Genomic DNA, 70,344 nt, shown 5'->3' with positions numbered 1-70,344 from the left:
GAAGGAAAAAATGTTAAGGGCAGCCAGAGAGAAAGGTCTGGTTACCCACAAAGGGAAGCCCATCAGACTAACAGTGGATCTCTCTGCAGAAACCCTACAAGCCAGAAGAGAGTGGGGGCCAATTCAACATTCTTAGAGAAAAGAATTTTCAACCCAGAATTTCATATCCAACCAGACTAAGCTTCATAAGTGAAGGAGAAATAAAATCCTTTAAGACAAGCAAATGCTGAGTGATTTTTGTCACCACCAATCCTGCCTTACAAGAAGTCCTGAAGGAAGCGCTAAATATGGAGAGGAAAAACCTGTACCAGTCACTGCAAAAGCATACCAAAATGTAAAGATGATTGACACTATGAAGAAACTGCATCAACTAATTGGCAAAATAACCAGCTAACATAATAATGACAGAATCAAAATCACACATAACAGTATTAACCTTAAATGTAAACAGGCTAACTGCCCCAATTAAAAGACACAGACTGGCAAATTGGACAAAAGAGTCAAGACCCATCAGTGTGCTGTATTCAGCACATCTCACATGCGAAGACACACATAAGCTCAAAATAAAGGGATGGTAGAATACTTACCAAGCAAATAGCAAGAAAAGAAAAGCAGAGGCTGCAATCCTAGTCTCTGATAAAACAGACTTTAAACCAACAAAGATAAAAAATGACAAAGAAAGACATTACATAATGGTAAAGGGATCAATGCAACAAGAAGAGCTAACTACCCTAAATATATATGCACCCAAAACAGGAGCACCCAGATTTATAAAGCAAGTTCTTAGAGACCTACAAAGAGACTTAGACTCCCACACAATAATAATGGGAGACTTTAACACCTCACTGTCAATATTAGACAGATCAACTTGACAGAAAATTAACAAGGATATTCAGGACTTGAACTCAGTTCTGGGCCAAGCGGACCTAATAGACATCTACAGAACTCTCCACCCCAACAGAATATACATTCTTCTCAGCACCACATAGCACTTATTCCAAAATAAAACACATAATTGGAAGTAAAACACTCCTCAGCAAGTGCAAAAGAACAGAAATCATAACAGTCTCTCAGACCACAGTGCAATCAAATTAGAAGTTCGGATTTAAAAACTCACTCAAAACTGCCCAACTACATGGAAACTGAACAACCTGCTCCTGAATGACTAGTAAGTAAATAATGAAATTAAGGCAGAAATAAATAAGTTATTTGAAACCAATGGGAACAAAGACAGAATGTACCAGAATCTCTGGGACACAGCTAAAGTAGTGTTTAGAGGGAAATTTATAGCACTAAATGTCCACGTCAGAAAGTGGGAAAGATCTAAAATCGACACCCTAACATCACAATTAAAAGAACTAGAGAAGCAAGATCAAACAAATTCAAAAACCAAAAGAAGACAAGAAATAACTAAGATCAGAGCAGAACTGAAGGAGATAGAGACATGAAAAACTCTTCGAAAAATCAGTGAATCCAGGTGCTGGTTTTTTGAAAAGATTAACAAAATAGATAGACCACTAGCCAGACTAATGAAGAAGAAAAGAGAGAAGGATCAGATAGACATAATAAAAAATGATAAAGGGGATATCACCACTGATCCCACAGAAATACAAACTGTCATCAGAGAATACAATAAACACCTCTATGCAAATAAACCAGAAAATCTAGTAGAAATGCATAAATTCCTAGACATATACACCCTGCCAAGACTAAACCAGGAAGAAGTTGAATCCCTGAATAGACCAATAACAAGTTCTGAAATGGAGGCAGTAATTAATAGACTACCAACCAAAAAAAGGGCAGGACCAGATGGATTCACAGCTGAATTCTACCAGAGGTACAAAGAGGAGCTGATACCATTCCTTCGGAAACTATTCCAATCAATAGAAAAAGAGGGACTCCTCCCTAACTCATTTTATGAGGTCAGCATCATCCTGATACTAAAATCTGGCAGAGACACAACAAAAAAAAGGAAATTTCAGGCCAATGTCCCTGATGAACATCAATGCGAAAATCCTCAATAAAATACTGGCAAACCGAATCCAGCAGCATGTCAAAAAGCTTATCCACGATGATCAAGTCGGCTTCATCCCTGGGATGCAAGACTGATTCAACATATGCAAGTCAGTAAATGTAATCCATCACATAAACAGAACCAATGACAAAAACTACATGATTATCTCAATAGATGCAGAAAAGGTCTTCGATAAAATTCAACAATACTTCATGCTAAAAATACTCAATAAACTAGTATTGATGGAACGTACTTCAAAATAATAAGAGTTATTTATGACAAACCCACAGCCAAAATCATACTGAATGGGCAAAAGCTGAAAGCATTCCCTGTCAAGAAATGAAAATATGTTGCGTAATCAACATATTGATTGGTGAATCTTGTGAAATCTATTCCTTATTTTCTTTCACTAAACAAATATGCATTTAATACTGTGTCAGACACCTCTGTACACCACTTCCATTCTATCGGCTTCATCTCTGACTCTAGCCACCACTACAGCAGCCAGTTGCATACAGGCTCTGCCCAGCTCAAGATAGTATAATCCGACAGCACCTCACCTTGTCCATCATGCACACCCCTCTTTTCCTGCACCGGGGATTCTCCGATGCTGAGATGTAAGAAGCACATAAGAATCTGCTCAATACTCAGGCACATACAACCTGGAAGTCTGGACAAGTACTTCCTACCACACCTGAGTTTATGTTAATGAAGTGTCTCTTGGAAAGCCTTAAGGATGAGAGCTGGTTGCCATGGGAGCCAACCATGAGAGGATTGGAACTTTCAGCCTCTACCCCCAAACTCCAGGGAGGGGAGAGAGGCTGGAGATTGATCTGATCACTAATGGTTAACGATTTAGTCAAGCATGCTTATGTAATAAAGCCTCCATAAAAACCTAAGAGAGTAGGGTTTAGAGAATTTCCAGGTTGGTGAACTTGGAACAGTGTTCAGTGGAGGCGCTGAGAGAGTGGCACACCTGCATGGGACACAGAAGCTCCAAACCCACTCCCCATGTCTTGCCCTATGCATCTCACTGACCTGACTGTTCCTGAGTTGTATGCTTTATAATATAACCCTGTAAGTAAACTGTTCTTCTGAGTTCTGAAAGCTATTTTAGTAATTACAGAACCTGAGGAGGGTGTCATGGGAAGTTCCGATGTGTAGCCAAGTCAAAGAGAACTTGTGGGTAACCTGGGGACCCACTATTTGAGATTGGCATCTGAAGTGGTGCCAGTCTCATGGGACTGAGCCCTTAACCTCTGTAGTCTATGCTAATACCAGGTAGTCTCAGAAGTGAAGCATTGAGATTAGTAGTAGAGAAATAAATGGGAGTTTTCTTTTGAGGGAATAATAAGAATCTGGCTATGTTTTTGAAATAAGGCAAAAATACTTACTAATGAATTAGATATGGGGTATGAGACAAAGAGAGGAGTTAAGGATATCTCCAGACACTGGACGAAGAATATTCCTTTCCAGAGACTAAGTGCAGAATTGAGAAGGAAGGCGGGCTACCCCCACAAGGGGATACTTTAGCTCCCATGTGCTCATCCTTGCCCTACACTCTACCCATTATCTTCTAGAGTAGTTCAGCTTATACTAGACAATCATGCTGTGTAAGTACACATCATGGGCTGTCCATCACGGGATGTCGTATGAGCTGTGGTTACCAGCAGAGATCATAGTTCTACAAGTTGAAGTGTTCTCTCTGGTGGTCCCCATGTGTACAGGCTATTTGAGCATCTGAAGGTGGTTAGCTCCTGAGGGAAAAAAAACTCCACTGTTTAGAGGATGAATGAATCTCCCAGGGGAAGGATCCATCATAAAGTATTTGCTGTCTCTGCCTGTACTTATTGGGACAATTCGGGAAGTCCACAAGGACAGTCCAAATCATCCTTGTCGTCTACTTCCTGTTGCATTCCCAGCATTGTTCTCATTTTAGAAAGAGCCTGTTAACTATCATAAGTCAAAAAACAGCATTCTGACCTCTGCCCTGGGACTTCCTGATCCTCCTCCTCTTATAAATACAAGGGCAGAGCTGGCATCCTGGGAGCCAGGAAGCAGTGAGCCCAGGAGTCCTCGGCCAGCCCTGTCTGCCCACCAGGAGGATGAAGGTCTCCGTGGCTGTCCTCTCCTGCCTCATGCTTGTTACTGCCCTTGGATCCCAGGCCCAGGTCACAAATGGTGAGTCCAGTGAGCTTTCTCCCAGGCGACCAGGTTCATGGTAACTCAAGCTCTGGGACAGAGACACATTGCCCTCCTGTCACTACTCACCCTCCCGACATGGTCATGGTACTCATTTAAAAGCAGCGCCAGAATATAGACCTGGCTCTGTCTGCATGCTTTGGACCCTGGGAGCGGAATATACACATATGGCTGGTCCAATGTTGGGCCAATTACTTCCTTTTTCACAGCAAAATTATTTGATACCTTCCCTTAGCTGACATAGGACTATTAAGTGCTAAATTAAAAGAAGTGTAGTAAAATTACAAATTTGTAGAAGGAAGCATAGAATTGCATGATGTTAAAACTGTTACATACCATCTAGTATCATCTATAATATCATTTTGGAGAAGAAATGGAACCAGCCACACAAATGACTCAACCAGGGTCACCTAACCATCATATTTTTTTGTTTAACAAATGCACTTCTAGTACTTCCTATGTACAGGGCAGGCACTGTTCTAAGTGTCTTACAGATATTAACACATCAATTCTATCTAACAACCCTGTGGGATATGTATTAGATAAAAAAATAAAAATGCAAATGTGTTACTTTTGTAGGGAGAAAACAAAACATCAATTTTTATATAGTTTTTCATATTATTATTGACATTTTACAAATGAGAAAACTGAGGCACAGAACCTTAGATAACTTGGTAGATCACACAACTAGTAAGTGGTGGAATTAAAATATGAGCTAATAAGGAAGTAGTTATGGAAAGACAAGGCCATTTAAGATCTTTTTTTTACCTTACCCAAACCATATTGAACATATTAAAATACACCCACATGCCTCATTACATATAATTCATTTAATGTAACCATATAAGAAATAAGTTGAAAACACTAGAAAGCAATTGGGGGACTAAGTTGGCAGCTGAATCGTTATTGCTAAGTCTTTATGTTTCAAAATGTTAAGTAAATATCAACTTTAAAGCTGGCTTTAAAATTATTAATAGTATATTTAATATAATTGTTAAATTATATTAAATGCATATTTAATGTGGTTATTAAGTTATATTAAAATTATATTTAATATTGTTATTGAATTATATTAAAAGATATTTAATACAGTTATTAAATTATATTAAAAGTGTATTTATTTTTAATATATTAAAAGCTTGCTTATATATTATATTAAAAGATACATGCACATTTATGTTTATTGCAGCACTATTCATAATAGCAAAGACTTGGAACCAACCCAAATGCCCATCAAGATAGACTGGATAAAGAAAATATGGCACATATACACCATGGAATACTATGCAGCCATAAAAAGAAATGAATTCATGTCCTTTGCAGGGACATGGGTAAAGCTGGAAACCATCATTCTCAGCAAACTAACACAGGAGCAGAAAGCCAAACACCACATGTTCTTACTCATAAGTGGGAGTTGAACACTGAGAACGCATGGACACAGGGAGGGGAACATCACACACTGGGGTCTGTTGGGGAGTGGAGGGAAGAAGGAGGGAGAGGATTAGGACGAATACCTGGTGCATGTGGAAGCCCTAGATAATGGGTTGATAGGTGCAGCAAACCACCATGGCACATGTATACCTATGTAATGAACCTGCACGTTCAGCACAGGTATCCTAGAACTTAAAGTAAAATAAAAGTAAATTTAATTAATTTAAAAAAAAGAAAAAGTATATTTAATAGTTATTACGTTGTAAATATATTTAATATAATTATTAAATTATATTAAAAGTAAATATTTATTTTAATTTATTTTATTTTATTTTGAGATGGAGTCTCATTCTGTGGCCCAGGCTGGAGTACAGCGGCACAATCTTGGTTCACTGCAACCTCCACCTCCCGGGTTCAGACGATTCTCCTGCCTCAGCCTCCCTAGTAGCTGGAATTACAGGCACATGCCACCACACTCGGCTAATTTTTGTATTTTTAGTAGAGACGGGATTTCACCAGGTAGGCCAGGCTGGTCTCAAACTCCTGACCTCAAGTGATCTGCCCGCCTTGGCCTCCCAAAGTGCTAGAATTACAGGCATGAGCCACCGCACCCGGCCAAATTTTAAAGCTAACTTTATTCTGTGATACAGTCAATTGTGGAAATAAACTAACTTTGAGGATTAAAATTAAAAAGAAAGGAAAAAAGTGTAGCGCTTAGTTTCATTTGCCTAACAAGCATAAGGCAGCTCCACAATCCCATTTCCAAAGCACTTGGCGCTAGATAAATTTTGGAATGCAGAATTTCTCAGGTTTTAAAAAGCTAATATGATATGATGCAGCAATTCTATTTCTGGGTATATATCCAAAATAATTCAAAACAGGTACATGAAGAGATTTTTGTACACCCATATTTATAGCAGCGTTATTGATGACGATAGCCAAAACGTAGAAGCAAACTAAGTGCCCATCAAAAGGTTAGTAGATAAAGTGTGATTCATACATACAATGGAATCTATTTGGCCTCAAAAAGTAAGGAGATTCCCTTGAATGTTGAAGTAAGAAAAAATAAAAATTTAAAAAAATTTAAGTAAGGAGATTCTAACACATGCTACAATACGAATGACCATCAAGGACATTATGCTAAGTGAAATAAACCAGTCGCAAAAGGACAAATAGCGTATGATTCCACTCACATGAGGTACTTAGAGCAATCAAATCCACAGAGACACGACCTAGATAGTGGTTGTCAGGGATTAAGGGGAGGAAGAATGAGGAGTTGTTGTTTAATGAATACAGAGTTTCAGTTTCACAAAATGAACAAGTTCTCTGAATGAATGGTCATGAAAATTGCAGAGTTGTTTGAATGTATTTGATGCTATTGAACTGTAATCTTAAAATAGTTCAAAAGGCAAATTTTATATTTTATATATATATATATATATATAACCACAATTTAAAAATGATTTAGTAAAAACTTAAACATATATTGATGGTACTTATTAACCCTGATGAGGCCTGGGAACAATATTTTAATCAAACACAGCAATCTCCTGTAACAAGCACATGAATATTTCTACTAACTGGGATGAATAATGACCATAATAGCTTCATTTCACTTAAGAGGATACTGTGCCACCATATGCGCTGTTGAACATCTCTCTGTTTCCAGAGTACTATGGATTCCAGAAATGTGTAGAGAGACTTGTAGACTGTGTCACATCATGTAGATATTCCACTAACTGAACCATGTTAGATTTTGAGGTTGCTTTTAGTGTTTCAGAGTCAACACAATGTTTTCATGTCTACATTTTCAAAAGGTCCCTGAAAAGTCTCAGGGCCCTAAGGGAATAAATGGGCCAGGAGGCAGGCCTAGAACCCAGACAGGTGGTGGTGGTCCAGCTTCAGAGCCTTTCTGCCTCAGGAGGGGGATGAGCAATGGGGTGGGTGGAGATGCTGAAACAGTGCTCTCACCCAGTGATTTCCTTCCCTGTCCTGTCTTTCTTCCAGATGCAGAGACAGGGTTCATGATGTCAAAGCTTTCACTGGCAAATTCAGAAGTTCTGGACAGTAAGTGATCAGATACGGCATATATTTAAAAGCAGCCAGCAGGTGCAGGTCTGCACTATGGGATCCATTGTCCCTGTTTACAGTATGGGAGGAGAATGAGAGGGTCCTGAGGGTGGTGAACATCTCCAAGAAAGATCAGGATGGGCTAGGGGAACCCCGTCCATAGATGCCTTCCCTGTTACCCTCTGGCTGCCCCAAGAGCCTGCTCCTTTGGGGCAGAAGGTGCTCTCTGATGCCTGCAGGTGTCTGCAGATGCCTTCCTTTTCTGGGGGAAATGCTCTTGGTCCTGCTGTGGCCCACCCTGAGTGCCCTCAGACACACGGCTCAACTCTGGTGAGGATCTGAAGCAGGGAGATGCCAGCAAGTGCCGGCCACAGAGGAGGAAACATCTCCTCCGAGCCATGTGCCTTCTCACCCTCCACAGTGCTCTGGAGGAGAAAGATTGGTCCTCAAACGACCCTTTCTCTTGTTGCAGGCTTTCACGCTATTAATGCTGACTGCTGCACCTCCTACATCCCAGGAAGCATCCCGTGTTCACTCTTGGAGAGTTACCTTGAAACAAGCAGCAAGTGCCCCAAGCCGGGTGTCATGTAAGTGCCAAGCTCACCAAACACGTGTTGAGGGAGAAGCACTCTGTAGCATCTTGCAGGGAGGACCTGATAGATGGGTGTCCATCAGGGCCCACCCTCTGGATCCTGCCAGGTATGGGGCATCTGTGTCCTTATGAGGATCCTGCAGGGCATCAGGGATGAGACATTCCCAGGGGAAAAAGGGTGGGGAAGGAAGAAGAAAGCAGGCACAAGTCTGCCCAAGGATGCTCGCATGAGTCACTACAGAGTCCCACAGGCTGAGGGGGGTCTCAAGAGGACACTGGCCCTGAGTTGCCATCAGCAGAGAATGAAAAAAAAGAAAGAAAAAACTGGCTGTGTTGACTGGGAAATCTGAGGGGCAGGGAGAATGGGGCCCCCTGTCCCCATGTGCTGGACACACCTCAGTTTGTAACCTTTCTCCCCCTTGTTCCCCAGCTTCCTCACCAAGAACGGGCGACGTTTATGTGTCAGTCCCAGTAATAAGCAAGTTCTGGCTTGCAGGATAATGCTGAAGCTGGCCACACGGATCAAGGCCAGGAAGAACTGAACTTGTCAAGGCGAAGGGACGCAAGTTGCCAGCTACCAACTTTCTTGCCTCAACTACCTTCCTGAATTATTTTTTTAAGAAGCATTTATTCTTGTGTTCTGGATTTAAAGCAATTCATCTAATAAAGAGTTTCTCACTTTTTTTGTGTGATAGGGTCTCTGTCACCCAGGCTGGAGTGCACTGACACATCTTGCCTCACTGCAGCCTAACCTCCTGGGCTCAAGTAACCCACCTACCTCAGCCCTACAAGTAGCTGTGAAACAGGATGTTAGGACAGAGAAAAGCGACATACAAGGTGGGGAAGCTCGACAGCAACACAGGTTTATTGGACAGAGAAACCTGTGGAGGGGGAGCACCAACAAATGCTGGAGCCCCTGTCCTGCTTCCAGACTGGGACAATTATAGGTCTGGACAGGGGAGGTGGGGCAGTGTGGCTAGCTGCCTGGCAGGATATAATAAGTGAGCCACTTCCTGCAGTCAGGCAGTGTGGCCTGGGATCTGTTTGGCAAAATGTTTTTCATGGCCTGAGCCCCCATGGAAGTTTCCTCCCTGATCAGGGTGTGCAAAACGGCAGGGGTTTACTTGATGGCGCCAGTTGGGCTAACACAGGAGAGTTCCCTGACCCCCTCACAGGACTTGTGACAGAGGTGTGGCTTGTTTGCAAGGCTGCTGCACACTTAAACCCCTTATGGGAGGGGGAACATGCAGACGGGCAGGTGCAGGAGCCAGGGTGAGTGCTTTTGGGCTCCAACCCCATTGTAGCATCTAGGAGTGCATTACAAGCAATGCCCTTTAGCAATTGCTTTTTGTGGATAGCTATTCCATTCAGTGGAGAGTCAGGGTGACAGCCTTTTATACTCTCTTGGTACCCATGTCCTTGTCTGGCATCCAGGAAGAATCAGGTCACGTCAACTTGAAGGATGGTGAAGGTGGGGATTTTACTGAGTGATGGAGTTGGCTCTCACAGGAATGGATGCAGGGCTGGAAAGGGGATGGAGTGGGAAGATGATCTTCCCCTGGAGTTCAGCCATCCCGCGGCTTGTCTACTATCCCATCGTCCTCAGCCAAACTCCTCCTGACATTCAGATGCTCCTTCTCTTCTCTCCCTCTCTGCCATGCCATTTTGCTGCTCTGCTGCTCCTCTGTTCCTCTGCTTGTAGAGCTTGGGGGTTTATATGGGCACAGGATAGAGGTGTGGCAGGCCACAGTGGTTTTGGAAAAGTCAACATTTGGGCATGAAAATAGGAATGCTTGCTCCCACTTAGGGCCATGGAATTCCAGGCTTCAGGGTGGGCCTTCGTTGGGGAACTGCCTCTTCTACCCCGGGTATTTCCTTGCCTGTATCTGTATCATTTCCCCCCTCTAAGAGGCCCATCTAATTGCCATTAGAATATGGACGATGATCAGTCTTAGCTACTTCCCGCTGATGGGGACATTATTTTGGGGAAAACAGAAGTCAGATTCCTCCCAGAGGTCTATATAAGGGTCCCTGGGGAAGGGGAGTCATCATCCAAGGCTCCAGTTGCCTGACCATTTGGAGTTTGATGACCTCAAACTTGAGAGAATACAACAAGTTTTACAAGGTGTTAAGTATGCATGGGTTAAACATGTGTATTATACAAGGAAATAATCTAGTGCCAAAGATTACAGAAATAGGAAATGTAATATACTAACAACATTGTACCCCAAGCTGTTTCACCTTGGTGAAAGAAATTAAGACTTGTAGGGGTGTGGTTAAATTTTAGAAGAAAGATAACTGTTCTTGCCACATTTGTCGGAGTTAACAGATGAACCTTGGGAATCCTGGGGTTTGTGGGTTTGCATGGTGGCCCTTAAAGCTTCTGCCTCTTTCTCATATTTCCCTATCTTTACTGTAAAAGACCAAGGTAGCCACTTTCAGGAGGTCTCCTAAAGTACTCCCTGATGCCAGGGCTTATTTCTGCAACTTACCCCTGATATCAGGGGCTGCCTGAGTAATAAATTTATCATTTAGGATTAGTGGTCCCTTGACGGAATCAGGACATAGAGACCTATGCTTTACAAAGGACCCTCTTAGCCTCCCCAAGAAGGCAGTGGAATTTGCATTAAATCCCTGGTCTATCATGGATATCTTTATATAGTGAAGAGGCTTAGTTCTAGCCCTACATAAGCCCTCTATTATGCACACTTGAAACTGTCTCCTCTTCCATTCTCCCATCTTGTCATTGGAATCCCATTTAGGGACATTCATTGATACTGCTTCTCTTCCAGTTGGATAATATTCGCCCCCTTTCCTGGGTGCTACATGTGATACAAACCTCATCCCCAGATCTCTCTGTCACTTGCAGAGTGGCCTGTTTCTCAGTGTTAGTCAGGTTTTGGTTCAAAGTAACATCACATCTTCCTAGGAGAGTTCAAATACTTGGGTTAAATTCTGGAAAGCCTCTATATATCTTTCAGGATCATCTGAAAGCTTGCCAACATCCCCCTCAATTTCCTTCAAGTTCTGTAGAGAGAAGGGCACCTGGACCTTACTGGGGCAAATTCACCAGGCATCTGTTGGAGAGGAAAGAATGAGACTGGGGCTTGTCTAGGGTGAGAATTTCTAGAAGGGGGCAAGTGAGAGACTGAAGCTGGATAGGGAGGATGGGGTGGACCTGGAGGAGCAGGGCTGAAGGGAGCTGGTTCCTCTGCTGGGGATACCTCTGGGATCTGTTTGTTTAGTTCCCTGGGATTGCCCCTTGCAGCCTTTCCCGAGATGGCAAATAGGTCTGGATTAATTCTACATTGTCAGCAAAGGTCTGGATTGCCCAGCAAGGTATAGAAAGCCTGCACATATGGGGCCTCAGAGCGTTTGCCCTCACGTTTACAGAAAAGCTGCAACTGCTGGATGGTATCAAAACGAATGGTTTCTTCCTGAGGCCAAGCCAGTCTTTCATAATTTGCCCAAACCTTTGTGCAGAGGGCTCTGAGCCATTTTCCTCCAGAGTCTAAGGGTCAAAGCAGTCCCAGTGGTTCAGGATATACTCCAGAGGAGTATAAGCTGGGAGTAGTGAAGACAGCTGATTGCCCATTCTGAAAGGCAAGAAATAGAGGTGACCCTCATTTCCTTCCCTTCTTTTAGTGATAACTCAGGTTGTGATGGAGAGAAAGCAGGCATCCCCCTTGCCTCTTCTGTCTTTTTGTCCCCAAGTCCTAGGGACCTTGGCAGGTGCCATCCATGGGTGCCAAAGTGGCTTTTATTCATGTTAACAGGGGGGTCTGGGAGGTGAGAACATCCACTCTTACACAATATGCCCTATTTCCCTTGCTGCCAACAACCTTTGAGCTCCCTGGGCCTCATCTGTGTCATGGAGCACGGCCTCCTTTCATGAAGCAAGGGTTTAGTCAGCAGGAATTGGTCCTTCCCATTTACATTGTGCTTGTTGCCCGGCTTTGGATCCCTCAGATCTGGTTTTCCTTTCTAGGGCCTCAACCTGAAGCCCTAGATTGAATATACCCTGCCCTCTTGGTACCCAGATCCTTGTCTGGCATCCAGGAAGAATCTGGTCATCGTTCAAGAAGACCTGAATGATGGTGAATGTGGAGATTTTATTGTGTGATGGATGTGGCTCTTATGGGATGAATGGGGAGCTGGAGAACGGATGAAGTGGGAAGATGATCTTCCCTTGGAGTTTAGCCATCCCGCAGCTGATCTCCTCTTCAACCGTCCCCAGCCGAACTTCTCCTGATATTCAGATGCTCCTTCTCATCTCTCCTTCTCTGCCACTGCCGTTCTTCTGTTCCTCTGCTCATGGAGTTTGGGGTTTAAGATCTGCCTCTTTTTAAGGTCCTGCCACCTCTCTCTTTCCTTTGGGTAAAAGTAATATTGGCTCTCTTTCCCTTCATGGAGGTCTAGCTGTCAGATGGACACAAGATAGGGGTGTGGCAGGCCAGAGTAGTCTTGGAAAAGGCAACATTTGGATGCAAAAACAGAAATGCCTGTTCCAATTTAGGGCTGTGGGTTCCCAGGCTTGAGGGTGGGGCATTTACCAGGGAACTGCCCTCTTCTACCCAGTATTTCTCTGCCTCCTGTCCATATCAGCTGGGACTACAGGTACATGCCACCATACTCTGCTAATTCTTTTTTTTTTTTTTTTTTTGAAGAGACAGGATCTGATTATGTTGCCCAGGCTGGTCTTGATCTCTTAGGCTCAAGCGATCCTCCTGCCTCAGCCTCCCAAAGTGCTAGTATTACAGGTGTGAGCCACCATGCCCAGGCTTTACTTGAATTTTAAGAGGAAAAAGAAACTAAAGGAATTACTGAACTTTGGATAAGCATTATCTTCAAAACAAGAGACATCATAATACAATTTACAAAGCTAAAAATATTACTCATCCAATTTAGATTGAATATGCATCAAAGATGTATTTAACTCATTAGTGAGAGAACTATTAAAATAGTTCAAAAATCATTTGAATAACAGAGATTTGTATAGTTTACTGGGGATGATGTTGTGAAATAAGTTTGTTAAATTAGAGCACACATTATTACCCTGTGGATAGGGCAATAGAAAAACCTGTAACTGTGGGATTATCTTTTTTAACAGACACAAATCATTTGCATCTGGCTACACACACGTTTATAATTTAACATATACTTTCTCAGAATCTGGGGCCTGATCAATGGTAAACAGAAAATCAATCAAAAGTTCATTCCCCTACGGATTTAAGGAATCCCAGGGAGGGCCTTTTAGTCAACATTGTAGTATGACCTTGAAAACCGTGCAGTCATCCTTTTACCTATTTCTTTCTTTTTTTTTTTTTTTTTCCGAAACAGAATCTTGCTCTGTCACCTAGGCTGGAGTGCAGTGGTGTAATCTCGGCTCACTGCAACCTCTGCCTCACGGGTTCAAGCGATTCTCCTGCCTCAGCCTCCCTAGCAGCTGGGATTACAGGCACCAGCCACTATGCCCGGCTAATTTTTGTATTTTTAGTAGAGATGAGGTTTCACCATGTTGGCCAGGCTGGTCTCAAACTCCTGACCTCGTGATCTGCCTGCCTTGGCCTCCCAAAGTGCTAGGATTACTGGTGTGAGCCACCGCGCCTGGCCCCTTTTACCTATTTCTAAGTTTTTTATTAGGTGTAAATTTAGTTTGTGGGGCAAGTTATTCGAGTTACTGGTGGCAAATCTGTACAGGTCTGCAGCAACCTCAATTCTTCCCTTCTCAGGAGAAAGAATTCAAATGAGGAGCCCAAGCGAGAAGAGACTGAGGAAGTGTTAGAGCAGGAGTGAAAGTTTATTAAGAAGCTTTACAGGTCGGGTGTGGTGGCTCATACCTGTAATCCCAGCACTTCGGGAGGCCTAAGTGGGAGGGTCACTTGAAGTCAGGAGTTTGAGACCAGCCTGTTCAATTTAGTGAAACACCATCTCCAATAAAAATTAGCTGGGTGTGGTGGCAGGCACCTGTAACCCAAGCTACACGGGAGGCTGAGACAGGAGAACTGCTTGAGCCCAGGAGGCAGAGGTTGCAGTGAATCGAGACCATGCCACTGCACTCCAGCCTGGGTGACAGAGTAGGACTCTATCTCAAAAAAAAAAAAAAAAAAAAAAAAAAAAAACACAAAAAAGAAGAGAAGAAAGTTTAGAGCAGGAATAAAAAGAAAGTAAAGTACGTTTGGAAGAGGGCCAAGCAGAGACACTTTGGAGGTCAAGTGTGGGGTTTGACCTTTTGAATTGGTGTTACATGTTGGCATACTTCTGGGGTCTTGGGTCCCTTCTCCCCTTATTCTTCCCTTGGGGTGGGAAGCACTAGCGCAACGCCCTGCTTGGGAGGGGAGCATGTGCAGTGTGTTTACTGGAGATGTATGCATGCTCACTTGAGGTGTTCTTCCCTTTACTGATAGAATGCCCCCAGAACAACCTATACGAGTTAAACGCCACCATTTTGTCTTTTGGTGCGCATGCGTGAGCTCACTCGCCCAACTCCTGGGATCTTATCAGGAAGCTGCTGATGACCAGTTTCAGGTTTTTTCTATCTATAGGCACAGCCTTTCCCTGGTGCTAGCTGCAACCAATTATTATTCTAGAGAGACAGTTAACAACCCCCTGATCATCACCTTATGGTCGCCTGACATTTCTGGTTGGGAGGAGCCTCTCCTGCCCTGTTTATGTATGACTAGCTACCTACAGTAACAATTTGTAAGAGATTTCACCTCTAAACTTAAAGAACATTTTTCTTAATTTAGTTTTCCACATTTAAAGATGTAGTTAATATTACTTACATATACATCTCTATTAAAGTATATAAATGTATATGTATAATTAGTACACCTTGGAAAACTGTCTCATAAAATTCAAAAGACAGCACTGAATTCTAAACAATTCTAAACAACAACAAAGTATTTTTTATTTGAAAAACATGTTTAAGCTCTATGCTTACTTTTAGTGTGACTTGTCTAAGAAATCAATAGGAGAAAACTGATTAATAACCAAATAACCTTTATAACACTGAATCACAACTGTGTTAGAAGAACACCCCGAGAGGATGATAAAAGCTTGGAATTATTATAACCCTAAAGAAAGTAAACACAAATTCACATTACATCTTATCTCCTCCCTACTAAAAGAGCTAATCTTGAAGTGTTAACTACAGTTTAGGACACAGTGTTTTGGCTGGGTGTGGTGGCTCACACCTGTAATCCCAGCACTTTGGGAGGCTGAGGTGGGAGGATCACTTGAGCCCAGGAGTTGGAGGTTACAGTGAGCTATGGTTAAGCCACTGCATCCCAGTCTGGGTGATAAAGCAAGACCTAGATCAAGAAAAAAATTTTAAAACAAACATAAAAACTCTCTTTTATCATTCGCCCAGATGACACAACATTGTCATTTACTTAATATTTAACCCATGATAACCTCATGTAGATTCTTATTTTCCAACAATTTTTAATGGACCTTGTTAAATCAACTTTAGCCTAAAGCTACCTTCTCACTTATTTTAAGTTCAGCCTAAAGGTTTCTCTGTACATAGTGAACTGTAACCTGAATAGAGGTGTAAACAGGCTGTAACCTACTCTTGTGCCAATCACTGAGTTTTGGCCAATCAAAGGGGGCCAACTATTCAAACCATGTTTGAATAAGGTAAACGCCCAGCTGTAATACATTCAGCTGTTTCTGTACCTCACTTCTGTTTTCTGTGATCACTTTTCTTTTTCTGTCTATAAATCTACCATGCGGCTGTGCTGGCGTCTCTATGAACCTACTCTGGCTCAAGAGGTTACCTTATTTGCAAATTGTTCTTTGTTCAGTTAAACTCTGTTAAATTTAATTTGGCTAAGGTTTTTAACAACCTTTTCTCTTATTAACCAAGAGAGAAATACTTGTCTTCCTTTCATTATCATCATTCTGCATTTGTACTTGCAGACTCACACTGTTTGTTTTATGGTAATGAAACCAACTTTGCAAAAATTATAACAGTGAGAAAACCGTGACAACGGGAAGATCTGATCTAGCCCACTCCCTTCTTGCCTTTAGCTTTCAAGCTTCCAGACATTTAGTTTATAGTTTAAATGATTAGCCCTTCCCCAAACTCAACCACTTTTGTAAAGCTAATGAAAGACTACCAGGCTAGGAGGATAGAGGAGCCTGAATTTTGCTAAGGAGAAAGTGTAGACGTAAATGATTGCCAGCCATTATTGTGGAGGTCACAAGATATGCAACTTCCCCAATTTCTCTGCAGATAACATCACCATTGTAGAACCTAAGATTGGCCTTCTGAGATATCCTTTCAGGATTTTTTTTTTTTTGCATTGAGACACTGATGATGGCTCCACCTGGACCCACCAACAGCTCCTGCGGCAACACCCAGAAGCCATTCAGCCTACAGGAGATGAATTTCCCACACTTCTATGATTGCACCCCCCAAGCAGTCAGCAGCAAGCGTCCTTTGAACGCGTCCACATTCATCCCCTCCCCCAAACTACCTTTCAAAAACCTTTAATCTGTGAGCCTTCGATGAGATTGATCTGAGTAATAACTCTTTACTGCAATGTGATGGTTTTTGTGCAGCAGGTACAGTAACTATCTCATCCTTGGAGACATTCTTCAAGGACCTTGTAACTGTACACATGGAAGTTTGTTAAGGGAGTAAATGTCATGATATGTGGCTGATTTGTTTTGTTTTGTTTTTTGTTTTGTTTTGACACAGGGTCTCACTCTGTCACCCAGGATGGAGTACAGTGGCGTGATCATAGGTCACTGCAGCCTGAAGCACGCCCAGGCATAAGAAATCCTCCTGCCTCAGACTCTCAAGTAACTGAGACTGTAGACATGTGCCACCAAGCCTGGCTTTTTTTTTTTTTTTTTTTTTTTTTTTTTTTTTTTTAGTAGAAGCGAGGTCTTGCTATGTTGCTCAGGCTGGTCTGGAGCTCCTGAGTTCAAGCTTAAGTGCTGGGATTACAGACATAAGCCACTGCACCTGGACATGTTTTTTAATGTCTGTCTCACACACACACACACACCCCTTGTTGTATGGGGGCAGAGGAATGAGGAGAACCATTAAGTAAATAAGCATTTAAAATAGAATGTGACTGGTGCTATCATAGATTTATGCTGAGAGATGCTGTGGAAACACTGAAAAGGGACCCCTGGCCCAGCCTAGTGGGAGCCAGAGCCAAGAAGTCTTTCTGGCAGAGGTGACTGCTAAGTAGAGTTAATGGGTTGCTAGGAATTCGTATTGCACAGGGCCAATTTATCCATTAGGCATTTAGTATTGGGGTCCTGAAAAAAAATTCACTCCAAAAGAAAAAAGTATAAAATCTAAATTAATAGGTGCATCACTATTTAAACTTAATATGCATTTAAATGCCATTATATTAGAAAATAGAGGAGTTGTGCATATAAGGAGAACCCTATTCTGAAGGACTTTCTACACTCACACACAAACTTTGGAGCTGACTCAAGTCCATGAGAAGCCACTGGCAGATTCTGTTTGAAAAATCACAGCCAAGTTCGCAGATTAGAGAATTCCCTCTGGTGGCCACCCTTTATCATCAGCTTTGAAGGCACTTGAAAGTTCAAGATGGGGTGGTTAGTACCTGACATGGCATCGTCAGTGCTTGGGAAGGTCTTTTGGCCTCTAATCTTGAGACTTTCCAGTTCTCCATTTTGGTGGCCAGCTTGACTGGTTCTTACCTTTGAAGTCCCTTTGTTTGGGAGGCCAAGGCAGGTGGATCACCTGAGGTCAGCCTGACTAACATGGTGAACAAAATACTAAAAATACTACTAAAAATACAAAATTAGCCGAGTGTGGTGGCACATGCCTGTAATCCCAGCTACTCGGGAGGCTGAGGCAGGAGAATTGCTTGAACCCGGAAGGCAGAATTTGCAATGAGCAAGATTGCACCACTGCACTCCAGCCTGGGCAACAAGAGCAAAACTCCACCTCAAAAAAAAAAAAAAAAAATCCCTTTGTTATAGTAGGTAGTTATTCAGACATGAGCAGGGCAGGAGAGCCCCCTGCCCCACCAGGAATGTCAGACAACCATCAGGTGATGGTCAGGCAGATGTTACACTGTCTCTCTAAAATAGTAATTGGTCAAAGCCAGCACCAGCAAAGGCAGTCTCCCTATAGATAGAAATATCTGAAACTGGTGATCAACAGTTTCCCGATAAGATCTCAGGGGTCAGGCAAGTAGGCTCAAGTATGTGCACTAAGAGGCAAAATGTCAGAGTTCAACTGGTATGTGATCTAGGAACACTTGACTGGTCAAGAAGGAATGCTTCAAGTGAGCATGTGTACAGCTCCAGTAAACACACTGTGCATGCAGCCCCTCCCACGTGCTGGGAGACCACTGCGCATGCGGAATGCCAGCAAAAAACAAAAAAAAACAAAAAAACCGCAATCCAAGGGTCAAACCAGGCACTTGAATCTCTCAAATCACCTGCTTGGCACTTTTCCAAGTGTTCTTTACTTTCATTCCTGCCCTAAATCTTGTCTCGGTCTCTCACTCTGCCTTATGCCTCTCAGTTGAATTCTTTCTTCTGAGGGGGCAAGAATTGAGGCTGCTGCAGACTGATATGGATTCGGCACTGCTAACACCTACTGGTTGGGACCACAGGAATAGAACTAGAAATGGAAAAAAGATAGCATTCACCACATCCCAATCCTGAATCCAAGAGTCTGAGATAGTCCCCCACTCCTATCCCAGGCTTAGAGGATTAGATGAATCCCCTGGAAGGAAGACTCTTCCTTGAAACATTTCTTTCTATCTGCCTGTAGCTATTGGGATAGTTCGGGAAATCCACAGGGACAGTTCAAGTCACCTTTGTCCTCTACTTTCTGTTGCATTCTCAGCCTTGTTCTCTTTTCAGAAACTGCTTGGTAACTATTATATAGCTGAGGAAGAGCATTCTGACCTCTGCCCTGGGACTTCCTGGATCCTCCCCTTCTTGTAAATACAAGGGCAGAGCTGGCATCCCGGGGAGCCAGGAAGCAGTGAGCCCAGGAGTCTCGGCCAGTCCTGCCTGCCCACCAGGAGGATGAAGGTCTCCGTGGCTCTCCTCTCCTGCCTCATGCTTGTTGCTGCCCTTGGATCCCAGGCCCAGGTTACAAATGGTGAGTCCAGGGAGCTTTCTCCCAGGCGACCAGGTCCATGGTAACTCAGGCTCTGGGACAGAGACACATTGTGACTACTCTCCAGCCCAGACATGGTTGTGGAATTTATTTAAAAACCACCAGCAGAGTGTAGACCTGGCTCTGTCTGCAGCCTTTGGACCCTTGGAGGGGGAAATGTATACACGTGACTGGTCCCATTTGGGGCCAGTTATTTCCCTTTTCACAGCAAAAATTATCTGATTCTTTCTCTTAGCTGATATTTTAGCTGGAACAAAAGAACTGTAATTAAATTGTAAATTTGCAAAAAGAATCGTAGAAGTTTACAGTGCTAGAACTGCTATCTACCATCTGGTGTAAAATTGTGATTTGGGAGAGGAAAAGGAACCAGCTAGGTAAGTGACTCACCCATGATCACTGTCTCATTTGTTCCTGTGGAATCTTAATTTGTGGCAGTGAATGTCAACACAAAGAGGCCAATGACATTGCAAAAAGAATGTATTATTTACATTTCCCAAGAGAAGGAGGTACACTGTGCCACACAGGGCCCCAAGGGAAGCATCCAGGGCAGGAGTCACAATCAGGAGAGAAGGGACGACCTATGCCAGAACCTTTATTGGGGTTTCCAGGGGGAAAGCAAGGCAGCCCAGAGCATAGGGTTTAGGGCTAGGTAGTCTGAATAAGCCTTTCAGGCTTTGGGATATAGGGATAGTCTCTAGTTGTCTAGTACTCGTCCTTAGGATGACTTAGAACCACGGAAATACTGGCTTGGTGTGTGAGAGTTAGCAAAGGAGGTGGCTGGGCACATGGGCTCAGGATTTGTTGATTTGTATATGAAAGGTCTAAACCCTTTGCTATCTCTATGCATTGGTTAGCCCTGCAACGGGCAGTCTCTCCCCAGCTGTCAAGACTTTTTTTTTTTTTTTTTTTTTTTTTTTTTTTTTTTTTTTTTTGAGACGAAGTTTTGCTCTGTCTCCCAGGCTGGAGTGCAGTGGCAAGATCTCGGATCACTGCAACCTCCACCTCCCAGGTTCAGTTGATTATCCTTCCTCAGCCTATGAAGTAGTTGGGATTAAGGCACGCACCACCAAGCCCAGCTGATTTTTGTATTTTTTTTTAGTAGAGACGGGGTTTCGCCTTGTTGGCCAGACTAGTCTTGAACTCCCGGCCTCAGGTGATCTGCCCAGCTCGGCTTCCCAAAGTGTTGGGATTACAGGTGTGAGCCATCGTGCCTGACCACTGTAAAGATATTTTTTTTCTTTTTTTTTGAGACGGAGTCTCGCTCTGTCGCCCAGGCTGAAGTGCAGTGGCGCGATCTCAGCTCACTGCAAGCTCCGCCTCCCGTTTTCACGCCATTCTCCTTCCTCAGCCTCCTGAGTAGCTGGGACTACAGGCGCCCGCCACCACGCCCGGCTAATTTTTTGTATTTTTAGTAGAGATGCGGTTTCACCATGTTAGCCAGGATGGTCTCAATCTCCTGACCTTGTGATCCAGCCACCTTGGCCTCCCAAAGTTCTGGGATTACAGGCTTGAGCCACCGCACCTGGCCGCATTTTTCTATTTAGCATGATACAGATATGCAATCCCTTATCAAAATCCTATCAGGCTAGATGTATTTTGGAATACAGAATTTCTCTGGTTTTCAAAAGGTAATACAAGCTAGGCATGGTGGCTCACCTATAATCCCAGCACTTTGGGAGGCTGAGCCAGGAAAATTGCTTGACCCCAGGAGTTCAAGACCAGCCTGGGCATCATAGCAAGACCTCATCACTACAAAAAGTTAAACTATTGGCTAGGGATTGTGGCTCGTACCTGTAATCCCACCTTCTCAGGAGGCTGAGGCAAGAGGATCACTTGAGCCCAGGACCTCGAGGCTGCAGTGAGTTATGATCATACCACTGTGCCCCAGCCTGGGTGACAGAACAAGACCCTGTCTCAATTAAAAAAAAAAAAAAAAAAAAGTAATACATACCTAGATGGTACTTATCCTTGGTGGGGCCAAGGAAGACTGTTTCAATCAAACACAGCAATCTTTCTACAGCAAACACATGAATATTTCTGCTAACTGGGATGAATAAAGACTATAATAGACTCACTTCACTTAAGGGGATACTGTGCCACCATATGCGCTGATAAAACCTTTCAGTTTTCAGAGCCCTATAATAAAAAAATATTCCAGAAATGTGTAGAAAGACTTGTAGACTGTGTCACATCATGTAGATATTCCATTAACTGAACTGTGTTAGGTTCAGTTGCTTTTAGTATTTCAGAGTCAATACAAAGTTTTCATGTCTACATTTTCAAAAGGTCCCTGAAAAGTCTCAGGGCCCTCAAGGAATAAATGGGCCAGGAGGCAGGCCTAGAACCCAGACAGGTGGTGGTGGTCCAGCTTCAGAGCCTTTCTGCCTCAGGAGGGGGATGAGCAACGGGGTAGGTGGAGATGCTGAAACATACTGCTGCCGCTCAGTGATTTCCTTCCCTGTCCTGTCTGTTTCTTCCAGATGCAGAGACAGAGTTCATGTCAAAGCTTCTACTGAAAAATCCAGTAGTTCTGAGCAGTAAGTGATCAGATACAGCATATACTTAAAAGCAGCCAGCAGGTGCAGGTCTGCACTATGGAATCCATTGTCCCTGTTTACAGAACAGGAGGAGAATGAGAGGGTCCTGAGGGTGGTGAACATCTCCAAGGAAGATCAAGATGGGCTAGGGGGACCCCCTCCATAAATGCTTTCTCTGTTCCCCTCTGGCTGCCCCAAGAGCCTGCTCCTTTGGAGAAGAAGGTGCTCTCTGGTGTCTGCAGGTGTCTGCAGATGCCTTCCCCTTCTGGGGGAAATGTTCCTCGTCCTGCTGTGGCCCACCATGTGCCTCAGACACACCGCACAACCCTGGGGAGGGTCTGAAGCAGGGAGATGCCAGCAAATGCTGGCCACGGAGGGGAAACATGTCTTCCGAGGCTTATGCCTTCTCATCCTGCACAGTGCTTTCGAGGAGAAAGATTGGCCCTCAAATGACCCTTTCTCTTGCTGCAGGCTTTCACCTTGCTACTGACTGCTGCATCTCCTACATCTCACAAAGCATCCCGTGTTCACTCATGGAAAGTTATTTTGAAACGAGCAGCGAGTGCTCCAAGCCGGGTGTCATGTAAGTGCCAAGCTCACCAACCATGTGTTGGGGAAGAAGCAGCCCACAGCGTCTTGCAGGGAGGACCCGATGGATGGGCGTCCATTGGGTTCCACCCTCTGGATCCTGCCAGGTACGGGGCAGCTGTGTCGTTACTAGGATCCTGCAGGGCATCAGGGATGAGACACTCCCAATGGAGAGGAGATAGGGGAGGAAGAAGAAAGCAGGCACAAGGCTGCCCAAGGACACTTCCATAAGTCATTAAGGAGTCCCACAGGCTGAGAGGGTCTCAAGAGGACACTGTCCCTGAGCTGCCATCAGCAGAGAAAGGAAAAAACAAGCTGTGTTGACTGGGAAATCTGAGGAGCAGGGAGGATGGGGCCCCCTGTCTCCCTCTGCTTGGGAGAAAGTTTGTAATCTTTCTCTCCCTTATTCCCCAGCTTCCTCACCAAGAAGGGGCGACAAGTCTGTGCCAAACCCAATGGTCCGGGAGTTCAGAATTGCATGAAAAAGCTGAAGTCCTAACCAATATAATAATAAAGAGACAAAAGAGGCCAGCCAACCACCTCCAACACCTCCTGTGAGTTTCTTGGCCTGAATTACTTTAAATATATATATATTGTTGTGTCTGGTAATGGAAGTCATGCATCTAATAAAGAGTATTCAATTTTTAACTTTGCTTGAGTTTTAAGAGGAAATAAACTAATATAAAACTGAAGAAACTGCTAAGCCCCAACAGGATTAAATACAAATTCACTTTATATCTCATCTTCTCCTTTCTACTGAAATAACTAATCTTCAAAGGCTTGGTTACAATTTCAAGAAAGCTTCTTTTACTCCATCATTTGCCCAGTTCACACCATTTTCTAGTGTACTTAACATTTGATCCATTATAATCCCATAACAATTCTTATTTTTTCCCACGATTTCCTTTTGATATTTTTCTATTAACCAAAAGAGAAATACTTTTTGTTTCCTTATCATTCCATATTTGCACTTGCATATTTACACCATCTGTTTCATGGTAACTACTTCATTCTTTGAGACAGTCTCCAAGGACCTTCTAACTTCCAGTCCAACTTGCAGAAATGCTTTCTAGACCTGCCAAAATAATAATAATAATAATAATAATAATAATAATAATAATGTCATACTGGGATTTCTTCTTATTACACACCTGAGTTCTTTCCACCATGACAGGCAGCCCACAACTTCCTCTTCCTCTTCCTTCCTTCCTAAAATGGTTTATTTTTCATTTTGCTAGAATATCCTTGAACTGCCTTCTGCTTTAAAAGATGACAAAGGCAAACACTCTCCTTTGCTCCATATGTGCCAGGGCAGGCGTCCCCAACTCAGGCTTGTCCAATCTATGCTCCCTTCCAGAGATCTGAGCCCGGAACAAGTGTTGCAGAGAAGCAGAAAAAGAGAGGACTCCATCCAGGTGACACTGGTGGTGGCAACAGCTTCCAGATTCTGGAAGCAGCAGTGCCAGCACACATACCCCATGACCAGTGCTGGAGGTCAGCAATGCTAACCACAATGCCCAGCAGCAGTGACAGCATTCACACCAGTTGACTCTTGTGGCATGAGTTTGGATGTGGCATTGGAGCTGGTCTCTCTAGGATTCGACCTCCGCCTCCCAAGTTCAAGCAATTCTCCTGCCTCAGCCTCCCTAGTAGCTGGGATTACAGGTGCCCGCCACCACACCCGGCTAATTTCTGTATTTTTAGTAGAGACAGGGTTTCGCCATGTTGGCCAGGCTGGTCTTGAACTCCTAACCTCAGATGATCTACCCACCTTGGCCTCCCAAAGTACTGGGATTACAGGCATGAACCACTGCACTCAGCCTCTACCTAGTTTCCAAGTCTTCCTGACACTACCCAAAATCTTTTCAGTAAAGTCCTTTTTGCTTAATCAACCAGAGTCAGTTTCTATTGCTTTCCAACAAAAAACTCCAACTGATATGAACAATAAACTTTCTGGGACTTTGAAGGTCTAAAAACTTTGTTCTTAAAGTTTGAAAATGGTTCAACTGAATATGAAAGTTCATGTTGAAAATAATTTTCTCTCAGAACAATGTAGACATTCTTCAATTGTCTTCTAGCATCTCAGACAGGGCCAAAATTCCAAAGCCAGTTGATCTCTTATTCCTTAGTAAGAAAAAAAAATTTTAGACCCTCTGGGAATTTTTAGAATATTTTTCTTTTTCTATTTTCTTTATTTTTATAATTTCAACTTTTATTTTGGATTCAGGGGTTACATGTGCAGGTTTGTTACCTGGGTATATTGCATGAAGTCTGGGGTACAGCTGATCCCATCACCCAGGTACTGAGCATAGTACCCAATAGTTTTTCAACCCTTGCCCCCTTCTCTCCCTCCCTCCTCTAGTAGTCCCCAGTGTCTATTGTTGCCATCTTTATGTCCAAGTGTAACCAATGTTTAGCTCCCACTTATAAGTGAAAACATGCAGCATTTGGTTTTCTGTTCCTGCATTAATTCAGTTAAGATAATGGCCTCCAACTTTATCCATGTTGCTCCAAAGGACATGATTTCATTCTTTTTATGGCTACCTAGGAAGTGCCTCATGGTGTATCTGTACCACATTTTTGTATCCAATCCACATTGACGGGTACCTAGGTTGATACCATGTCTTTGCTACTGTGAATAGTGCTCTGATGAACATACGAAGGCATGTGTCTTTTTTTGTACAATGATTTATATTAGTATATACCCAGTAATGGGATTGCTGGGTTGAATGGTAGTTTGGTTTTAAGTTATTTAAGAAATCACCAAACTGCTTTTCACAGTGGCTGAACGAATTTACATTCCCACCAACAGTGTATATCTGTTCCGTTTTTCTCTGCAGCCTCATCGGCATGTTATTTTTTTGACTTTTTACTAATAGCTATTCTGACTGGTGTGAGACGGTAACTCATTTTGGGTTTGATTTGCATTTCTCTGATGATTAGTGATGTTGAGCATTTTTTCATGTGTTTGTTGCCTGCTTATATGTCTTCTTTTGAGGAATGTATGTTCATGTCTTTTGCCCATTTTTTAATGGAGTTATTTGTTTTTGGCTGTTCAATTGTTTAAGGCACTTATAGATTCTGGATATTAGACCTTTGTTGGATGCATAGTTTGCAAATATTTTTTCCCATTCTGTAGGTTTTCCGTTTACTCTGTTGATGAGTTTCTTTTGCTGTACAGAAGCTCTTGAGTTTAACTGAGCACTTGTCAATTTTTGTTTTTACTGCAATTGCTTTTGGGGATTTAGTCATAATTTATTTGCCAAGGCCAATGTCCAGAATGGTGTTTCCTAGGTTTTCTTCTAAGATTCTTATCGTTTGAGGTCTTATATTTGAATTTTGAATCCATCTTGAGTTATTTTGTGTATAAGGTGAAAAATAGGGGTCCAGTTTCATTCTTATGCACATGGCTAGCCAGCTATCCCAGGACCATTTATTGAACAGGGAAATCCTTACCCCTTTGCTTATTTTTGTTGACTCTGTCAAAGATCAGATGACTGTAGGTGTGCAGCTTTATTTCTGGATTTTCTATTCTGTTCTACTGGTCTATGAATCTGTTTTTGTACCAATACCATGCTGTTTTGTTTACTGTAGCCTCACAGTGTACTTTGAAATCTGGTAATATGATGCCTCTAGGTTTGCTCTTTTTGTTTAGGATTGATTTGGCTATTTGGGCTCTTTTTATTGGTTCCATATGAATTTTAGAATAGTTTTTCTAGTTCTACGAAAAATGACATTGGTAGTTTGAGAGAAACAGCATTGAATCTGGAGATTGCCTGGACAATATGGCCATTATAATGATATTGATTCTTCCAGTCCGTGAGCATGGAATATTTTTCCATTTGTTCATGTCATATATGATTTCTTTCAGCAGTGTTTTATAATTTTCATTGTAGAGATCTTTCACCTCCTTGGTTACATGTATTCCTAGGGGTGTGTGTGTGTGTGTGTGTGTGTGTGTGTGTGTGTGTGTATGGCTATTGTAAATGAGATTGCATTCTTGATTTGGCACTCAGCTTGAATGTTATTGGTATATAAAAATGCTACTGGTTTTTGCACATTGATTTTGTATCCTGAAGCTTTACTGAAGTTGTTTATCAGTTCCAGGAGCCTTTCGGCAGAGGCTTTAGGATTTTCATATCATTGGTGATGTTGTCAGCTTAATGTCTGGCAGACAGAGTAAGGGGATAGGGATGGGGGTAGGTTTTCTTGTCCTTGACCAGCAGTTATCCAGGGCACTGTCCAGTTCTCTCTCTGGCCCACTGTCCTCTCCAAGAGGTTCCCACAGCAAATATCTCTTTTTATTTTGAGAACTGTGCTTGTAGCTTTATCCTGGGGCAAATGCCCTACCTGACTATCCTGAATGGGAACTAGCAAGGTCATGGCGTATTCACTCAACCTGAATGTCTTCTCCCAGTACCCACTGACTCTGATCGTCACATTATCCAGGATTCTGCTGGGAAAATCCTCTTCTGTCTATGATCTTCTCCTTCACCTATATGAGGATACGTGTTTTTTTCAGCCTTCTTGTGATCTGCCATCAAGCTGACCCATGTTCTTTTTTTTTCTCTCTCTCTCTCTCTCTTTTTTTTTTTTTTTTTTTTTTGAGATGGAGTCTTGCTCTGTTGCCCAGGCTGAAGTGTAGTGGTGTGATCTCAGTTCACTGTAACCTCCACCTCTCTCGAGTTCAAGCAATTCTCCCGCCTCAGCCTCCTGAGTAGCTGGGATTACAGGTGCCTGCCACCACGCCCAGTTAATTTTTGTAGTTTTTATAGAGGGGTTTCACCATGTTGGCCAGACTGGTCTCAAACTCCCGACCTCAAGTGACCTACATGCCTCGGCCTCCCAAAGTGCTGGGATTACAGGTGTGAGCCACCACGCCGACCCCATGGTCTTTATATAGAGCAGAAATGTCTCACTTTATGGTAGACCAATGTCATCTTTTCTGACTCCTTACTGCTACTATGAATTCTATTTATTTTTATATTTCTTCTGTCATTTCAACAGGATTTACAGAGATGAAAAAGACAAACACAGATGCTCAGAGTTCTGGCTTACTTTGCTTGTTCGTTTTGTTTATTGAGACAGGGTCTCACTCTGTCACCCAGTCTGGAGTGCAGTGGCACAGTCTTGGCTCACTCGCCTTTACTCAACCTCCTGGGTTCAAGTGATTCTCTCAACTCAGTCCCATGAGTAGCTGGGACTACAGGCGTGTGCCACCCCACACCCAGCTAGTTTTGTTTATTTTTTGTAGAGACACAGTCTCACTTGTTGCCCAGGCTGGTCTTGAACTCCTGGGCTCAAGTAATCCTCCTGCCTCGGCTTCCCAAAGTATTGGTATTACAGATGTGAGCCACCACACCTGGCCTCTGGCATACATGTTGATCCAGTTATGATCTTTTATGTTGCTCTCACTGCTCCACTGAATGCTGTTGAATTCAGAAGCTTTGAGTTGAAAGCAGCTCACTGGTACCTAAATATATGACTAGGGGATGGCAATCAAGAAGCTTCTGGATTCTCCATGGAGATTTTGTCTCAGAGTCTTAGAAGAAAATTTAAATGGTCCTAGACCTAAGTAGGATTCATGTGGTTTCACTGGTTTCTCTCTGACAGGTCAAGTTTTTAGCTTAAAAGGATGAAAGGAGGGAGAGCGTCTGGGCAGTGTGGACGCCAAAGGGTCACTTATGAAGGTGTTGGGTCATGACAATGGCAACTCAACAGAAATGAGGGATAAAAATCAAGACTTCCCTTTTTTTTTTTTTTTTTTCCTCCTCTGTCACGTAGGCTGGAGCGCAGGGGCGCAATCTCGGCTCACTGCAACCTCCACCTCCTGGGTTCAAGTGATTCGCCTGCCTCAACCTCCTGAGTAGCTGGGATTACAGGGACCCACCCCCACGGCAAGCAGATTTTTTTATTTTTAGTAGAGACAGGGTTTTTCCATGCTGGCCGGGCTGGTCTCAAACTCCTGACCTCAAATGATCTGCCTGCCTCAGCCTCCCAAAGTTCTGGGATTATAGGCGTGAGCCACCCACCAGACCCAGCCCAGGATTTTCCATTCTAACCAAGCATCTAGCCACTCACAGAAGGTCTTTGAGGTCTTGGAGGGGACAAAAACATGTTATGTGCAGGTTAATTGCATAATACATACTCTGCTCTCACAATTCCTCAGAAACAGCATGTTCTTTTTTGCTTCCTTGCTTTGTGTGGTTCCCTCTGCCAGGCATGCCCTCCTCTCAACTCTGCCCAGCAAAACTCAACCCAACCTTAATGGCTTAGATTAGATGCTACCATAAAACTTTCCCCCTTCATCCCAGCCAGAAGGACCCACCTCCATTTCTCTGGAATCTTGAAGCGTATTTATTGCCATTCAAAAAGATTATTATTAAGTGGCTACTTGAGGTTATGCATTGTGCTAGGCACGAGGAAAACCATGAAAACCAAACAAAGTAGACTATTGCCCTTCAAGAAAATGTCAGTCCAGGGCCGGGCACTGTAGCTCACGCCTGTAATCCTAGCACTTTGGGAGGCCGTGGTGGGCAGATCACCTGAGGTCAGGAGGTCAAGATCAGCCTGGCCAACATGGTGAAACCCCTTCTCTACTAAAAATACAAAAAGTAACCAGGCGTGGTGGTGCGCAACTGTAATCCCGCTACTCGGGAAGCTGAGGCAGGAGACTTGCTTGAACCCGGAAGGCGGAGTTTGCAGTGAGCCGAGATCATGCCACTGCACTCCAACCTGGGTGACAGAGTAAAACTCTGTCTCAAAAAAAAAAAAGTCAGTTTATAGAGAAGACTGAAAATAAGAATAAGAATGATGCTTGGGTGCAAAAGTCATACCTAATTCATTGCTAAGTCTCCAAACTTTTATGCAACATTGGAGCAAAAAAAGGAGGATATTTATACTAGGGGCAACCAGCCTGGGACTCAAGTCTCCCCAGGCCCTAGTTGGACTGCCCAGGGACTGAAGAGACCAACATAATATTGAAACACAGCATTTAGAAAGCTGTGTGATATCCGCATGTTCTCACTCATAGGTGGGAACTGAACAATGAGATCACTTGGACTCGGGAAGGGGAACATCACACACTGGGGCCTATCACGGGGAGGGGGGAGGGGGGAGGGATTGCATTGGGAGTTATACCTGATGTAAATGACGAGTTGATGGGTGCTCATGAGTTGATGGGTGCAGCACACCAACATGGCACAAGTATACATATGTAACAAACCTGCACGTTATGCACATGTACCCTAGAACTTAAAGTATAATTTAAAAAATAATAAATAAATAAATAAATAAAAGGACAACCAAAAAAAAAAAAAAGAAAGCTGTGTGATAGATAGGGCTTCTGAAACTTTAGCATGCATAAAAGTCACCAGGAAGGCTTGTGAAAACACAGACTGTGGGCTCCCACCCGCAGAAATCTGGTTCAGTAGGACAGGGGTAAGACCAAAGAATCAGCATGTTTAACAAGTTTCCAGGTAATGCTGATGCTACAGAATGCAGTGGAAATTTGAAGAGAACTTTTGTAACTTCACCAGTGTTTGCAGTATTCTAAAAGGCACATATTTCTTTAGTAATCAAAAAATAAAAGAGTTGAAAACTGCATCTTCATTGTCTTTTCAAGGATGTGTAACAAAATGGGCCAGTTCTTCACTTGTGTTAATATTTGATTTTTTTTATGATGAAGCTCATCAAAGCTGTTTAATTATAAAATAAATATAAAATTGGAAAAAGTTTTAAACATGGCTAGTCTGATAATCAATTTGGAATTTTTAAAGGTAAAAATCTTGAGCTGGGCTCAGTGGCTCATGCCTATAATCCCAGCACTTTTGGAGGCCTAAGTGGGCAGGTCCCCTGAGGCCAGGAGTTTGAGACTAGCCTGGCCAACATGGCAAAAACCTCCTCTCTAGTAAAAATGAAAAAATAAGCCAAGTGTGGTGGTGTGCACTTGTAGTCCCAGTTACTTGGTAGGCTGAGGTGGAAGGATCACTTGAGCCCAGGAGGTTGAGGCTGCAGTGAGCCGAGATCACACCACTGTACTCCAGCCTGGAGTGACAGAGTGAGACCCTGTCACAAAAAAAAAGAAAAAAGAAAAAAAAGGAAAAATATTGGAAATTGTACAAAATAGTTAGGAAAAAAAGTGCATAGAAGTCATTTTAAAAATCTAAATAGAGGGCTGGGCATGGTGGCTTATGCCTGTAATCCTAGCACTTTGGGAAGCCAGGAGTTCAAGACCAGCCTGGCCAATAAGGTGAAACCCCGTCTCTACTAAAATACAAAAACCAGCCAGGTGTGGTGGCAGGTGCCTATAATCCCAACTACTCGGGAGGCTGAGGCAGAAGAATCACTTGAACATGGAAGGCAGAGGTTGTGGTGAGCCGAGATCATACCACTGCACTCCAGTCTGGGCAACAAAGCAAAACTCCATCTCAAAGGAAAAAAAAAAAAAATCTAAATAGAGCTTCACAGAAATCATCAAGACATAAAATAGGAAATAGAAACATTCATATTTTTATTCTTTTTAGAACCAGAGACAAGATTTAAAAGTAATATAACTCATCCCCTCAACTGAGGGCTCAACCAGGGCCAGGGCAGAGAAGATGATGCACATGGTTGAGGCCAGTGGGACCAGAGGCCAGAATACAGCCAGCGTGGCCAGGAGATTTGTTACATACAGGGAACTCAGCAAATAAGTACATACATTGAAGTTAATGGGAGCAGGAGTCCCTATTGTTAGAGAAGGGAGGGAAACACAGAAACGGGAAAGACTGAAATAACTCTGTGGCGTTGACTTGGAATTGGACATAGTGGTATAAACTTTTGTTTATTCATGTAGCTAGAAAGAGGATATAGAAATTGCTAATAATAGGCTGGACGCAGTGGCTCACGCCTGTAATCCCAGCACTTCGGGAGGCCAAGGCTGGTGGATCACCTAAGGTCAGGAGTTCAAGACCAGCCTGGCCAACATAGTGAAACCCCATCTCTAAAACTACAAATATTACTCGGGCGTGGTGACCTGCACCTGTAGTCCCGGCTACTCGGGAGGGTGAGGCAGGAGGATCACTTGAACCCCCGAGGCAGAGATTGCAGTGAGCCGAGATTGCACCACTTCACTCCTGGGAAACAGAGTGAGACTCCATCTCAAAAAAAAAAAAAAAAGAAATTGCTAATAATATATGAAATAGATATACTTGAAATAGACATAAATTTAAGTACATACTTACACATATATGCTTACATATATTTCCAAGTTCTAGCTACTGAAAGCCCAGACCTAAAAGTGATGCCATTCTCATAGCAATGAACACAACAAGCACTCAGATTTTGGTTTCTCAAAATCATTTTTTAGTGAAAGAAACTGAGACTCATGGAAGAAATGGCTAATTCCAGAGCTGGGCCAAGGAAAGTACAAAATTATTCTGGAACATCTATTTGTGCCAAAAAGTAAGAAAACAAGAGTAAAGAATAAACCCTAGAACTTTCTAGGAAGGGGAAACACCAGATCACCACAAATGAAAGTTTCAGAAGAAACATATTTTTGGCCAGGCACAGTGGCTCAAGCCTGTAATCATAGCACTTTGGGAGGCCGAGGTGGGCAGATCACGAGGTCAGGAGATCGAGACCATCCTGGCTAACATGGTGAAACCCCGTCTCTACTAAAAATACAAAAAAATTAGCCAGGCGTGGTGGCAGGCGCCTGTAGTCCCAGCTACTCAAGAGGTTGAGGCAGGAGAATGGCGTGAACCTGGGAGGTGGAGCTTGCAGTGAGCCGAGATCGTGCCACTGCACTCTAGCCTGGGCGACAGAGTGAGATTCCGTCTCAAAAAAAAAAAAAAGAAAAAGAAAAAAACATGTTTTTATATAACATTGTAGAATTCTATACACAATAAAAATATCAATCAAGTATGAGGGCTAAATAATGACCTCTTCAGACAAGCATGAACTCAGAAGGTTTATGTCCTACAGATCCTTCCTGTACTATTCAGTTTTTTAACTCAATATATATATGTGTTGCTTTGAAAAACATTTTTAAATATTTTTAAAATAGGGTCTTCATATTCAACAGGGGGCAATGGGAGGACATTTAAGGTCTCTAATTATGTTGCTACCAAATTTCATTCATCTGGTTGTATTGCAATTCTCCTTTACTTTTTTTTAGTCCCTCTTTGAGTTCTGAGACTTCTGGGATCATGGTCATCTTCATTCCCTGCCTCCAAGCATAGCCCAGGACTTGGCATATGATACTGTGTCAAAGAAGTGATATGGTCACAAAACCTATTCCTTTTTCCTCCTGGGCATACAGATGATGTATATTTTCCATCCCTTTGTCATTATGGTGGAGCCAGGTTACTTGATGCTGGCCATGGAATGTGGGTGAAAGTAATTTGTACCATTTTCAGAACTAATCCACAAAAATCTCCCAATCCTCCTCTGCCTCTCCCTTTTTGTATCAAGCTTGGAGGCCTTGTGCTGAAAACGGTGGCATCCAAGATAGAAACAGGCCTGGTTCCTGAATGAGTACATGGAAGATCCCAACACACACGCCATCATCCCACTACTGACCCACACTGGACTGTAACATGAGCAAGAAATAAACTTTTATTTAATTAGTCTGCTGGATTGTTTATGATAGCAGTTGGCATATACAGACTAATGTAGGTAGGAACTCAATACTTGCTGGAAGAGTACAGACACTTCCTGTAAGGCTCCTAGAAACAGCATGGCAGGTTGGCTAGTCTCCACAAAACAAGAAGCAAGCATTATTTCTTTCCGACTCACTCTGCCCATAAACAACTTGCTTCCTGAGATTGTTCCTAATAACAACTGTTATCATTTAACTTGAAGGGTTTACATAATGTTGTTATTGATGATAAGAAATATAGAAAATTTCTGGCCAGGTGCGGTGGCTCAAGCCTGTAATCCCCGCACTTTGGGAGGCCAAGGTGGGTGGATCACGAGGTCAGGAGATCGAGACCATCCTGGCTAACCCGGTGAAACCCCGTCTCTACTAAAAAATACAAAAAACTAGCCGGGTGAGGTGGCGGGCGCCTGTAGTCCCAGCTACTCGGGAGGCTGAGGCAGGAGAATGGCGTAAACCTGGGAGGCGGAGCTTGTGTGAGCTGAGATCTGGCCGCTGCACTCCAGCCTGGGCAACAGCGCGAGACTCCGTCTCAAAAAAAAAAAAAGAAATATAGAAAATTTCTAATCAATGACTGTCTCCACAACTAACCATGAGATTTCAGCCATTTCCTATAAGATGCACATATGTAGCCCTGGCTCAATGTGTTTATTCATCCTTCTTTTAAAATATGTATTCATAAGCACCTGGTATACACTAGATTCTGTGTGAATGGGCAAAGGCAAACAATAGATATTCTCCGCCCTGATGATTCAGATGAGGAGAGGAGATTAAATAGCCATCTAACCACATCAACAAAGAGAATGGGGGATGTGCCCCCAAGAACAGCATGGCGAGGGCACTAAGCTGAAAGCCTGCAGAGATGAGATTTGTCCTGCAGCCAAATCACTGTGTGAATGTGAGCAAGTTACTGGCCCTTTTTGATTCCCAGCTTCCATTCAGTAAAAGGCCAGTTTAAACTAATCAAATGGCAAAAACATAGCATGCAAGCTGCACTGCAACAGAAACTGCACGTCGGTCACAGCATAGCTTCCCAATGTGCCTGGACATGGCCTCAGAATTATTTCCAACACAGAGCTCCAGTGCCATTCCCCTACTAATCAATGAAATCTACTAGCTATCCCTGAATTAGACATTTTCTAACGTTCCCACCAAGCTTCTCTGTAGCGAAAGTCAGAGAAACCAGAAGGTCCCAAAGAGATCACTATCTGATCTCAGAAAGGACTAAGACTAAAGGCTTTGTAGAGAACCCATAAGCTTTTGCAGAGCTCCGTTGGGAGTCTCATGTTTCTTTATGGCATAATGGATAAAAATACAGACCTGGAAGCCAGACCTCCTGAGACTGAACCCCAGTTCCATTTACCAATTGTCCAAAGCTTAGGCTTTGATTCTGAGCCTGTTTCTTCAACTGCTATTCTAAAGGTTAAATAGGCCAATATTCATAAAGCATCTGGGACAGTGGCTTGTGTGTATAGCAACTGTTATGTAAATGAATTATCTACTGAGCACCACAGCACTTCTGCACCCCATGGTGTGGTGACCAGGGTGGAGATGAGACTAAGAACTGCAGGTTCTGCTTACGAGTTTAAGTTAGCATTTCCCAGTCTTGACCAATGAGACCAGACTCGGAGGAGTCCAGGCCTCATTCCACTACCCCAAACACCCTCTAGTCTCTAGATGAACAGATCCTGAGTCTCCAGGTTCCACGTGGCCTGTTCTAAGGCCTGAGATGCAATTAGATCCAGGACACATCCAGCCTTGAGATCTTTTGCTAAGTCGGAGACAGTGCCCCCAGCCCTGTGCTCACGTTCATGCCTAGGGAAAGGCTTATATCAACAGAGCTGAACTTCTTCCCACTGGGGATGGAAAACCATTTCCTCCCTTAAGCCTGGGCTCTCTCTGCTTCCTTCACACCACTGTCAACAAATGTACAGGATATGAAATCTCTGAGGCATCGCTGCTTTCCTACTTCCCTTCCAAATCTCAGCTCCCTTACTTTAAAAACTATTTGGCCTCAATGATCATTTCTCAACAATTCCTCACCGCAGGAGCCTCAGAAGCCCCCATCAAGCCAGCTCTCCTCCTGCAACAGCTTCCCACAGCATGAAGGTCTCCTTGGTTGCCATTTCCTTCTTCCTGCTCATCACTATCGCCCTAGGGACCAAGACTGAATCCTCCTCTCGTGACTGCAATGCCTTGTCTTCCTTCCAACCTAGTCCCTGCAGGGAAATGAGCAGGAGTGAGGTTGGGCTCAGGGGGGAGACCAGGAGCAGAGACTCGAAAAGGAGGGCTGGTATCTTCTTGAAATTGTGTGTATAGCAACCATTATATAAATGAATTATCTACTGAGTACCACAGTACTTTACCCCATGGTGTGGTGAGCAGGATGGAGATGAGACTTAGGACTGTAGGTTCTGCTTAAGAGTTTAAGTTAGGATCTCCCAGCCTTGACCAATGAGATCCGACTTGGGAGACTCCAGGCCTCATTCCACTACCCCAAATGCCCTCTAGTCTCCAGATAAACAGATCCTGAATCTCCAGGCCTCACGTGGCCTTGATCTCTTATCACTGTCCCCCAGGACCAGTCCCCCCTTGCCCTCAAGGACATGGAATGAGGCCAGCCTGCCTCTCTACTCCCTCAATTTCTCTGTCTTTGCCACTAAGCAAGAGTGGCTCACCCCATGTGGGGGATATTTCCTCAGGGAGATTAGGAGCAGTGTCTTGAGCCTCTCAAGGGCATTTTTCTATTGGCCCCCTGAGGTTTGGGCCCAGCTGCTTCCAGCGTCACCTATGCCCAGTGAGTGCAGCATTGCTTGGGTATAGGCTGGGGGGAAACATGACAGTATGGGGTCCCTCCTAGGCCCCCTTTTCTCAGCTGATTTCTTAGAATAAGCTGCCTTTGGAGACAACCAAAACTATTTATCACTCTTCCATTTTACCTACTCTTCTTTTCAGAAACTGGGGGGAAACAGAAGGTTGTTAAAATACAGCTAAAGTTGGTGGGTATGTGCACAGTTTGACTTGCCCTCTCCGATGTCATTTTTCAGCTCAGAGGAACAAGGTGGGAAAGTATAGGAGCTCTGAGTGGGTCTCAGGAAACAGGGGTCCCCTTATGCCGTTCTTTGGATAGTGAGGATGCTGCCTGGAATGGAGCTGGAAAACAGGACCAGCCCTTTCCACCCAGGCATCTGGCCACCCTCAGTGACCTCTGAGGCCATTGCGATGCACACCCAAGTTTCCATTCAGCAGGGTCACATAACATGCACACACCTGATTTCTCCACTCCATAACCACAACATGCGCCTGTTTGTACAGCGCTCTTGGCCTGCAATGTCCTTCCTGCTACCTCTATAATTCAAGCTTGGGGTCACCTCCTTGCTTCTACTATAAGAGCCATGAAACTTCTCAATCAGAAAATAGATGAAAAATCACCTAATCCGGTGATTTTTAAAACTTTTTAGACCGGAAAACCTTTTCTTCAAGCAAAATCTTCCACAGAGGCCCAATATGTAAAACAAACAAACAAAAAAAAAATGGATTGAGTAGGGTACAAGACACCACTCTTAAATGCAGCGGGGCCTCCACAATAGTCCCTGAGGCCCCCAGAGCTCCAGGGAGCTCAGTGTAAAAACCACTGATCCAGTCCAAGGGCCTCATTTACAGAGGAGCAGAGGAGGGAACAGGGGGAAAGTAAAATGGCCACAGTACAAAGGAAGCACAGGCAAGGTTAGGTTAGGATTTGGGTGTCCTAACTCTGTGGCCATTGTCCTTGGGGCTTGCTGTGGGCATCCTGCTCTCTCTGCAGCTTGTTGGTTCAGTGGGGACATGGGCAGGATGGAGCACTAGGAGGGGCGGGTCTGCATTCCCAAATGGCGTGTCCCCAAATCCCTATTGGGATTTCTTCCAAATATTCCTCCTATTTGGAGCATCGTTCCCAAATAAGGCATGAGGACTGCATGACATTGGCCAAGTCCCTAGCCTTCTCTGCCAGACGGCCCCCAGAGATGCTGTGAGAAGATCTGAGCGTGCTGCTCTTCAACCCCGGAGTTGAAAGTCATCCGCCAGTCTTTCCAAGAGGGGTTGAAGAAAAGGAGGGAGGGTGATTGCTGATGAGGGAGGAGGAAAAGAGGAGCCCGGGAGTACTACAGAGAAGAAGAAGAGAAGATGACAAAAGCCTACTCTCCCCTCCAAGTTCTGCGGGGCTGTTTCCTCCTTCCTTCCCTCCTCCATGCCCTCGGCTTGCAGGACCAGCCAATGGTATGGCCTTTAACATAGGGCCCCTCCTCAGCATCCAATGCTCTCTCCTCAGGGGGACCTTACCACCGTCAGAGTGCTGCCTCACCTACACTACCCACAAGATCCTGCGTCAGAGGATTATGGATTATTATGAGACCAACAGCCAGTGTTCCAAGCCCAGAATTGTGTAGGTGGCACACACACATCACACTGTGAGGAGAAGAAGCCAGCAGGGCCTCCTCGAGGGAGGCAGGGAGTGGTAGTGGAATGGGGACCCCCAGTGTACCTCGCAGGTGTGACTACACGGGAAGACGCAGCTGACAGGCAACCCGGGTGCTTTCTGGCTGGAGCCTGCAGGAGCCATGGGGAAGCTGACCCCATGGATCGGGGGAGGTGACAGAAAAGGGAGAAGAAGGCAAGAGGGCACTTCCTCGGGGGGACACAGAGACTAGATGGGTCTAGGGGTCCTAGGGACCGAAGAGCATGTCTCAGAGAGGAGACAGGCCCTAAGCGGCCTCTACCCTTGAAGAAAGGAGAAGCAGTCTAGGTCAGGTGGGGAATTTAGGAGGCAGGGAGGATGGGCTCTCTCTTCCGGCCACTGGGCCCCTTGGTTTGTGATCCTTCTCCCTCTTGCTCCACAGCTTCATCACCAAAAGGGGCCATTCCATCTGCACCAACCCCAGGGACAAGTGGGTCCAGGACTATATCAAGCACATGGAGGAGAACTGAGTGACCCAGAGAGGGTGGAGAAGGCACAGCTCAGAGACCTAAAGGGAAGATGCCGAGGCCCCCTTCCTCCACCCACTCCTAACTCTCAGCCCCAGCCCCCCTCTGGGAGCTTCCCTGCCTTGAATTAAAGACCACTTATGCCCTTCCCTGGCCTCATTCCTTTCTACTGGATTTACTCATTGGTCACGCGCTGAGGACACCAGGGAGTCCAGCCCGGGTATGGCACCCTCGGCATCAAGCCTCACTCTGCAGAAGTTTCACTGGAGCCTGGTACAAAAAAATAGGTCAAGCCTGCAATGCGGGTAGTGAGAAGCAGAAAGTGAGAAAGAAAAGCAGCGTAAAGACTGTCTCCTCCTCAACAACAATACCAGACCCCGTTTTCTTAATGCTTTCTCTACTGCAAGCACTCTGCTAGGCAGTCTGTATGCATTATCTTATTTAAGCTTCATGACAAGTGTAAAAGCTAAGAATCGTCATTTGATGTTATAGGTAACACTTCATAAAGGGCTCTCTATAGCAGTCAAACTCCATAGTCCTTTTTTCCGTGCTGTTTCCAAGGTCTTTCTTCACTGCTGTCTGGAATAGGAGTGATTCATGAAGACATTTTACCTAATCTCTCCCCTTCGCTTACATACACCAGATTATACTATATTGTTTTACTAACAGCCTTCAAGGTGGAAAAGGGTCCAGAGGCACCTGAAGAGAGAGGAGGCTGTGGGGCAGGTCCAGCCAGAGCCCAGGCCAGAGGGGCTGAAGCTGGAGCCCTAGAGCACAGACGCAGGTTGTCACGTGCACAGAGTTGGAGTGTCCCCTGCTGGTCATGGTTGGCCACGGGGGCACCTAGGAGGGATCAGCGGGCTGGCTACACCTAAAAACCGGTCCAAAGTCCAAGGTCCAAAGAGATAAATAAAAACACTGACAAATAAGTCAAATGGTCCAGCAACAAATGGGGACCCAAGGATCAGGCACACTGGTTTTTTTTTTTTGGAGTATTAGCATAAGCTGTGACATGAAAAAGTGTGAGGTCAATCATGGGGCCTTGGACTGGGAGGGGGCATATCCTTCTCAGAGGCAACTAAGCCCTACCCTTGCCTCAGTCTGGGCTCTGTAATCCTGCTTTGTGTTCATTCTCCCCAAGACTGATCACCTGGGGGAAGCTGGGGTGGTTCAACCCTGCCTGCCCCTTCCCCAACATACAGATGGCGGCAGGTAACATGGTGAAATCAAATAGATCTGGTTTTTCATCCTGCCTGTCCACCCAGGTGGACTTGGACAATTTATTTAGCCTCTAAGCCTCAGTAGTCCCAGGGAAGTCATCATCCATCGCTACTTCACTATTTTAAGGATTATATCAGATAGGGCATGTAAGGTAGCTGACACACATTCCTTCATGTGAATTCAAATTCTACTGAATTCAGCTCTGCACCAAGTCCCATCCTCCGCTGCCCTCTGTTTCAGCAAACACTGAGGCCTGTTGTTTCTCCTCCTCTACCCGCTCTGATGTGGTCAAGGTCCAGAGAGCTGAGTAGTTGGCAAGCGGACCACCAGCAGCAGACAACGTCTTCACTCGGCTCTCCCCGAAGCTGTACAGCCCCGCTGAAAGGATGAAGGTCTCCGAGGCTGCCCTGTCTCTCCTCATCCTCATCCTTATCATTACTTCTGCTTCTTGCAGCCAGCCAAGTGAGTCCACTTGTCTCTGTAGGGCAGGAACGAGAAAAGGGGATGGAGCAGCTGGCAGGGAGGTGGTGCCAAGGGCGCTGTTGGGTCTCTGGCCTCATAGGCCCCTGTGGGCTCTCCCCACCTTCATGCCTAGCTCCTGACCTCCAATTCTCCCCTTTGTAAGTAGAGCTGGGGTTGGTCCAGATCTCTCTGGGGTAAGTAGTTCCAGGAAACTGGGTCACCATTTCCTCAGGAGTCGCAAGCGTGGTGAGCAGGAATGATCACTCAGGAGAGGCCAAGAAAGCTGCAGAAAATGCAACAAGAATTGCATGCAATGAAAGGGAGGGGGAAGCATGCAGATGAGAAAGAAAAGCGGTAGGTGCCCTGGAAGAACGAGTTACGAGAGGAAGGAAGGTTCAAACAATCGGTCTAAGCCCAGGAATTGGGAGTCTGAACCGAGACACCACTTCCTCAAAGTGGCTGGCACAGGTTGCTGGGACTATCAGACAACCAAAATGAGTCCCAGAGGAATGGCTGTTTGGGAATCTATGGTCCCCTTCTCCATCCCCCAGTCTATGACTAAATAACATCTGCAGAAAAGAGGAAGGGGTTGAAAGGTTTTTGAGCTGTGGGGAGAAGGAGAATTGCGGCCTATGGAGGATGGGGTTTGTTTTGTCCTTCCGTATCTCCTCCCTCTGTCATCGCTTATGAGGACCTGGTGACGGGCGTGGGGGGGACAAAGCTGTGTACCACCCGCCCTAGGCTGCCCCAGCCATTCTTTTCTCTCTTGTTTTTTTGTTTTGTTTTGTTTTTGTTTTTTGCTTGTTTTGTTTTGTTTTGTTTTGTGTTGTTTGTGATGGAGTTTCGCTCTTGTTGCCCAGGCTGGAGTGCAGTGGCGTGATCTTGGTTCACCACAATCTCCGCCTCCCGGGTTCAAGTGATTCTCCTGCCTCGGCCTCCTGAGTAGCTGGGATTACAGGCACACGCCACTACACCCAGCTAACTTCTGTATTTTCAGCAGAGACGGGGTTTCACCATGTTGGTCAGGCTGGTCTTAAACTCCTGACCTCATGATCCCCCCGCCTCGGCCTCCCAAAGTGCTAGGATTACAGGCGTGAGCCACCACGCCTGGTCTCTTTTCTCTCTTAAGGTCACCCTGGCATGTAGTCTGGCCTGACTCTGCCTGTATAAACACAAAGGAGCAAGGGTCAGGTGCACCATGTAATCTGCCCACATACTCTCAGGATGACCCTGGTCTTTGTAAACTTTGCTTTGAGAACCAGTGATATGAGCATCACTTACGGAGGGACTGTGTGGGAGGGGGAGACAATGCTCTTTGGGAGAGTCAATCAGGCCAGTGCAGTGGGTTCAGGCTTCAAGAAAGACAGAATGGCCCACCCAAAACATGGATCAGCAAGATGGTGCTCTCAAGATGTCCCAAGCTTTGCCACTCTCTAGAGGCAAAGGGGTCAAGCTACAAAAAGATTTGCACTCTGAAGGTTTGGGGGCTGGGAGAGATCTCTGGACTGACCTCTTGTGTAGTATCCCCAATTGATGCGTAGTCAGGACAGCTCAAAGAAAACACAGCAACAATAACCAATCAAGTCCAGTAGCCTGCATGCATCAAAGAGGCGGGAGGAAAGAGCCATTTCCAAGGCAAGAAGAGCGGTCATTACTACCGTTGGCTCTTAACTATAATAAGCACTGATTGAGACTTTCTGTGTGCCAGACTCTGAGTTAAGGGCTTTCCAATCATTTTCTCACCGAATTCTAACCACGATCCTAGGGTACAAGTATCATTTACCCCCACTTAATGAATGAGGAAACTGAAACCTAGGGAGATTAGGAAATTTGCCCATGATTCAAGTCAAAATTCCAGTCAAGTCAAAATTCCAGCCCAAGCTGTCTGACACCAAAGCCTAAATCATGTACTTTTTCCTCCAGCTCTAACTTCTGTCTCTAACGGCTCTACTCTCTCACCCTTCCCCGTAACCTCCGCCTCTCCAGTGCCCTAAGATAGAGTCCAAATTACTCAGTAGTTCAGCAGGTGTGTGAACAGACCCTCCTCTCTCTCCAGTTTCATCTCTGCCCATTCATTCCTTCCTACCTTACATGTCAGCCACCCAAACTGTCCAGCACTCCCAAGACACACTGAGCTTCCCCTACCTTCAAGCTTTCCTGCATTTCTTTCTTTTCCTTTTGAGATAGAGTCACTCCTTCGTCCAGGCTGAAGTGCAGTGGCGCGATCTTGGCTCACTACAACCTCTGACTCCCGGGTTTAAGTGATTCTCCTGCCTCAGCCTCCTGAGTAGCTGGGATTACAGGCATGCACCACCATGCCCGGCTAATTTTTGTTAGTAGAGACAGGGTTTCACTATGTTGGCCAGGCTGGTCTCAAACTTCTGACCTCAGATGATTCGCTCGCCTCGGCCTCCCAAAGTGCTGGGATTACAGGCCTGAGCCACAACACCCAGCTGTGTGTCTAAATCCTGCTCATCCTTTACGAATCAATGCAGGCCTCACTTGCTTTGAGACTTCGTCCTCAACCACCGAGGATGGGTTAGGGGCCCCTCATTGTGTTCCCATAGCACCTTATACCAAAGTCTGTTCTATCCTGGACCACATTCTATGGTAGTGTTTGTTTAACTTTTCAATTTCCCTTTCAACCCTGACTACTCTGTAAGTTACTTAAGGGTAGTGACTGTATCCTCCTCATGTTTTTACCTCCACAGAGCCCGGCATACTAGCTCAACCCATGTTTGCCAGATCAAGTCACCAATAAACAAAAGAGTGAGCCAGCTTCCTCCCGGTTCCTTGGCAAGTGTGAATAACCAAGTCATTTGTAGTTGACACTCAGCTCAGAGGCTGAGGGTTCTAAATGTATGTCCCCCAGAGGGATTCATCGTTTACCCTTTCTCCATTACCTGTCAAGCTAGCATTGGTCTCCTCTAACAGACGGCTTTGCTATCAGAGCAGTGAAACACAAATGGTAGGAGACAGAGGTGGGCAGTGGTGGTCTCCCCTCTGCTTCCGTGGCTCAGCTTGCAATGTGATTCCTTCAGAAGTTCCTGAGTGGGTGAACACCCCATCCACCTGCTGCCTGAAGTTTTATGAGAAAGTGTTGCCATGGAGACTGGTGGTGGGATACAGAAAGGCCCTCAACTGTAACCTGCCAGCAATCATGTAAGCACATCCTTGTAGATATTTCTGTGGAGGGGGACAGGGAGCCCAGGGGCAGGAATGAGATACACGGGACCAACAGGTCTCTATGCTAGAAGCAGTGGAGTAGTGGCTATGGGTTTGGCCTTTGGCTCTCACGGGCCTGGGATTAATTCCTAATTTTGCCACTTTTAGCTATGCGGTCCATTAGGAAACCCAAACTTGAGGGTCTAGGCTGAGCAGAGAAGGGACTGAGAGAAGGGATGGTAAGGTTCTGAGGCCAGAGAGAGAGGCTGTCTGAGGGAACCCAGCCAGGAGAGGCCCAGGGAAGCTTTAAAGAACCTAAGGTGAGCTCCATGTGAACCAGAGGTGGGGTTGTGCACTGGACCCCTGCCTGAGTCTGCAGCCCATGACGGTCTAATTCTGCCTCTGCAGCTTCATCACCAAAAGAAACCGAGAAGTCTGCACCAACCCCAGTGACGACTGGGTCCAAGAGTACATCAAGAATCCCAACCTACCTTTGCTGCCCTCCAGGAACTTGGCCACGGTTAAAATTATTACAGCAAAGAATGACTAAGCCCAGCTCCTCAACTCCCAGTGATGACCAGGCTTTAGTGGAAGCCCTTGTTTACGGAAGAGAGAGGTAAACCCACAAAAACAGGAGAAGCCTTATTAGGCTGAAACTATCCAGTCACGTTGAGAGAAACAGAACAATGATCAAAATAAAGGAGTATTTCGAATATTTTCTCAATCTCAGGAGGAAATACCAAAGTTAAGGGATGTGGGCAGAGATACACTCTTTTATTTTTACTTTTTTTTTTTTTTTGAGATAGGGTCTTACTCTGTCACCTAGGCTGCAGTGCAGTGGTGTGATCTTGGCTCACTTGATCTTGACTCACTGTAACCTCCACCTCCCAAGCTCAAGTGATCCTCCCACCCCAGCCTCCCGAGTAACTGGGACTACAGGCTGGCACCATCACACCTGGCTAATTTTTGTATTTTTGGTAGAGACGGGATTCTACCATGTTGCCCCGGCTGGTCTCAAACTCCTGTGCCCAAGCAATCCACCTGCCTCAGCCTCCCAAAAATGCTGGGATTACAGGCGTGAGCCACCACATTCGGCCGGTGCACTCTTAATACATAGAAAAATATCTTTCACATCCTTCTCCTGCTCTGCTTCAATTTCGCACTTCACCCCAGTACACAAGCCATTCTAGATACCTAGCCAGTTTCCAGCCTGCCAGATGATCTCTGCCCTCTGGGTCTTGACCTATTAAGAGCCCCATAGAACTCTTCATTTTTCCTGCCCATCTTTATGGATTTTTATGGATCTGTATTTTCTTCAATTATTCTTTTATTTTATAATACAACTTTTCATAGGAAGTCAGGATGAGAATATTCACATTAATCATTTTTGCAGAGGCTTTGCTAGACCCTCTCATATTTTGTCTTCCTCAGGGTGGCATGGGTACAGAGAGTGCCTGACTGGGAAAGAAAAAAAAAAAAAAAAGAGTGAGCGAGAAGAAGAAGAAGAGACACAAATCTCTACCTCCCATGTTAAGCTTTGCAGGACAGGGAAAGAAAGGGTATGAGACTCGCCTAGGGGTAAACTCTTAGTCCAAAACCCAAGCATGCAATAAATACAACTTCCTTATTTGGCAGCTTGATTCCTAACTTCCTGCTTTTTTTCTGCTAGGGTGAAAGAAGCTTAATCTCAGTTTTTTTCAGGGGCTTCTCCACATTTCTTGAGACTTTTGTCAAGGTTGGGGGCCATTTATAATCAATCTCCCCCTCTGTCTCCAGCTCAACAGCAGACAGCTGACTCAGCTCCTTTGCATTCAACATTCTTCCAAAATGCTGTTGTGAAGACAAAACAAAAGCCAGGTAATTAAGACCGGATGGTTAAGCAAAACAAATAAATACAGTGAAGTATCAAGCTGAAAACGGGCCAACGACTTGGATTCTGGTAAACTGACTCATGGCTGCCCCCAAGTGGCCATGTTGTTAAAACCCGAGCGGCCTCCCTTGGCCGGGCGCAGTGGCTCACGCCTGTAATCCCAACACTTTGGGAGGCTGAGGCGGGCGGATTACGAGGTCAGGAGATCGAGACCATCCTGGCTAACACGTTGAAACCCAGTCTGTACTAAAAATACAAAAAAATTAGTCGGGCGTGGTGGCGGGCGCCTGTAGTCCCAGCTACTCCGGAGGCTGAGGCAGGAGAATGGCGTGAACCCGGGATGAACCCGGGAGGCGGAGCTTGCAGTCAGCCGAGATGGAGCCACTGCACTCCAGCCTGGGTGACAGAGGGAGAGGCCATCTCGGAAAAAAAAAAAAAAAAAAAAGCCGCCTCTTCAGCCCAAGCTCATCTACCCAGGTTGGCCATCTCATGTAGCTGGCCAATCAGACTCTTGGAGAGATTTGAAATTTGGACCTGAGAAACTCAGTCTGGTTGCTGCTAGAGCAGAAGTGAGTTTCTGGCAGTGTCCCAAGGAAAGAGGTCTACGAACTTCTGTCCCGAGGTCCCTGGAACTGCCTCACTTTCTGCCCCAGCTCCAGGCTGGGGGCTTCAGCTGGTCTTTCAGTTCCATGAGATGTCCCAGTATCCTTTCTTTAAAAAAAATGTCTAGGCCAGGCGCAGTAGCTCATGCTTGCAATCCCAGCCCTTTGGGAGGCCAAGGCAGGCGGATCACTTGAGGCCAGGAGTCTGAGACCAGCCAGGACAACATGGCCCGTCTCTACTAAAAATACAAAACTTAGCATGGTGGTGCACGCCTGTAATCCCAACCACTCAGATGGCTGAGGCACGAGAATCGCTTGAACCCAGGAGGCAGAGGTTGCAGTAAGCTGAGATCACGCCACTACACTCCAGCCTAGGCAACAGAGTGAGACTCCATCTCAATTTAAAAAAAAAAAAAAAAAAATTCCTAAAGGGCCATGTTGGCAATTTAGCACCTCAGGAATAACTTATCGGTTTAGGTCAGTTCTTGGTGGGGGATGGGGGATGTATGTGTATTAAAATAGACATAACAGGGGCTGGGCAAGGTGGCTAACGCCTGTAATCCCAACACTTCCAGAGTCTGAGGTGGGCGGATCACTTGAGGCCAGGAGTTCCAGACCAGCTTGGGCAACACGGCGAAACCCCGTTTCTACCAAAAATATCAAAAAAAAAAAAAAAGCTGGGCATGGTGGCCTGAGCCTAGGGTCCCAGCTGCTCAGGAGGCTGAGGCAAGAGGATCGCTTGAGCTGGGGAGTCAGCTGAGATCGTGCCACTGCACTCCAGCCTGGGTGACAGAGTGAGACCCTGTCTCAAAAAACGTGTGTGTGTGTATGTGTGTGCACGCACGTGTACATATACACACATAACAGGGTCACGCACAGTGGCTCATGCCTGTAAACCCAGCACTTTGGGAGGCTGAAGCAGGAGGATCATTTGAGTCCAGGAGTTTGAGATCAGCCTGGGCAGTATGGTGAGAGCTTATGTATGTTTTATCTCTACAAAAAATTAATTAGCCGGGCATGGTGGTGTGTGCCTGTGGTCACAGGTATTCAGGAGCCTGAGGTGGGAGGATTGCTTGAGCCCAGGAGGTTGAGGCTGCACTGCAGTGGGCCATAATATCACCACTGCACTCTAGGCTGGATGACAGAGCTAGTCTGCCTAAAAAAAATACATACACACACACACACACACACACACACACACACAATTTACCATTTTAAACATTTTTAAGTGTACAATCCAGTACATTCACTTTGTTAGGTGAACATCACCACTATCCATCTCCAGACTTTTTTCATGGTCCCAGCCTAAGACTCTTGTACCCATTAAATGCTAACTCACCATTCTCTCCCCCACCAGCCTCTGGTAACCACTATTCTTTCTGACGCTATGAATTTGACAGCTCTAGGTATTACATGTGAGTGGAATCACGTAGCATTTGTCCTTTTGTGACGGACTTATTTCACCAGCGTAGTGTCATCAAGGTTCATCCAAGTTGCGGCATGCTTCAGAACGTCATTCCTGTTAGTCATTAGGCTAACATTCCATTGTAGGTATCTGGCACATTTTGTTTATCCAGCTATCTGCTGGTGGACGTGTGGGTATCTCCCTTTTCTTGCTAGTCAGAGTTTGCAGATCTTGGTTTCTGTTACTTGCGCCAAAAGCACCTGAACTTGGACAGCAACTCATCAATCACCCGGGCAGTGACTCAGAGGAGCCCCATGTGCTTGCTGCTCTTGCTCCTCCGCAGGGGCCAGTGCCACTTGCTTTGGACCCTCCCTGGACTGTGAGTCCCTGCTCCTTGATCCAGGAATTTCTCTCCACCCTCCTTGCTATCAGGGGTTACAGCTAAATATGATCAAACTCCTTCCTCCAGGAGCTCCCAGCCTGGGGATGACAGAATCGCTAACATACAATGTAGTCAGGCCCAGACCTTTGCCTGCAGAGGCCAAAGCAGACATGGGGGTGGGAGTGGGGGCGGCAGGGCCCAGGCTGACAGAAGTCAGAACAGCATCAGATGAGGCAAGAAGTTTCAAAGTCCTTATCCAGCACCAGGGTCAAAGCCAGGGAGTCAGAGTTCAAAGGCCTAAAAAACAGGACAAGGTTGAAAACAGGAAGCTCAGGGCTGGGGTTCTGGCAAGCTGGAACAGAATGTCGTTGTCCTGTGTTTTGTTTTGTTTTTAAATTCAGGAGGATTGAGGTGTCAGTCTGAAAACCTGACTAATTGAGAATCTATATACACAGAATCAGATCCCCACCCTAGCACGTAATAAAAAGCTTGCCAGAAACTCCTGAAGGTTCAGAACTGGAAGAGCTTTTCTCACGTGCATTCAGTTGCTTTCAAGAAGGATATTTCTCGTCTTTTCAAGGTAGGCAGATAGATGGCTGACCTTACACACACACAGAAAGGACCTCGGTCATTCTGATATATAGAGTTTTCCAGCCGTGGTCATCCTAAAGCGAATAAACCTATTCTCAAACAACTTAGATGACTGACCGTTTGCCTTGTAGAATACAGGTGGCTCAGTACATGGGGGAATCAACTGGAACAGGAAGGGAAGAAAATGAGGGAACAACTCCAGGTAGTACAAAGAGCATTTTACTGGGAGTCACAGAGGATGGCTCGCGTGTCCTCTTTCTACACAGCTGTCTTAGACACCGTGAGGCCTTGAAGCAGATGACCAGATGTCCTGAGGCTGGTTTCAGCAGGCCTGTTTGAAATATTATTAGGCCTTCTTGGATGGGTCGTGTGAACACATATTTTCTTCCCATGAGAGCATACATGCACTTGCACATGTAAGAGCAACTATTGAGAGTCATCAGCAGCCTGAGCTGGCACTTGGGGACACAGCTGATGCAATGGTTTAAAAGCACTGTCTCCAAGCAGGGTGCGGGGGTGCATACCTATAGTCCCCTTAACCCAGGAGGCTGAGGCAGGAGGATCACTTGAGCCCAGGAGTTCGAGGCTGTCATGTGCCATGACTGTGCCTGTGAATAGCCACTGCACTCCAGCCTGGGTGATGTAGCAAGACCCCATATCTTGTATTTAAAAAAAAAAAAAGTATTATCTCCAAACTCAAACTCTGACAGACCATCTGTGTTTGAGTCCCAACTCTCTCACTCACTGTGAGGTCTTGGGTAACTATTAATCCTCCTAAGCCTTAGTTTACTCATCTGTAAAATAGACCAATTATGATACCTACCCCCCAGTGTTGAAAGGATGAAAAGGCAATGTGACAGAGTGCTTAGCAGATAAGTGCTCAATAGGCCTTATTGTTCCAGTATCTGACTTTTCTCTAGGACCACAGAACATAAGATAGTAAGGAGCTTTCTGTCATTGTGAAGATAAGGGAATTAAAGCCCAGAGATGGAAAGCGATTTAGCGAAGGTCACGCTACAAATCACCAGCAGATCTGGCACTAGAACTGGAGGCTATACTTTAAAAAGAAGAAACCTCTGATCTACACAAGCCTGAGGCTGGTGTGAATATGTGAAAGATTGGGGTCATCTGACTAAAGAAGCAGTAGTTCAAAGCCTGAGACCTCATTTTGCATGACGTGGTTTCCCTGGAGAGCCTGGCCTCCATTCAGGTGTCTGTGATTCCCGCCAAGGAGACTTTGAAGAAGGAATGGGCAAATGCAGAAAGGGACCTCAAACCTCTCCAGAGCCTGGTATTTATGAGCAATAGCCTTAACCTTTCTGAGCCCAGTTTCCTCTTCGGCAAAATGGAGCTGATACCTTACAGCGCTGCTGTGACAACTGCCAGCTTCTGGTACAGGTTCTGGAATAAACATCATAATAAAATGGAAAACTGTATTAATACCTTAGCAGCTAAAGCAGGAATTCCTATCATGGAGGAAATAACCTTTGTTAAGAAAATGAATTGGTAACCCTGGTTAAGGAAGGACACTCCGCCAGGACATGGGGCTGAGACTTCAGAGGAAGGACTGAAGTTGTTTCAAGCAAACCGGGAGAAACAGCTTTGCCCCTGAGAGCCAGAGGGGAGGAAGATATAGGGGCTGGAGAAGGGGATAGAGGCTGTGCAATGAGCAGCAGGACTGCCCTCCTTCCTGGAGTCCTCAGAAGTGCCATCAATTATTTTGCTTCCTGGCCAGCGCGGTGGCTCTTGTTTGTAATCCCAGCACTTTAAGAGGCCGAGGTGGGAGGATCACCTGAGGTCAGGAGTTTGAGACCATCCTGGCCAACATGGTGAAACCCCATCTCTACTAAAAGTACAAAAATTAGCTGGGCGTGGTGGTGCATGCCTGTATTCCCAGCTACTCAGGAGGCTGAGGCAGGAGAATCCCTTGAACCCAGGTGGCAGAGCTTGCAGCAAGCCGAGATCACGCCACTGCACTCCAGCCTGGGCAACAGAGTGAGACTCTGTCTTGGAAAAAAAAAAAAAAAACACACACACAGAGATGGAAACACCAATAATTACAAGTTATTGGGAGAATTACACTGGTTAACGTAAGTAAAGTGCCTAGTTTTGGGCCTGGCGTGAGATTTAGTACTTATGGGTTCCCTTGCCAGAGAAACGCTGCTTCTGTCTTGCAAGTTCTTGCTGAAAGAGGCAAGACAGAGTCAGATGACACTTATCAGTTCCCACAACAACACAAAAGCTGATGGAAAAGGAATCATGTCATGAGCAAAAGAATCAATAAATCATTTGAATCAAGAAACAGTTACTTCCACCCTTAGCACACTCAGAACTTCCCCCTCGCTCCTCCCTTGCATTCTGATCAAAAAAGGAGTCTTGGCCGGGCGTGGCTGTTCACGCCTATAATTCCAACGCTTTGGGAGACCCAGGCCGGCAGATCACCTGAGGTCGGGAGTTCCAGACCAGCCTGACCAACGTGGAGAAAACCTGTCTCTACTAAAAATACAAAATTAGCCAGGCGTGGTGGCATGCGCCTCTAATCCCAGCTACTCAGGAGGCTGAGGCAGGAGAATTGCTTGAACCCGGGAGGTGGTGGTTGCCGTGAGCCGAGATTGTGCCACTGCACTCAAGCCTGGGCAACAAGAGTGAAACTCTGCCTCCAAAAAAAAAAAGGAGTCATCCCCGTCCCCACACAGACCGTGTGCATGAGGTTTCTCATCCGAGCCACAGAACAGAGACAACTTACGACTGCTTTCTCAGTTCTCCTAGGATGATACATAACCAACACCACTCTGGACGGAGGAAGGTTAAGCCATTACATCTACTGCTTATCTTAAGCCAGTTCAAAAAGCCTGTCTCAGGGCAGGGGCCACTTCTAATTTACTCTGCTCCCATCCAGGGCCCTTTGCACCTGGGGGGACCTCACTAAATGTCTAATCATGAATTTCACACAAAGGCATGGGAGCAGGGATTGGAAGTCAATGTGATGGGGCCCTCTAGCTGTGAGTGAGGGGATCAGTGCAGGGATGTGTCTCTACCGAGACGGCAGTTTAAGCTGGGTCCTGGAGTGTGGATTTAGGTCCTGGAGTTCTGGACTGAGTTGCTGAAAAGCAATTGTCGTCTGACTTGATTTTAGGAAAATTAGTGAGCAGCGCCACCCAGTGGTTAAAGCCACAATGACTAATCTCTGTGCTCATTGGGCTGGATCATACGTAAGCCCAGTTGCTGAGATAGCCCCTCCTGGTGCGCACACCTTCCACCTTCCACCTTCCCAACTCTCCTTGTTTTCTCCCCTTTTGAAGAGAGCTGAGGCATTCAGTACACACTGAGGGCACAATGCTTTCGAGGAGCTTTCCTTCCCACTAAAAATGGGAAGAGAGATCACGCACAAACATACACATTATCAGATTCTGTAATGAAGAATAGAGCAGAGTAAGAGTGATGGCGAGGAGTACACAAAACACCTTTGTACGGTTTGATAGGACCCACCAAGAAGAACAATTTTCTTTGGGAAGCCAAGGTGGGTGGTTCATCCGAGGTCAGGAGTTCGAGACCAGCCTGACCAACACAGTGAAACCCTGTCTCCATTAAAAATACAAAAATTAGGCCGGGCGCGGTGGCTCAAGCCTGTAATCCCAGCACTTTGGGAGGCTGAGATGGGCGGATCACGAGGTCAGGAGATTGAGACCATCCTGGCTAACACGGTGAAACCCCGTCTCTACTAAGAAATACAAAAAATAGCCGGGCGAGGTGGCAGCGCCTGTAGTCCCAGCTACTCGGGAGGCTGAGGCCGGAGAATGGCGTGAACCCGGGAGGCGGAGCTTGCAGTGAGCTGAGATCCGGCCACTGCACTCCAGCCTGGGCTACAGAGGGAGACTCCGTCTCAAAAAAAAAAAAAAAAAATACAAAAATTAGCTGGGCGTGGTGGTGGGTGCCTGTAATCCTAGCTACTTGGGAGGCTGAGGCGGAAGAATCGCTTGAACCTGAGAGGCAGAGTTTGCAGTGAGCCAAGATTGTGCCACTGCACTCCATCCTGGGTGACAGAGCGAGACTCCGTCGGAAAAAAAAAAAATTAATAAGGATCTGATTAAAGTTCATATTAAACTTGTCGCTTCCAGCATGGGGAACTGAGCCCCTCACACACCTAACAAACTGACCATTCTGCAAGTCAAAGCCATCAACTCTAGACAAAAATTTAAAATATAACTGAGAACTTGGGTGACTACACAAAAGTGGACAGATGTCAGAGGGACACTGAAAACTGGAACCAGCAACAGGCATCCAGGGAGTTCCTATTTTTTGTGGCCTTGGCCTGAAGGCAATGGCAGTTGCTGTGGAGGATGCCACAGGGTTGGCTAAAACTAACACAAAGTGTGTGGACTGGGCACGGTGGCTCATACCTGAAATCCCAGCACTTTGAAAGACCGAGGTGGGCGGATCACCTGAGGTCAGGAGTTTGTGACCAGTCTGGCCAAGATGGTAAAACCCCGTCTCTACTAAAAAAACAAAAATTAGGCCAGGCGCGGTGGCTCATGCCTGTAATCCCAGCACTTTGGAAGGCCGAGGCGGGCAGATCACGAGGTCAGGAGATAGAAACCATCCTGGCCAACATGTTGAAATCCCATCTTTACTTAAAAAAAAAAAGAAAGAAAGAAAACACACACACACACACACACACAAATTAGCGAGGCATGGTGGCGTGTGCCTGTAATCCCAGCTACTCGAGAGGCTGAGGCAGGAGAATCACTTGAACCGGGGAGGCAGAGGTTGCAGTGAGCGGAGATCGCGCCATTGCACTCCAGCCTGGCGACAGAGCAAGACTCCATCTCAAAAAAAAGAAAAAAGAAAAAATTACCCAGGTGTGGTGTCCCTACTAAAAATACAGAAATTAACTGGGCCTGGTGGCACATGCAGCTACCCAGGAAGCTGAGGCACAAGAATGGTTTGAACCTGGGAGGCAGAGGCCACAGTGAGCTGAGATCGCACCATTGCACTCCAGTCTGGGTGATGGAGTGCAATGGAGAGAAACTCTGTCTCAAAAAAAAAGAAAGAAAGAAAGAAATTACCATTACCCAGCTTTCCTCCACATACAGGAGTTAGTCCTGTATAGCAAATATTTGTTGTTTGCATTTTGATCTAGACATAACTGTTTTATTTTTCAGAATTCTCAGTGAAAATTCTTTGAATTACGTAAGAATTCATTTGCAGGCCTGCTATACCTCCAGGATTTGTAAGTTAGTTAATCATATTTATGAGTTTTTAGTCATATTATTTATAAAATGAATAAGGTGTTTAAATTAGATAATCTGTAAGATTTCTTCCAGCAATAAAATTCTGCAATTCTGTAAGTTTCTACAGGGTCTCTGCCTATCTCTAGCATTAACTACCTCCTATGCATTTTCAATTTTTAAACTATATAGACAAAATACAGACAGAAATATTTCACATGGTAATAAGATCTGAGCAGTGATTGACCCCATATGAACCTTGTTTTATAAAAAGTGTTCACGTACCATCTTACATTTACTCTACAACCAATAGATCAAATCTAATTTATGGTCTATTTTTAAATAGCCCACTAAGTTAAGAATGGTTTTTACATTTTTGAAGGACTGTGATAGGAAAAGCAAAGAAACAAAGAGAAATATGCAACAGAGACCACATGTGGCCCATAAAGCCTAAAATATTTACTATCTGACATTCCCCAAAAAAGATTTGAAAAAATTGGTTTAGTAGAATGAAAGGAATTAAAGTTAACTTTGGATTGTTGCCTAAAGGAGAAGAAAATACAGACCACCTGCATTAATTTCAACATCATTAATCCAGATTTTTTTGGTAATTTAATCTGAATTGAATTAACATTTAAATATTAAAAAGGGCAGGCCTGGTGGCACATGCCTATACTCCCAGCACTTTTGGAGCCAAGGCGGGTGGATCAAAGGTCAAGAGTTCGAGACCAGCCTAGCCAACATGATGAAACCCCGCCTCTACTAAAAATATAAAATTAGCCAGGTGTGGTGGTGCGTGCCTATTATCCCAGCTACTCAGGAGGCTGAGGCAGGAGAATTGATTGAATTTGGGAGGTGGGGGTTGTAGTGAGCTAAGATCGTGCCACTGCACTTCAGCCTGGACAACAGAGTGAGACTCTGTTGCAAAATATAATCATAATAATATAAATAAACAAATATTAAAGATTAAGAGGCTGAAATATATAAATAATACTAAAGCTACCAAGAGAATAGATTGGTATTAAGGATTTCATTTCAGGAATTGTTATATTAAAACAGATGTTTAAAATGATGGTTAAGTGGTATAGCTAGAAATGTTTACACTAAGTAAGCATATCAGAAATGCCCCAACTCTTCACTAATTACAAAATAACTATCTCCCCAGCCCTGTTACCAAGGAAGGAATACCTGCATAGTATTTCTGTCTGTTTAGAGATAAAAAGTTACTATGTTCATTGCTATCAAAGCTTGATTTTTATCCTTTGTCTATGGTCCAGGGCCGTGTATGTCATTAATCCTTGCTAAGCTTATTAGTGATGCTCTTTTGCAAACAATATGAGCAGTACAGGTGCAAAGACACTGAGTGAAGGCCTGCTTTCTGCCCGACTGCTTAACATGGTTAAGATCTTTTAAACCATCAGAGCTTTTAAGGTCTTTGTTTCTCTTAATAATATACCTACTAGATTTTTTTAAATACCATCCATGAACTTAAAGGAATTACCATTCTCATTGGTGTTTTTAAAGAAACAAACAAGCCTCTCTATACTGCTTTCTTCAGGACTGATTTTCAACTGATATATGCAGGTATAGCCATATTGGTTGTTAAATATGGAAATATGTTCTTACTGGTTGGTAAAGAGCCGCCGTTGTAAGCTGTCTGGACGTCCTCCACAGCCTGGCCTTTCCAACAGGAACTTCACTGCCGTACCTCCCCACAATCCAACAATTAAAAGGTTATCCCGAGGCATAGCAGGAGGTCTTTAGGACCCTTCTTCTTCACAAGGCTTGCATCCATACTCATTGCTGGTGCTGGGGTCATCCCTTCCATGTAACAATTTTGAATACCACCCTGACTTTCTGACTAATAGAGTTAATCGTTACTGTTTTATCAATGTTTGTGTTCACAGTCTAGAGTATCAAATAGCTCTAGCTCACCTGTGTTGCTTATCTGTATAGAATCAACATTCAGAGTTGTATTATTTCTGAATAAGCCGAGGATGCTATCATACTATAACTCAGTCTCCTAAACCACACTGAATTTTTTTCTTTATTTCTCTCAATGTTAACAGTGCGACCTCAGTTCTGTATTCTGTTGTTCCTTTCAGTTCGCTTTGCACCTCACAGGCCTCCAGATATCTCCTTGAAGCCTTTGCTCTTTGAAGTGCCAGCATCACTACAGAGTCAGTGTCTGTTGGCCAAGATTGGGTTTTCCAAGAAATAGATGCTCAACGTCAATGTTCAAATGCCAGCGTGAACCACGGAGTAGTGATTGTGGGAAATACTGGATTCTGCAAAACTGCCACCGTCTCCAGACTGGTGGCCCTCAGCTGCCATGGTACAAGGATGAGACAGCTTCAGACAGCCCACATGCCTCCCCCAAATGTATGTTTCGTTTTTAAATAACTCCCTGCTTCACTGGCATTGAAGTTTTTCTGATATATTTATATTAAGTCATATATCCTTTTACTTTCCGATCTTTAAAACCTGACTTCGATGTGAGGACTATTTTTTTTTTTAACAGAGTCTCGCTCTGTTGCCCAGGCTGGAGCGCAGTGGAGCAATCTCGGCTCACTGCAAGCTCCGCCTCCCGAGTTCACGCCATTCTCCTGCCTCAGCCTTCTGAGTAGCTGGGACTACAGGCGCCTGCCACCACGCCTGGCTAATTTTTATTATTATTATTATTATTATTATTATTATTATTTTGTATTTTTAGTAGGGACGGGGTTTCTCGTGTTAGCCAGGATGGTCTCGATCTCCTAACCTCATGATCCACCAGCCTCGACCTCCCAAGGTGTTAGGATTACAGGTGTGAGACACCACGCCTGGCCCATGTGAGGACTATTAATTCAGAGGTGAAGACAGTAATTACTTACAAAATCAAATACCAGATAAAGGGGAATAGAGTAAGAGGAGGAAGTGAACAGCAGACATAATACACGACATACAATCACTGAACTTCACCTTAACTCAAAATGTCACACATTCCTTTAGGCTTTTTTCCCTGCCATCTCCCATATCCACCCCCCTGCAGTTATCCAGAACTCTCTTCAGTGACCAAGGAATTTACTGTACCAGTTGAATGAAAGAAGTCTAAATTCACTCCTGCTGGTTAAACGAGGACTACTTTTTCCTATTTCTCCTTCTTTTCAATAGCTATTGGCCATCAAATAACAACTTCCAATATTTACTTTGGTATCCATTTTTTGTTGTTGTTGTTGAGACGGAGTCTGGCTCTGTCGCCCAGGCTGGGGTGCAGTGGCCGGATCTCAGCTCACTGCAAGCTCTGCCTCCCGGGTTTACGCCATTCTCCTGCCTCAGCCTCCCAAGTAGCTGGGACCACAGGCGCCCACCACCTTGCCTGGCTAGTTTTTTGTATTTTTTTAGTAGAGACGGGGTTTCACGGTGTTAGCCAGGGTGGTCTCGATCTCCTGACCTTGTGATCCGCCCGTCTTGGCCTCCCAAAGTGCTGGGATTACAGGCTTGAGCCACCGCGCCCGGCCTAGTATCCATTTTTGAAGTATGATATTATTCGTAAATATAGTGTATAATTTCTACTAGTAGGGATGCATTTTCTAAATAACAAGAACAAATTGAATTTTTTAAAAAATCTTAAACAGTTTTATTGAGCTATAAAATTCACATACCATGTAATTCACCCATTTAAAGTATTCAGTTCAGTATTTTTAGTATAATTCACAGGGCTGTACAGCAATCACCATAATCTAACTTTAGACGATTTTCATCCACCTAAAAAAAACTCATGCCTGTTAGCAGCCAATCCCCATTCTCCTCTTAACCCTCTATTTCCAGCCCTAGATAACCACTAATTTACTTTCTATCTCTACGGATTTTCCTATACTGGACATTTCATATAAATAGAATCATACAAGATAAAGTCTTTTTTTTTTTTTTTACTGCCTTCTTTGACTTAGCATAACATTTTCAAGGGTTATCCCCGTTCTAGCACGTATTGGTATCTTATTTCATTTTATTGCTGAGTAATAGTTATTGAGTGGATATACTGTGTTTTATCTAGTCATCAGTTGGTGGGCATTTAGGTTGTTTCCACTTTTGGCTATTATAAATCATTCTTCTATGAACATTTGTGTACAAGTTTTTGGGTGGATGTGTGTTTTTATTTCCCTTAGGTATAGTCTTAGAAGCAGTATTGGTGGATCATAGAACAAATGGACTTTAGCCATTTTTCCTTTAAAGTTTTATGATTATCTGATGCAACCATCTAAATCTTTTTAATACAGATGTGGATGCCAACAGACAGCTGCCACTCACACAGCCACCTTCAGCCCACTCATCTATCACCAGTGGAAGCTGCCCAGGAGCTCTGGAAATACGCAGGCAGCAGGAGAAGGATATGTGAAGACTAGCCTCACAAGTGTGATAGGATTCCCATGTTGGGGACATGCCAGTTCCATTTTAACATTAAGGAAGCAAAGATAGGGAGAAACCTTTGGCAAAGTGAACAAAAATACATAAAGGTACACCATGAGAGCCTGGAGGAAAGTTTCTCTTTCTTTACTATTCCTAGAAAAATACTTTCTTATGTTGGGATCAGAACCTTAGAGTTGGAAAGACTCTTAGAAATAAAATCTTCTAGTGAATAAATAAAGAAGTTGAAACCCAAAGAAGTGCGTTGGTTGGTTGTTTTTGAGACAGAGTCTTGCTCTGTTGCCCAAGCTTGGTATGCAGTGGTGCAATCTTAGCTTACTGCAACCTCCGCTTCCCAGGTTCAAGTGATTCTCGTTCCTCAGCTTCTCAAGTAGCTGTAGATGGAACTACAGGTGTGCACTACCATGCCAGACTCATTTTGTGTGTGTGTGTTTTTTTTTTTTTTTTTTTTTTTGAGACGGAGTTTCGCTCTGTCGCCCAGGCTGGAGTGCAGTAGCTCCATCTTGGCTCACTGCAAGCTCCGCTTCCTGGGTTGACACCATTCTCCTGCCTCCGGCTCCTGAGTAGCTGGGACTACAGGTGCCCGCCACGATGCCCGGCTAATTTTTTTGTGTTTCTTAGTAGAGAAGGGTTTCACCACGTTAGCCAGGATGGTCTCGATCTCCTGACCTCTTGATCCACCCGCCTCAGGCTACCAAAGTGCTGGGATTACAGGCGTGAGCCAACGTGCCCAGCGCCACACCAGACTAATTTTTGTATTTTTAGTAGAGACGAGGTTTTGCCACATTGGCCAGGGTGGTCTCAAACCCCTTACCACAGGTGATCTGCCCGCCTCGGCCTCCCAGAGGGCTGGGATTACAGGCCTGAGCCACCGCACCTGGCCAGAAGTGATATGTTTTATCCAACATCAGGGTATGAGTAATCAACAGTTTTTAATTTTCATTTCTAACTTAAAACTCTTCCTGCTATACTGCACTGTCCATAATATCTTTTATACATTTGGGTTTGAAAGTTCTATTTTTCTCAAAATAACATAAGCACATAAAAAATCAAATAATGCTCAAAACCAGCAATTCTCTTCCTCTACCCCACCCATCTTCTTTCTAGCCACTTTCAACTCTTAAGGAAGTTTCTCTGATTTTCACCTCGATATTTCTAAATACTACTTGTATACCGCTAAAACTTTTATTATTTATATATTAAATATTGCTTCTTATTAAAGATGATGGAAATTATAGCTCTTTCACCTTCCTTCTTCCTACCACCATCCCAATACAATTATTTCATGATTTTTGGCTGAACCATATTATAGTATTTTCAGTGTTAATACTATGCAAATATAGTTCACCCTGGAGCCAAGGGTAACATTGCCTTCTTGAACGACTTTGTTTTTCCTAGGGGTTTATGGAATGCCTTGTTTTAAAATTTGCTTATTTTTCTTCACACCATTTGCTAAGTCATTCATAACCCTAATGTAGCTTTGTAAAATGTCTCTCAATACAATTTTCCACATTACTAGTTACATTTTTTTTTTACCCAGGAGGCATCCGTCTTTCTTTCTTTCTTTTTCCTTCTTTCTTTCTTTTTCTTTTTCTTTCTTTCTTTCTTTTTCCTTCCTTCCTTCCTTCCTTCCTTCCTTCCTTCCTAACTTTCTTTCTTTCTTCTTTTTCACAGAGTCTGGCTTTGTCGCCAGGCTGGAGTGCAGTGGTGTGATCTTGGCTCGCTGCAACCTCCGCCTCCTGGGTTCAAGTGATTCTCCTGCCTCAGCCTCCCAAGTAGCTGGAACTATAGGCACCCACCACCAAGCCCAGCTAATTTTTTGTCTTTTTAGTAGAGACGGGGTTTCACAAGACATCTGTCTTAGAGCCCTTTGCTGACCTTAGTCTGGACCTAGGACACTGAAGGCTTACCACCTTGTTCTCCTAGAAGTTCCTGTCAGTTCTCTTCTGTGTTTCATTGCATGTCATATTCTTTCTCGATTTGATTCTTCATTTTGGTGGAACATATCCTCCAGTAGCTTCCTAACAAAAAAAAATGCATAGGACATAAGTTTTTTGAGACTTACTGTTTTTAAAAGCATCTTTTTTCTATGCTCATACTTGCTTATTTATTTGACACAGTATATCATTCTAGGGTAAAAATTATTTTTTCTCAACTTTGAAGGCATTGCTCCATTGTCTTGAGCTTCCAGTATTGCTGTTAAATACTTTGGTACTAATGTATTCCCAATCTTTTATATATACCTTGTTTTCTCTCCAGAAGCTTTTAGAATCTTATTTTTATCACCATCGTTCTTGGATCTTTTTCATTTATTCTGTTGGTACCTAGCAACCCTGGGGATATTCCTTAATTCCAAGTAATGCTTTTGTATTATTTATGATAATTTCCTCACCACATTTCCTCTATTCTCTCCTTCTACAACTCGTATTAGTCAAAAATCAGATTTCTGCCTGGACACGGTGGCTCATGCTTGTAATCCCAGCAGTTTGAGAGGCCAAGGTGGGTGGATCATCTGAGGTCAGGAGTTCAAGAGCAGCCTGACCAACATGGCAAAACCCCATCTCCAAAAAAGTACAAAAATTAGCCAGGTGTGGTGGCAGGCGCCTGTAGTCCCAGCTGCTCAGGAGGCTGAGGCAGGAGAATCGTTTGAACCTGAGAGGCGGAGGCTGCAGTGATCCAAGTGGTTTCTCTAGGCTTTGAATCTGTTACTACCCTGTGGGAATGCACAAGACAAGGAAAATTAACAGAATTCAGAGAATACAGAATTCATAAGACAAGGAGAACTTGGCTTCCGTCTACAGAGCACTTAACGTGTATTGTGGCTTAGTGCTACTTACGTTATATTTGTTATATCATTTTTTCATTTTTACCTTAACCCTATGAGGTACATTATTATCTCATTTTACAGGGGAGGAAACGGTGGCTTCAGTGATTAACTTTTTCAAAGTCATACCATTAATAAATGTCAAAGCGAGGATTCAGAGTCAGTATTCTCCCCTATAAAGTGAATACTATTCTTATCCCCATTTTATAAATGAGGAAACAGAGGTTCTGAGGTTAAATAACTTGCTTGAGACCATAAACTAGTACATGACTGAGTCAAGATTTAAACTGAGGCAGGCAGCCTCCGAGTCTATACTTTTAACCACTACACGATGCTGCCTCTCTAGTGTGCCAGGAAGGATTTTTGTTTAGTGCTATTCGGGAAAATCCATCCATGATTGAATGTGGCTTCAAAGCAAGAAAGTTATAATGAAGGTGTACCTTTCAGTCATTTTGCTGACCTAAAGTTCTTCAAAAAAGGTTTTTATGCAACTATTAGTTCCCAACACATTAAACAAGTTGTCACTGATTTAGTCCTTAGATTAAGAAGCTAATATATCTGAAATGAGCTCATTCGAGAAAACAGCTAATTTTAAGAAGTGTCACAGAGATACAAAAAGCAAAGGCTTTTTTTCCCCCCAAGAAAACCTATGTAAGAAAAAAATTAAATGTCACCCTTGCCAAGAGACAAGTTCTGTGCTATTCCGGGGGGTGTCAAATGATCATGGTTCCCCAAATTGTTGCTGTCACTATTAAAGCTGTTGGCCAAAGAAGTCATCATTTCAGTAATCCTATAATATTGAGCATTTTGAACATAATGTGGAAATGTAAGCCAGAAACACACATATATACACAGAAAATGAAGAATAATAATGAAGAACAAGATTTTATTTGTGACGTGGTGATTATTTGAAGGGATGGCCTGCCCCTCCACACCTGTGGGCGTTTCTCGTTAGGTGCAACGAGAGACTTGAGAAAAGAAATGAGACACAGAGACAAAGTATAGAGAAAGAAAAAGTGGGCCCAGGGGACCGGCGCTCAGCATACAGAGGACCCACGCTGGCGCCGGTCTCTGAGTTCCCTCAGTATTTATTGATCATTATCTTTACCATCTTAGAAAAAGGGAAGTGGCAGGATAATAGGATCATCGTAGGGAGAAGGTCAGCAGTAAGACATATGAATAAAGGTCTCTGTGACATAAGTTTAAGGAAAAGTGCTGTGCCTTGATAGGCATATGTAAACATCTCCATAAACTTTTTTAGTGCATGAAGAGCAGCATTGAGCTAGCGCGTCCCACCTTCAGCCCTAACACAGTTTTCTCCTTTCTCAGTAAACAGAACATACAATCGGATTTACACCAAGATGTTCCATTGCCCAGGGACGGGCAGCAGACAGATTCTTTTCTCTATCTCAACTGCCAAGAGGCCTTCTTTCCTCTTATACTAGTCCTCCTCAGCACAGACCCTTCACAGGTGTCAGGCTGGGGGACAATCAGGTCTTTCCCTTCCCATGAGGTCATATTTCAGACTATCACATGGGGAGCAACCTTGGACAATACCTAGCTTTCCTAGGCAGAGGTCCCTGCGACCTTTGGCAGTGTAGTGTCCCTGGGTACTTGAGATTAAGAGAATGGTGATGACTTTTCACAAGCACACTGCCTTAAGGCACTTGTTTAACAAAGCACACCCTGCACAGCCCAAAATCCGTTAAACCTTGAGTCACCACAGCACAAGTCTCTTGCAAGGACAAGGTTGGGGGTAGGGTCACAGATTAACAGCATCTCAAATACAGAACAAAATGGAGTCTCTTATGTCTACTTCTTTCTATATAGACACAGTAATAGTCTAATCTCTCTTTCTTTTCCCCACAATTATTTTTTTTAAATATTTACATTTAGGAGAAATGAGATCCAAACTAAACAATAAGTGCCCCATAGATGATGTTTTATAAAATTTGTCTAGGGTTTTTCTCTAAAAATTAACACTGAGGTTTTATTTTCAGACCTGGATTTCATCTACACTTGGGAAACTGAATATGGGAAAACGGACTTGTTGTTTATTGTTAATTTCCATGTTGTTTTTACTTTCTACTTCTTCCACTAGAATGGGTCAGTGATTAAATGTTCACCACTGTATCCCCAGCTCCTACATAATGCATGGCTCATAAATATTTGAATGAAGAAACTCTAGTCATTTCTCTGTACAGAGTAATCTTTCTGAAACATTTGCTTTTGCTACTTAAAGCCAGCAAATAGCTCCCCTTGCCCTTGAATGAAATATAAACTCTCTTCTTAAACTATCATATGAATTATAACAAAAGGACCTTTGCTTTTCCCAGGACCAGATATTTTAGACCACATAATTCTTTGTGTGGGGCAGGGGGCAAGAAGGGCAGGGGCAAGGTGGATGTTGTCCTGTCTACTGTAGGATATTTAGAAGAACTATCCTTGACTTCTGTCTACTACCAGTAGCACTCTCTCAACCCCTAGTTAAGACAACAAGAAATGTCTCCAGAAATTGCCAAATGTTTCCTGGGGAGCAAAACCACTGCCAGTGGAAGACCCCTACCATGCCCTATCTCCCACCATTCCCCACTCACTTATACTATCACCACACTGAAATTTATTTTAGTTCCTTGAAAGTAAAAAGCTATGTCTTGCCTTAGGGCCTTTGCACACACTGTTTTCCTCTGCCTGGAAAACTACCACACTTTGGTTCACTCCTTGTCCTCTTTCATGTCTCAGCTTAAATATTGCTTTTTTGGGCGTGCCCAAGATGGCCAAATAGGAACAGCTCCAGCCTCCAGTTCCCAGCGTGAGCAACACAGAAGACGGGTGATTTCTGCATTTTCAACTGAGGTACCAGGTTCATCTCACTGGGGCGTGTCGGATAGTTGGTGCTGGTCTGTGGGTGCAGCTCGACTAGCGAGAGCTGAAGCAGGGCAAGGCATCGCCTCACCTGGGAAGTGCAAGGGGGAAGGGAATTCCTTTTCCTAGTCAAAGGAAATTGAGACACACAACACCTGGAAAATCGGGTAACTCTCACCCTAATATTGTGCTTTACTAAGGGCAAATGGCACACCAGGAGATTATATCCCACACCTGGCCCAGAGGGTCCCATGCCCACGGAACCTCCCTCATTGCTAGCACAGCAGTCTGAGATCTAACTGCAAGGTGGCAGTGAGGCTGGGGGAGGGGCGCCTGCCATTGCTGAGGCTTAAGTAGGTAAACAAAGCCGCCAGGAAGCTCGAATTGGGTGGAGCCCACCACAGCTGAAAGAGGCTGGCCTGCCTCTGTAGACTCCTCCTCTGGGGACAGGGCATAGCTAAACAAAAAGCAGCAGAAACCTCGGCAGAGGTAAATGTCCCTGTCTGACAGCTTTGAAGAGAGCAGTGGATCTCCCAGCATGGAGGCTGAGATCTGAGAATGGACAGACTGCCTGCTCAAGTGGGTCCCTGATACCTGAGTAACCTAACTGGGAGACATTCCCCACTAGGTGCAGACTGACACCTCACACCTCACACGGCAGGGTACACCCCTGAGACGAAGCTTCCAGAGCAAAAATCAGACGGCAACACTCACTGTTCAGCAATATTCTATCTTCTGCAGCCTCCGCTGCTGATACCCAGGCAAACAGGGTCTGGAGTGAACCTCAAGCAAACTCCAACAGAACTACAGCTGAGGGTCCTAACTGTTAGAAGGAAAACTAACAAACAGAAAGGACACCCACACCGAAACCCCATCAGTACGTCACCATCATCAAAGACCAAAGGCAGATAAAACCACAAAGATGGGGAAAAAGCAGTGCAGAAAAGCTGGAAATTCAAAAAATCAGAGCACATCTCCCCCTCCAAAGGAACGCAGCTCATCACCAGCAACGGAACAAAGCTGGACGGAGAATGACTTTGACAAGTTGAGAGAAGAAGTCTTCAGTCAATCAAACTTCTCAGAGCTAAAGGAGAAACTACGTAACCAGCGCAAAGAAACTAAAAACCTTGAAAAAAGAATGGATGAATGGATAACTAGAATAATCAATGCAGAGAAGACCTTAAAAGAACTGATAGAGATGAATACCATAACACGAGAACTACGTGACAAATGCACAAGCTTCAGTAACCAACTCAATCAACTGGAAGAAAGAGTATCAGCGATTGAAGATCAAATGAATGAAATGAAGCAAGAAGAGAAGTATAGAGAAAAAAGAGTAAAAAGAAATGAACAAAGCCTCCAAGAAATATGGGATTATGTGAAAAGACCAAATCTATGTCTGACTGGTGTGCCTGAAAGTGACGGGGAGAATGGAACCAAGTTGGAAAACACTCTGCAGGATATCATCCAGGAGAACTTCCCCAACCTAGTAAGGCAGGCCAACATTCAAATTCAGGAAATACAGAGAACACCACAAAGATACTCCTTGAGAAGAGCAACTCCAAGACACATAATTGTCAGATTAACCAAAGTTGAAATGAAGGAAAAAATCTTAAGGGCAGCCAGAGAGAAAGGTCGGGTTACCCACAAAGGGAAGCCCATCAGACTAACAGCAGATCTCTCGGCAGAAACTCTCCAAGCCAGAAGAGAGTGGGGGCCAATATTCAACATTCTTAAAGAAAAGAATTTTCAACCCAGAATTTCATATCCAGCCAAACTAAGTTTCATAAGTGAAGGAGAAATAAAATCCTTTACAGACAAGCAAATGCTTAGAGATTTTGTCACCACTAGGCCTGCCCTACAAGAGATCCTGAAGGAAGCACTAAACATGGAAAGGAACAACAGGTACCAGCCATTGCAAAAACATGTCAAAATGTAAAGTCCATCGATGCTAGGAAGAAACTGCATCAACTAGTGAGCAAAATAACCAGCTAATATCATAATGACAGGATTAAGTTCACACATAACAATATTAACCTTAAATGTAAATGGACTAAATGGTCCAATTAAAAGATACAGACTGGCAAATTGGATAAAGAGTCAAGACCCATCAGTTTGCTGTATTCAGGAGACCCATCTCACATGCAGAGACACACATAGGCTCAAAATAATATCACACATCTACAGCCATCTGATCTTTGACAAACCTGACAAAAACCATTGCCAAGACAATCCTAAGCCAAAAGAACAAAGCTGGAGGCATCACGCTCTTCAGCTGACTTCAAACTATACTACAAGGCTACAGTAACCAAAACAGCATGGTACTGGTACCTAAACAGAGATATAGACCAATGGAACAGAACAGAGCCCTCAAAAATAATACCACACATCTACAGCCATCTGATCTTTGACAAACCTGACAAAAACAAGAAATGGGGAAAGGATTCCCTATTTAATAAATGGTACTGGGAAAATTGGCTAGCCATAAGTAGAACGCTGAAACTGGATCCTTTCCTTACTCCTTATACAAAAATTAATTCAAGATGGATTAGAGACTTAAATGTTAGACCTAAAACCATAAAAACCCTAGAAGGAAACCTAGGTAATACCATTCAGGACATAGGCATGGACAAGGACTTCGTGTCTAAAACACCAAAAGCAATGGCAACAAAAGCCAAAATTGACAAATGGGATCTAATTAAACTAAAGAGCTTCTGCACAGCAAAAGAAACTACCATCAGAGTGAACATGCAACCTACAGAATGGGAGAAAATTTTTGCAATCTACTCATCTGACAAAGGGCTAATATCCAGAACCTATAAAGAACTCAATCAAATTTACAAGAAAAAAACAAGCAACCCCATCAAAAAGTGAGCAAAGGATATGAACAGACACTTCTCAAAAGAAGACATTCATACAGCCAACAGACACATGAAAAAATGCTCATCATCACTGGCCATCAGAGAAATGCAAATCAAAACCACAATGAGATACCATCTCACACCAGTTAGAATGGCAATCATTAAAAAATCAGGAAACAACAGGTGCTGGAGAGGATGTGGAGAAATAGGAATACTTTTACACTGTTGGTGGGAATGTAAACTAGTTCAACCATTGTGGAAAACAGTGTGGCGATTCCTCAAGGATCTAGAACTAGAAATACCATTTGACCCAGCCATCCCATTACTGGGGATATACCCAAAGGATTATAATGCATGCTGCTATAAAGACACATGCACACGTATGTTTATTGCGGCACTATTCACAATAGCAAAGACTTGGAATCAACCTAAATATCCATCAGCGACAGACTGGATTAAGAAAATGTGGCACATATACACCATGGAATACTATGCAGCCATAAAAAAGGATGAGTTCATGTCCTTTGTAGGGACATGGATGCAGCTGGAAACCAGCATTCTCAGCAAACTATCACAAGAACAGAAACCCAAATACCACATGTTCTCATTCATAGGTGGGAATTGAACAATTAGATCACTTGGACACAGGAAGGTGATCATCACACACCAGGTCCTATTGTGGGAGGTGGGGAGGGATAGCATTAGGAGATATACGTAATGTAAGTGATGAGTTAGTGGGTGCAGCACACCAACATGGCACATGTATACATACGTAATAAACCTGCACATTGTGCACATGTACCCTAGAACTTAAAGTATAATAAAATAAAAATAAATAAAAAATATTGCTTCTTCTAAGAAGCCTTTTCTGACTCTCCTAAATTACCTTAAGGTGCCCCAGCTGTGTTTTGCCCCAGCACACCGTATTTCCTCTCTCCTAGTACTTATTTCACTATTATTATTACTTATTTAATTGCCTCTGTTTCCTGCTAAACTGTGGAGGGCAGACAGGGATCATAACTATATTACTCATTATTATAGCTCCAGAAGCTAACACAATGCCTGGCATACAATGTTCAATTAATATTTGTAAATGAGTGAAAATGCCAGTATTTTCCATTAGGAAATCTTGGAGCATTCAGCTGGATGCTTATACATAATGGTGGTTCTCGACCAATTTATAAGGTCAAGTTAGAATCAGATTCATGTGCTCCAGGAATGAATCTTGTTAGAGAATCTGGAATTCCACCAATCCTCTGAGACAGAGTTTCACAGGGGATTGAATGTACTTAGACTGTTTATATTGTGCCAGATCTGCTTCTCTAGGAATTCCAGATGAACTAAATAAATTAGCCACTTTTCTTTCAAATTTGTGTTTGGTATTGGCCCTCACCTCCTTTGGCGCAAGTAATCAGTAATCTATAATTGAATAGTAACAATCTATAGGATATAGCTATTTAGATCTAGAATTATAACAAAGATAAGCATTACCTTGAACTCTGCTACAGTTAATTAAACAACAAGGCTTTTACTACCACCCACTGAAGCTTACTATAAAGCCTAAATCAAAACAGTGTGTTACTAGTACACAAATAGACAATAGACAGGTTGAATAGAACAAAAAGTTCAGAATTAGACCCAAGGACATGCGACACTTAGTGTATGAAAAAGGTGGCATTTCAGATCCCTGGGATAAAGGTGGACTTTTTAATTAAATGGGCTGAGATGACTAAATAACCACATAGATAACTCATATCTCACACCATGTACAAGAATACACAAATGGATTAAGGATCTAAAGGATCTAAATATCTAAAAATAAAACAATGCAACTAATGGAAGAAAACTTAGTAACTTTTTCTTTAACCTTGGTGAAGAGAAAGACTTTCTAAGATCTAAATCTAGAGGAATAGAAGAAAAGATTGACAAATTTGGCCACATGAAAAAAATTTTACCAGCCTGAGCCACTAGTAAGACCCTGTTTGTACAAAAAAAAAAAAAAAAATAGCCAAGTGTAACGGCGCGTGCCTATAGTCCCAGCTACTAGGGAGGCTGAGGTGGAAAGATCGTTTGAGCCCAAGAGGTCGGGGCTGCAATGAGCCAAGATCATGCCACTGCACTCCAGCCTGGGTGACAGAGTGAGATTCTGTGTCAAAAAAATAAAAAATAAAACTTTTAATGTTGCGGGACCAAAAAAAAAACCATAAACAAAGTCAAAAGACAAAGACAACTGATAAACTGAGATAAAATATTGACAAAAATACCTCAAAAGTACAGGCAACAAAAGGAAATATAGACAAATGGGATGACATCTAAACTAAAAACTTTCTGCACAGCAAAGGAAACAATTAACAAAGTGAGGAGACAATCCACCGAATGGGAGAAAATATTTGCAAACCATACATCTGATAAGGAGTTAATATCCAAAATGTAAAAGGAACTCAAACAATTCAACAGTAAGAAAACAACTTGATTTTAAAAATGGGCAAAGGTCTTAAACAGACATTTCTCAAAAGAAGGTATACAAATGGCCAATAGGTACATGAAAAAATGCTCAGCATAACTAATCGTTAGGGAAATGCAAATTAACACCACAATGAATGCTAATCTCACACCAATTAGAATGGCTTTTACCAAAAAAGATGAAAGATAAGTGTTGGCAAGAATGTGGAGAAAAGGTAACTCTACTTTGTTGGTGGGAATGTAAATTAGTACAACCATTATGGAAAACAGCATAGAGGTTCCTCAAAAAACTGAAAAATCCAGTAATCCTGCTTCTAAGTATATATCCAAAGAAACGGGAATCAATGTCAAAGGGATACCTGTACTCCCATGTTCATTGCAGCATTATTCACAGTAGCCAAGATACGGAACCAACCTGAACCAACCAAGCTGAATGGATTTTTAAAATGTGTTATTTTTTACAAAGCAGTTTGGAAAGTTCTCAAAGAACTTAAAACAGAGCTAGCATTCAACCCAGCAATCCCATTACTGGGTATACACCCAAAGGAATATAACTTGTTCTACCATAAATACATGTGTGCGTTTGTTCATTGCAGCACTTTTCACAACAGCAAAGCCATGGAATCAACCTAGATGCCCAAGATAAAGAAAATGTGGTATACATACACTATAGAATACTGTGCAGCCATAGAAAAGGAATGAAATCATTCATGTCCTTCGCAGCAACATGGATGCAGCTGGAGTCCATCATCCTTAGCAAAGTAAGACAGGAACAGAAAACCAAATACTGCATGTTCTCACCAATAAATGGGGGTTAAACATAGAGTACACATGGACACAAGGAAGAGAACAACAGACACTGGGGCTCACTTGAGGGTGGAGAGTAGGAAGAGGGTGAGGATCAAGAAACTACCTATCAGGGGCTGGGCTCAGTGGCTCACGCCTGTAATCCCAGCACTTTGGGAGGCCCAGGTGAGTGGATCATCTGACGTCAGGAGTTTGAGACCAGCCTGGCCTGCATGATGAAACTCCATCTCTGCTAAAAATATAAAAATCAGCTGGGCATGGTGGTGGGTGCCTGTAATCCCAGCTAGTCGGGAGGTTGAGGCAGGAGAATCTCTTGAACCCGGGAGGCAGAGGTTGCAGTGAGCCAAGATGGCGCCATTGCACTCCAGCCTGGGGGACAGGGCGAGATTCCATCTCAAAAAAAAAAAAAAAAAGGCCGGGCGCGGTGGCTCAAGTCCCAGCACTTTGGGAGGCTGAGACGGGCGGATCACAAGGTCAGGAGATCAGGACCATCCTGGCTAACACGGTGAAACACCGTCTCTACTAAAAATACAAAAAAAATCTAGCCGGGCGAGGTGGCGGGCACCTGTAGTCCCAGCTACACTGGAGGCTGAGGCAGGAGAATGACATGAACTGGGGAAGCAGAGCTTGCAGTGAGTAGAGATCGCGCCACTGCACTCCAGCCTGGGCGACAGAGCAAGACTCCGTCTCAAAAAAAAAAAAAGAAAGAAAGAAAAAAGAAACTGCCCGTCACGTACTATGCTCACTACGTGGATGACAGTCATTTGTACACCAAACCCCACACAATTTACCCATGTAACAAACCTGCCCGTGTACTCCCTTAACCTAAAATAAAAGTTGGAAGAAAAAATAAACAGAATTTTAAAATGTGATATGTGTATGGATATGTGTGTGTGTGTGTGTGTGTGTGTATTCCATTGTGTGTGTGCCTTTGTATAATGGAATATACTTAGCCTTTAAAAAGAAGGAAAACTTGTCATTTGCAAGAACATGGATAAAACTGGAGGACATTATGTTAAGTT

The 70,344-nt window shown here is 44.0% G+C and overlaps 4 protein-coding genes across 12 annotated transcripts; all 4 read left to right on the top strand.

Annotated features, from left to right (window-relative positions):
• The first annotated feature begins 2,919 nt into the window (after positions 1-2,919).
• On the top strand, positions 2,920-8,991 carry CCL23 (chemokine (C-C motif) ligand 23). Of its 2 annotated transcripts, XM_028835457.2 has the most exons (5): positions 2,920-3,091; positions 4,043-4,195; positions 7,655-7,714; positions 8,190-8,304; positions 8,740-8,991. In XM_028835457.2, the coding sequence occupies exons 2-5, from the start codon at positions 4,120-4,122 to the stop codon at positions 8,849-8,851; spliced, it is 363 nt and encodes a 120-aa protein (XP_028691290.1). In that variant the 5' UTR covers positions 2,920-3,091; positions 4,043-4,119; the 3' UTR covers positions 8,852-8,991.
• Positions 8,992-18,808: 9,817 nt separating this feature from the next.
• CCL15 (C-C motif chemokine ligand 15) lies at positions 18,809-24,460 on the top strand. Of its 2 annotated transcripts, XR_013406303.1 has the most exons (5): positions 18,809-19,425; positions 21,924-21,980; positions 22,452-22,563; positions 22,983-23,122; positions 23,926-24,460. XR_013406303.1 is itself a non-coding variant. In XM_002800380.4 (4 exons), exons 1-4 carry the CDS (start codon positions 19,350-19,352, stop codon positions 23,065-23,067), a joined length of 330 nt encoding a protein of 109 aa, XP_002800426.1. In that variant the 5' UTR covers positions 19,267-19,349; the 3' UTR covers positions 23,068-23,216. The 2 variants fall into 2 exon arrangements, 1 of the variants encoding a protein (XP_002800426.1); XM_002800380.4 differs by lacking the exon at positions 23,926-24,460 and having other exon boundaries at positions 19,267-19,425; positions 22,983-23,216.
• Positions 24,461-35,310: 10,850 nt separating this feature from the next.
• CCL14 (C-C motif chemokine ligand 14) lies at positions 35,311-38,697 on the top strand. 2 transcript variants are annotated; one of them, XM_028836209.2, is made up of 4 exons: positions 35,311-35,389; positions 36,163-36,214; positions 37,517-37,630; positions 38,085-38,697. In XM_028836209.2, the coding sequence occupies exons 1-4, from the start codon at positions 35,311-35,313 to the stop codon at positions 38,170-38,172; spliced, it is 333 nt and encodes a 110-aa protein (XP_028692042.1). In that variant the 3' UTR covers positions 38,173-38,697. The 2 variants fall into 2 exon arrangements, with proteins under 2 accessions (XP_028692042.1, XP_077826935.1); XM_077970809.1 differs by lacking the exons at positions 35,311-35,389; positions 36,163-36,214 and having other exon boundaries at positions 37,203-37,630.
• A 978-nt stretch (positions 38,698-39,675) lies between these two features.
• Positions 39,676-57,490, top strand: CCL16 (C-C motif chemokine ligand 16). 6 transcript variants are annotated; one of them, XR_013406301.1, is made up of 4 exons: positions 39,676-39,852; positions 42,894-43,014; positions 43,426-43,633; positions 57,355-57,490. XR_013406301.1 is itself a non-coding variant. In XM_001112513.5 (3 exons), the coding sequence occupies exons 1-3, from the start codon at positions 39,777-39,779 to the stop codon at positions 43,565-43,567; spliced, it is 339 nt and encodes a 112-aa protein (XP_001112513.3). In that variant the 5' UTR covers positions 39,676-39,776; the 3' UTR covers positions 43,568-43,730. The 6 variants fall into 6 exon arrangements, 2 of the variants coding, with proteins under 2 accessions (XP_001112513.3, XP_077826934.1); XR_001440341.3 differs by lacking the exon at positions 57,355-57,490 and adding an exon at positions 44,794-44,934; XR_001440342.3 differs by lacking the exon at positions 57,355-57,490 and adding an exon at positions 44,449-44,661.
• Positions 57,491-70,344: the final 12,854 nt, after the last annotated feature.

This window comes from Macaca mulatta, chromosome 16 (assembly GCF_049350105.2).
Source record: "Macaca mulatta isolate MMU2019108-1 chromosome 16, T2T-MMU8v2.0, whole genome shotgun sequence".
Taxonomy (NCBI): Eukaryota; Metazoa; Chordata; class Mammalia; order Primates; family Cercopithecidae; genus Macaca; species Macaca mulatta.
The sequence above is the reverse complement of the archived record's forward strand: the minus strand, read 5'-3'. Positions and strand labels throughout refer to the sequence as shown.

Bases quoted from the DNA above. Each gene is read 5' to 3' on its own strand.
- CCL23 (XM_028835457.2), top strand. From the start codon at position 4,120: ATGAAGGTCTCCGTGGCTGTCCTCTCCTGCCTCATGCTTGTTACTGCC. The intron at 4,196-7,654 runs GTGAGTCCAGTG...TCTTTCTTCCAG, and splicing joins CCAGGCCCAGGTCACAAATG to ATGCAGAGACAGGGTTCATG. The intron at 7,715-8,189 runs GTAAGTGATCAG...CTCTTGTTGCAG, and splicing joins AAATTCAGAAGTTCTGGACA to GCTTTCACGCTATTAATGCT.
- CCL15 (XM_002800380.4), top strand. From the start codon at position 19,350: ATGAAGGTCTCCGTGGCTCTCCTCTCCTGCCTCATGCTTGTTGCTGCC. The intron at 19,426-21,923 runs GTGAGTCCAGGG...TGTTTCTTCCAG, and splicing joins CCAGGCCCAGGTTACAAATG to ATGCAGAGACAGAGTTCATG. The intron at 21,981-22,451 runs GTAAGTGATCAG...CTCTTGCTGCAG, and splicing joins AAATCCAGTAGTTCTGAGCA to GCTTTCACCTTGCTACTGAC.
- CCL14 (XM_077970809.1), top strand. From the start codon at position 37,317: ATGAGGGAGGAGGAAAAGAGGAGCCCGGGAGTACTACAGAGAAGAAGA. The intron at 37,631-38,084 runs GTAGGTGGCACA...CTTGCTCCACAG, and splicing joins TGTTCCAAGCCCAGAATTGT to CTTCATCACCAAAAGGGGCC.
- CCL16 (XM_001112513.5), top strand. From the start codon at position 39,777: ATGAAGGTCTCCGAGGCTGCCCTGTCTCTCCTCATCCTCATCCTTATC. The intron at 39,853-42,893 runs GTGAGTCCACTT...TGATTCCTTCAG, and splicing joins TGCTTCTTGCAGCCAGCCAA to AAGTTCCTGAGTGGGTGAAC. The intron at 43,015-43,425 runs GTAAGCACATCC...CTGCCTCTGCAG, and splicing joins TGTAACCTGCCAGCAATCAT to CTTCATCACCAAAAGAAACC.